The sequence below is a fragment of the Homarus americanus genome, unplaced genomic scaffold (assembly GCF_018991925.1).
Source record: "Homarus americanus isolate GMGI-L3 unplaced genomic scaffold, GMGI_Hamer_2.0 scaffold25483, whole genome shotgun sequence".
Taxonomy (NCBI): Eukaryota; Metazoa; Arthropoda; class Malacostraca; order Decapoda; family Nephropidae; genus Homarus; species Homarus americanus.
This window is the reverse complement of record NW_024726235.1, coordinates 8,535,213-8,606,953: the sequence shown is the minus strand read 5'-3', so window position 1 is coordinate 8,606,953 and position 71,741 is coordinate 8,535,213. Positions and strand designations below refer to the sequence as shown.

General features: G+C 45.5%; 6 protein-coding genes across 6 annotated transcripts in view; all 6 read right to left on the bottom strand.

The window, feature by feature from the left end:
- The window catches only part of LOC121865512 (solute carrier family 43 member 3-like), a 23,555-nt gene extending 20,728 nt beyond the window's left edge, over positions 1–2,827 (bottom strand). Inside the window, exon 1 of the mRNA XM_042365029.1 lies at positions 2,768–2,827. The gene's annotated coding sequence lies outside the window, so the exon portion shown is untranslated. The remainder of the gene's footprint in view (positions 1–2,767) is intronic.
- Positions 2,828–28,212: 25,385 nt separating this feature from the next.
- Positions 28,213–29,336, bottom strand: LOC121865573. Its single transcript, XM_042365090.1, has 2 exons — positions 29,233–29,336; positions 28,213–28,973 (listed from the first exon to the last, which is right to left on the bottom strand). The coding sequence occupies exons 1-2, from the start codon at positions 29,242–29,244 to the stop codon at positions 28,392–28,394; spliced, it is 594 nt and encodes a 197-aa protein (XP_042221024.1). The 5' UTR covers positions 29,245–29,336; the 3' UTR covers positions 28,213–28,391.
- A 1,486-nt stretch (positions 29,337–30,822) lies between these two features.
- LOC121865572 (histidine-rich glycoprotein-like) lies at positions 30,823–32,816 on the bottom strand. The gene is made up of 2 exons (XM_042365089.1): positions 32,759–32,816; positions 30,823–32,010 (listed from the first exon to the last, which is right to left on the bottom strand). Exons 1-2 carry the CDS (start codon positions 32,768–32,770, stop codon positions 31,024–31,026), a joined length of 999 nt encoding a protein of 332 aa, XP_042221023.1. The 5' UTR covers positions 32,771–32,816; the 3' UTR covers positions 30,823–31,023.
- A 6,200-nt stretch (positions 32,817–39,016) lies between these two features.
- Positions 39,017–41,048, bottom strand: LOC121865553 (uncharacterized histidine-rich protein DDB_G0274557-like). The gene is made up of 3 exons (XM_042365070.1): positions 41,007–41,048; positions 39,560–40,192; positions 39,017–39,352 (listed from the first exon to the last, which is right to left on the bottom strand). Exons 1-3 carry the CDS (start codon positions 41,016–41,018, stop codon positions 39,017–39,019), a joined length of 981 nt encoding a protein of 326 aa, XP_042221004.1. The 5' UTR covers positions 41,019–41,048.
- A 7,193-nt stretch (positions 41,049–48,241) lies between these two features.
- Positions 48,242–50,421, bottom strand: LOC121865571 (histidine-rich glycoprotein-like). The gene is made up of 2 exons (XM_042365088.1): positions 50,380–50,421; positions 48,242–49,621 (listed from the first exon to the last, which is right to left on the bottom strand). Exons 1-2 carry the CDS (start codon positions 50,389–50,391, stop codon positions 48,443–48,445), a joined length of 1,191 nt encoding a protein of 396 aa, XP_042221022.1. The 5' UTR covers positions 50,392–50,421; the 3' UTR covers positions 48,242–48,442.
- Positions 50,422–56,457: 6,036 nt separating this feature from the next.
- On the bottom strand, positions 56,458–58,394 carry LOC121865570 (uncharacterized histidine-rich protein DDB_G0274557-like). Its single transcript, XM_042365087.1, has 2 exons — positions 58,299–58,394; positions 56,458–57,474 (listed from the first exon to the last, which is right to left on the bottom strand). The coding sequence occupies exons 1-2, from the start codon at positions 58,308–58,310 to the stop codon at positions 56,659–56,661; spliced, it is 828 nt and encodes a 275-aa protein (XP_042221021.1). The 5' UTR covers positions 58,311–58,394; the 3' UTR covers positions 56,458–56,658.
- Positions 58,395–71,741: the final 13,347 nt, after the last annotated feature.

The following is a 71,741-nucleotide window of genomic DNA, read 5'->3' as shown; positions in this document are numbered from 1 at the left end:
AAGTATTTAAAAAGTAAGAAAATTAACAAATCCTGTTTTTGTGTTGTAAAGATGACTAATGACTAACTGAAAAAAAAACAGGAAGAAAGTCACCGCCCTCTTAACACGCCACAGCTCACGAACACGGACTCTTGTCGGGATTTTAACTGGGACCGATACTGAGTGGTCAGTTCCTGCGAGAAAAAAAAATGTTTTAGCGATGGTTTATTTTGACTGGCCTGATTTGTAAGATGACCAATCACTCAAAAACTATCTGTACTTGGGGGGAGAGGGGGGAGTAATTTCAGCATGAACACGGACTCCTGTTGTATCAGTAGGGTTGCCCAAATCCTTCGTCCGTTGTGTAATATTTGTTCAATACAATTTTGTATAGATATTTTTTTTGAGACAAAGAACTTGTGAGGTGACAAGATGGAGTAAATTGTATCAATGCAATTTGTAATCGTGTTTAAAATAGCATTGTATCCCTGTAACTCCTGAAAACGTTCTGTAGAGGTAAACTGTATCACTCTAAGCACTGTAACTCGAGTTAGCGTACCATTATATTTCGCTGAATCATTTCGCAACAAACTGTAACCACTTTACCAGTTGTTGTGTAATGGTGTTAGATATAAGTAACCTTCAAGGTCGTCACAGCCAGAGACACCACGCTACCAAGAACTCCTTCGTGTATAAACAGTGATAACACTGAAATCCGTGTTCTTCCACCCACGACGTGTGTGTGTGTGTGCCATAACAGTTCAGTTTCAGGAAATTGTACTGTAATCTAATTTTTTTTAAACACAGTTCCAACAGGAGGTACAAATCAACTTATTCCTGGTACAGTTTAGTTCCAGTTACTCGTGGTGTGAGAGTGAGGTCCATATACCTGACGATCACATAGCACACTGATATCTAAGCCTTCGGTATTACGTAAGGCGATAATGTTCCCGACACCACACTCAACCGTCTTCGCTTCCCCTACGTAAAATTCAGGAACTCTTTCACAACTGGATCGGCTTCGGGTGCCCCGGATGTGAAAAAGGTGTTCCTTATGGCCGGAAACGAGTGCTATATCCACTCGGTTGTCACCCAAGATATACCATGGTGACACAGTTGGTGCCATTGGACGTTGCACTATCTTGTTTCAAGTACAGTGGTCCTAGTCTATTAGTGCCACGTGATCTAGACTGTTGCTGACACACACACGAGGATGGCCAGCCATAGGGCCTCCGAGGCGTGAATTTGTTTAATGTGTAGAAGTTGTCGCCAACACAACAACCACACTCTTAAGTTAACGAGTTGTATGACCCAGTGTCAAGGAATAGTACGAGAAGACGGGACAACTCGCCAACTGCACTGGCTAATCATTACCCCGGAACACGATCTTCAAATCGATTAACATCCAGGTCCCCAATAACTGCTGGTAGACAGGCAAATGGCGTAAAAAAAAACTTGCCTATAATTTAGCCCTGCCCGTGGATCAAACCCGGGTTCGCTCGCTTGTAAAGGAAGCACGATTACCATTACACTACACTGACACAGTTACACATACAACATCAGCCGTTACCTCCCATCCACCTGTTGTGTCTCTACGGCTCAGCGGCGCACCCAGGGGGGGGGGTTTCCTGGTTGCCCATCCAAGTATTGCATGGTGCGGTCAACCCATACCTGACCTGGCGACACCTTAAGAACACGAATGTTGGGTCAGCTTACCTGACCTCACCCCACGCCACGGTAACTTCCACCACCTCTGCCATTCCCATGCACCTGAATGCACTTAATATACAGCACTGCCAGAGAGTGTGAAATATTGAGATTTAATGTTTTTTTTTTCAACTTTCTCATCTACATTGTACATTTTCTATAAAGTTTACATATTTATAAATTATTTTTGCATCTACTTTCACATATTTGATCATTTCGCAAGTGTGCTTCAAATATCTGTATCGTACGATAATACTGGGCATGCTGGGTCAAGGAACATGTTCCCACTTCTCTCGTCCTCACTTCACATGTAGTTTTTGGTGTAGTTACATCTACTTTGAATGCCACAGCCTTCAACAACGCTAAGTCTATATACAAAGATTAGGATGCTCGCCAGACTTCTCAGTAATTTGGACCCCCCCCCCCTACTCAATTTCTGGGTGCGCCCCTGCGGCTCTTCTATCTCATACACACACAATCACTATCACATAACTGAAGGCCTAAATACAACAATCAGTGCTGATACCTTCCCATAAGACTAAAAAACATGTAACATGATTTAGTATAGATGACATAAATAATAGCAGATGGTATAAGTGACATAAATTGAAACAAAAATATAAGTAACATAAGAACTTAAGAGTGTCGCAAACAATACTTGGGGTTTCTGATGCAGAATTTATGATGAGAAAGCCAAAAATTAATTATTTGTTGTCTGTCTCGCCTCACACGTGATATATCTGGGCCACTTAGACAATTATTTTAGTAGTGTATACGTAAGAGGACTGCTGAACCATTGGCACGGTTCTTCGCTTGTGTTTGAGTGGTAGTGAGTTATATTCTCATAGTATAATATCACCCAAACACTCACACACATATATTCGTGGCCCCATACACACACAAACCTATAATTAAACTATCAACCTTAACTATAACTCAACACAATATAGCTTTACACTCCCCGCGTCACTGTCACCCTCCGTCCGCTGCAACTTCATGAATAAATGATATATAAACTGGATCGCTCAGTCCAACGCCACGAGCACAAGTCAACACCAACAGTGAACGAGAAGTTGCATACCGTCTGCACAAGGGTTAAGAGTCGACTGCCAGTGGAAGTGTGTTGCGACGGTGTGAATCAGTGTGTGTGTGTGTGGCGGGGCTGGGGGGGTCGATAAGCCCACGAGACTTTTCACGCATGCGCAAAAATAGCAAAACATCCACACATTCCGGAAGGTGTGAATCCACCATTTATTTTTTGTACATGTATATATAAATGCTTTTAATTCTTATATTTATGTTCTATTTTCTTTATGATGGTAAATTCTGTCGGTATTTTTCAAAATACTATTACAACAGAAATACCACAAACGCTCTCCCTTACGATAAGAAAACAACATTTACTTTGTCATACATAGCAGAGTCTTGGTGCAATCAATGAGTCATCTTAGATCTCCCACCACAGTCATGGGTCTAAAGGAGTCAATAAAATGGGGGTTCTACATTGTTAGTTACGGAGGAACCAAAATCGAATTGTACTTTGAGAACCGCCAGGAGAGGGAGCAGGTAGGGGAGGGCTAAAGGTTCTGACGTCATTCATGGTTCATTTTTTCTGCTTTTTATTCAGCAAAAAAAAATCGAGGAATCTCTCTGCTTGTTCCTGAGGAAGCGACAGCAGACCGACACATACTCATACTCTCTGGGATTCAGATTCAGATTTGCCCCGAGGGTTTATTGGGCACCCCTACATCCCAGCAGGTGAAGCAGAAGGCTTACAGCTGCCCAACAGGGAAGTATGAAAGTTCATACTTGCCTTATGACTCGTACATTAAGGGCGTACTGGAAGGGTCGGTAGGTTCTGTTGGTTACACAAAGGAGAGAGAATGATGAGTGTGTGTAAGTTCTGTGGTACATTTTATCTGTTTATGGCAGGTCCCTAATAATGTTAAATGCCAGGCTCAGACTAGGAGAGGATATCTGGTCTTTTCGAAGGGTCAAGTAGGCGTTCTATTTTAAGTTACATAAAGTGAGGAGAATGATGAGCGTGGGGGAAAGTTCCTTGTGCACATTTTTATTCAAGCTATGGCAAAGAGTGGCAGGTCCTCAATAATGTCAAAATGCCAGGCCTGTGACTATTAGGAGAGGATATCTGGTCTGGGAGGAAGAGGTGTTGGTAACGGCTGGGGACCCAGGAGGAGGTCTAGGGCAAGTGGAGGATGTAGTGAGAGGGTGTGAGAGGCCGGGTTGGCTACAAAGCGTATAAACAGTGCAGAGGCCTAGGTTGCCAATGTAATTCTTATAGGTACCTGTACCCCTAGGCGCAGTCTCATGTATATAAGCTGTTGAGACGAGTCGATTGATGCTATTTTGTAGTGGCGGTTGCCGTCACGGTTACAGCGTCATAGTGGCATACAGTGACGCTACCCCCGTTGTTTCAGGTGTGTCCAATTCTTCGTTGAATGCTTCTGTTGTGTGGCGTGTATGCGAGATTTGAGATGATTCAGGAGAGGCGAGAGGCTTCAGTATCTTCTTCTGTGTAGCTGGCAAGCCGATCCACAGTGTCACAGGCAGTTGGTCTTATATGACGGGATTCAAAGAACTTGACACGGATGTCATCAGTTTGTTTTAGCCCGGCAACGGCGGCTAGGGGTGTGTTGGGCGGCAGGGAGGAGGGGAGGGTAATTTGAGCCTAGCTAGCGTGGCGAGAAGTAAAGGTCACTGGGATTATAAGGAGGTTCCGGCGTTCAGTAAGAGCATAGGTCGCCCCTCATGAATGCCCGCTGAGGATGGCTATGCTTTCAGCATCAGTGGAGGAGGCCCAGTCAGGACCCTGATTTTCCTGCAGGCCTGGCGCTCAGAACTAACACAGCTGCCCCATATGCCCATGGGTAACAGACCCATCACAGTAGACGAGAGGAGAGAGTGTGGATGTCTTTAGAGAGGAAGTGACATCATTAATTGCTCAAGGTGTTAAGCTTGGAGCATATACTTGAAGTTGTGGGATTTACGACCAGGGAAGGTGTGGACGACAACAACATGACGGGGAGGTCCACGGCGGTAGAGGCGGATGAGTGTACTGGGAGGAGAGAGGTCGAGGGGGTGTAGGAGGTGATAACGCAGGATGTCAGCAGCAGTGTGGACGGGCCAGAGTTGAGAGGGAGGGGGGAAAGTAATGGGGACAGGCCGGCGCAGGAGGGTGTTAAGATGTGAGTTCAGTGAGCGCGACAGGGTAGTCGGTTGCTCACTGCAAAGAAGTTTAACACCAAGGATGGCATTGAGAGCAGTAATTCGATTGCAGACGGGAAGCAGGATTAGTTCGCGCTGCATGACTTCTATTCTGGTGGTCATAGGGCAGCCGAGGATGAGTCTCATCGCTCTGTTTTGAATTTTCTCTATGCTTTGTTTCTCGTGCTGGGAGGCAACTACAAGGACAGGAGAGGCATAATCTATGACAGCTCTGACGATGGCAATGTACATGAGACGTAGGACCCTGACAGAGGCTCCTTTGAGGCCGTGAGTGAGGGACTGGAGGGGCCTCGTTCGTTGGCGGCACTGGGAGATGACGTGGGCGGCGACAGCGGAGGTCGTGGCTCTGGTAGTGGCTCGCACAGGTAGACCAAGGTACCTGTAGGGGCGTACTTGATCGATGTCTTGTCCTTGCAGAATCAGTGGTGTCTGACGCCGGAAGCGTGAGATGAACTTGGTTTTAGTGTGTGAGATGACTAGCCCGAGTGTTTGACAGGTCCAGGCGAACGTGGAGAGTATAGGTTGTTCATGTTGCACTGTAGTAATTTGGAGGAGGATATCATCAGCGTAGCTTATGATGTGACCGTCTAGGGCTCGCTCAGCAAAGATGACGTTGAGACGGCAGATGGAGTTCATGAGAACATTGAAGAGTGTAGGACTGAGTACACCTCCCTGAGGCGTGCCAAGATCAAGGTCCCTGATCTTAAAGTAGTGGCCCTGAAAACGGACACGGGCCTGTCGATGGGAGAGGTAGTCAGCAATCCACGTGAAGAGTTTGCCTTTCACATCCATGTGAGTGAGGCCCTCAAGGATCACTTCACTGTTGGCTTTATCAAAAGCACCCTTGAAGTCGACGAAGAGGGAGGTTTTGGCGGAGGTGTTTGCCATGTAGTGAGCGATGCAGTGAGCAGTACTCTTTCCGGGGCGAAAACCATAGAGGTCAGGGTGCAGGTGGGCTTCAATTTTCCAGTGGAGGCGGTGGAGTATCATGCGCTCCATCATCTTTGAGAAGCAGGAGATGAGGGATATTGGACGATATTCATCTTGTCTGCCTGGTTTAGGGACTGGGATGGTGGTGGCAGTCTTCCATGAGTGAGGCAGCTGACCAGTATCAAAAGAGAGGTTAAATAGACAGAGGAGGGGGTTACCAGGGGTGGCAATAAGGGCATTTAACACATCATATGTGACGCCGTCATCGCCTGGGGCGGTGGACCGACCACGCTTAACAGCATTTAGTAGTTCACACTGTGTGAAAGGCACGTCAGTGTCTGCAAATAGGTCTTGGTACTCGAAGATGCGCTGTCGGCGTTGTGGTTGCAGTGCGAGGGTGAGGTCTCGTACAGCGGGTGGTAGCGCATCAATGGAGGCGGCCTCCTGCCACATCTGGGAGAGCGCCTCAGCTCGGGCAGCTGGTCTGGGGTGGAGCGCGGGTCTGGCGTTGGTGCCCCGGGCACGGTTAATGGTGCGCCATATATCACCTATAGATGTAGACTGGTCAATAGAAGAAGCAAAATCAAACCACTGCTTCTCTCGTGCGAGAGTGATGGCAGATTGGAGCTCTTTATTTGTGCGCATCAGGAAGCGTAGAGAGTCAGGGGAGCTGGGAGATTTCTTCCACTGGTCGACTGCTATTCGGTGCCATACTCGTATAGACTTAACATGAGGGTCACGGTTAACGTTCCACTGACTCCTGGGCTGGCGGTTAGGGCGGCGGTGTTTTGGGACAGGGCGGAGGAGGTCAGTGCATTGTTTGGACAGATCAAGGTAGAGCTGGTCTGCGGTGGTGACAGTGTAACCCTGAAACCATTCAGCAATGGAAGTGATGAAGGCAGGTATGTTGGCAGGGGGTAGCCTGAGCCTAGGGCCCTTGGGTGGAACGGGTATTCTCACATACTGGAGGGTAGTGTGGATAGGGAAATGGTCACTGTGGGGGGAGTGGAGGATGCGGGTGGAGTGTGGGCGGTGAGGGTCAGAGTAGAGAGCTATGTAGTCAAGTTTCCCTCCCCCGATGTGGGTGGGTGATGGAGGGCAGAGAAGACGTACAGGGTCATCGGTGGTTTGTAGGTAGGAGAGCCAGGAGTTACCCCGGGAGTTTGAGTGGGGCCCCTGGGAGCCGAGACTAGGGTGACGGGCATTGAGGTCCCCCACAAGGAGGGTGGGGGTGGAGGTGATATGGTGTGGTAGGACAGGTACAGTAGGGGTGGAGGGAGGCACATAGACATTGACAATATTGAGGGACATACCTTTTAGTGTGATTGTGATGGCATGTGCGTCGGTGGTGTCGTCATCAAGGGGGACGTCGAGAGGTTGGTAGGGGACATCCTTCTTGACGTAGATCCGTAGTCCACGTGCATGGCTTCGTGGTAGTCCGTCGATGCGGAGAACAGGAGTGGATGGGCTCTCAACACATGTGTAGCCACTGAGCACATAGGTACCAGCAGCACACCGCGTTTCTTGGAGGCACAGCACGTCGACGTCTTCAGTGTAGACGTAGGTTTTGAGGGCACCAAACTTGCTTTGCAAGCCGTTTATGTTCCAGGTGAGTACCTGCAGTCCTGTAGCGTTGCTATCCATTGTGGTGTATTAGACTGATTACCCCTGACGTAGACGGATGGGCCTTAGGTGCCGGCATGTCGGTGGAGTATGGGTAGCCGGGGGTGGGGTCCTCAGGTCCAACAGGTAGCCCTGGTGGAGACAGCACAGACACAGGAGCAGGCGAGGCTTGAGGTGGGTAGACAGGTTGAGGCACCACGTGACGTAAAGATGAGGCAGGGCTTGGCTCGGGGGCCCCAGTACACACAACCTGTGAGCAGGGGGGGCTCACAGGGGGACTACCAGCTTGTGTCAAACCAAAAGAGGGGAGTGACTGGGTGGCAGCAAAGGGCAGGAGTTGGCGGTAGAGAGTGTAACCAAGAGTTTCTCAACATGACTGGTAAATTCTTGGAAGAGGGACATGATCTGTGTCATGTCACTGGAGACGGGTTGTGGGGGGGCACTGGTGGCGGCACAAGGCTTGACAGCGTCAGGGTAGAGACGGGGTTGTGGGGGTGCACTGGTGGCGGCACAAGGCTTGACAGCGTCAGGGTAGAGACGGGGTTGTGGGGGGGCACTGGTGGCGGCACAAGGCTTGACAGCGTCAGGGAAGAGACGGGGTTGTGGGGGGGCACTGGTGGCGGCACAAGGCTTGACTGCGTCAGAGTAGTGACGGGGTTGTGGGGGGGAACTGGTGGGAACACGAGGCTTGATAGCGTCAGAGTAGAGACGGGGAGGAGGGTCAGTAGTGGTTGAGTTAGGGAATGGTAGGTGCTGTTGTGGTGCAGCCTGGTGAAGCCAGGCAGGGGCAGGTGACCCAGTAGACTGAGGGGGGCGTTGTGGTAGACGCAGTCCTTGGGGAGGCCTCTCCCCTGAGACAGAAGGGCGACTGGGGCACTGCCGTGAGTCAGCATTGTGCCGGCCGCCACAGTTACAGCACCTGGGCTCAACTACATAGCCCACACCACCCCTATTAAGGTGGTCTTTGATTTTCTGGGCACAGGCGGCAGAGTTGTGGTTACGTGAGCAGAAGCGACATCTAGGACGATCACGTCGGCAGCAGGCAGTGAAGGTGTGACCTCAATGAGAGCAGATAACACAAAATGCAGGCCCAGGATGATAGGGCTCTGCATAAAGTGGTGGAAGGATTGGATGGGCTTCCACAGTGGTTGGACATACCCTTCCCTTCCACTTGACAATAACAGCAGCTTGTGGAGTGTGTCCCCGGTAATGTCGACGTATACTGAGTATATTAGAATTAAAGTCACGTGCATCTTCGATGTCAGCGTATAGGGGGAATCGTTTCACTAGGATGTGGCAACATTCATCAGCGTCTGCTGGGGGGGCCACTAGGACAACCCCGTCAAAGCCAACAGTACTAAGGGTTTTATAGACTTCAGGAGTCTGACACTTGATAAAGTTCCGGTTCTTACCCTGTCGGAATTGAATGTTGGGACCATGCTGTCTGCAGTACTTCATCATCCAATTAAACCGATCCTCGACAGATTTTAATGAGTCCTTGGGAAAGTGGAGATTCAGCTTACTTGTTTGTTTGGCAGAGGGCAGGGTGATAGGGTCCATGGCATTGCTGTTTCCACTGTGGCTAGTGTTTCCCATAGAAACATTACCGTCACTGTCATAATCACTGGGGTCTGACTCTTGAAGGGTATTGGATTCAGTCAACACGTGCTGTGTTTTATTCCCAGTTGAATTCTTTCTGCTTCCTTCTGTGTGTGTCGTCCTTTTCTTCCTACCACTCATGATCTCATCACTGTCGCTTCCTTCACTTTTCTTCGCCTCCTCTTGCCTCCTCTTCTTTTCTTTCTTACTAATCACTTCTTGAAAATTGTCTATCACTGCTATTGTTATTGGCCTCGGATTGTCTGCTTCTGATTCACTACTTGAAAGCCTCAGGTCGTCTTCTAAGTTGTTCAGTAGGGCAATCTTTTCTACTTTAGCCAAAGCCTTCATAGGTTTCTGCCCACCACTCTCCCCAGGCATTGTGCAATGCTTGTGTTCGGTCACAGGCGAGATGGAGAGGCAACGACGTACTACCACGTCATTCAACGTCACGCTCTTCGCACTGCGCAGATACGAAAATAACCGACCAGATGGTCCAGGCAGGAAGTCCAGATATTTTATCTAAAATATTGTCTAAGTCCAGCAACTATAAATTTCACAAGCGACACTGTGCTTACAACTGGGCTCCACTTTAGTTCTCTAAACAGACTGAAGGTAGTCGTCTCACTAAATTCATCAGAATTGGGAATTGTAGGGAGAGCTCACTCACAGCCTTTGTTGACGTTTCACGGTGCGCATGTCGAATGCATACTCTCTGAGGCGCGGCAGAACGAAAGGAAAAAGACCCTATTAGACCCCTAACCTGACTGAACCTTTATGACTGGGTTCCTTGCACCTGTAATGGGTCCCACTCAGGTCATCTCGCTGAGGTCGTGTCGCTAAGGTCATTTTGCTGAGGTCGTGTTGCAGAGATCGTGTCGTGTTGCCGAGGTCATGTTGCTGAGGTCGTGTTGCCGAGGTTGTGTCGCTGAAGTCGTGTTGATCATCATACATAGGAAAAGCTTAGTATGCCCTTAGCAAAGTTGATTAATATGTCCTTAAAAACAGGTGTAGTACCAGAATCCTGGAGGATAGCGAATGTAATACCGATTTTCGAGGGAGATAGATCACTATCCTCTAACTGCCATCCAATCAGTCTAACATCAACAGTAGGCAAATTACTGGAAGCAATCATTTCAAACTCTTCGAAATCACCTGGAGAAGCACCAATTGATCAATGATTCCCAACATGGCTTCACAAGCGGGCGTTCATGTCTAACTAATCTATTAACATTCTTTTCATCAGTTTTCGAATCGGTGGACGAGGGGCACAATTATGATGTGGTATATCTCGACTTTAGCAAAGCCTTCGACAGAGTCCCCCACGAAAGACTAATTAGAAAGGTAGAAGCACATGGCATCAAAGGTAATATCCTTAAATGGATTAGGGCTTGGTTACAGGACAGGAAACGGCGAGTGAGCATTAATGGCACTAAATCCCATTGGAGCAACGTCACCAGTGGAGTTCCCCAAGGCTCAGTACTTGGACCACTATTATTTATTATATACATAAACGACATAGATATCGGCATAGGCAGCAACATAAGTAAATTTGCTGATGACACTAAAATAGGACGTGTTATTAAATCTGACGAAGACTCCGCAAAACTACAGGAAGATCTAAACACATTTTTCGAATGGTCTGAAAAATGGCAGATGAAATTAAACGTGGACAAATGTAAAGTACTCAGTATAGGAGATGTAAACAGGGAAACCAGTTTCTAGATGAACAACGATGCCATTGAGAAATCCGACTGCGAGAGAGATTTAGGAGTAATGATAAGTAGGAACCTTAAGCCAAGTAAACAATGTGTTTTTGCTCGTAACAAGGCTAATAAAGTACTTGGGTTCATACAAAGGAGTGTTAGTTACAAGACTAGCGAGGGCATCCTAAAACTGTATCTTGCGCTTGTGAGACCACACTTGGATTACTCAGTTCAATTCTGGACACCGTATTACAGAATGGATATAGAATCCTTGGAAAGAATTCAGAGGAGAATGACACACTAATCCCGGGCATTAGGAACCTTGAGTATAGAGACAGGTTAAAGCATCTTAATTTGCACTCCTTGAGAGACGTAGAGCGAGGGGCGACCTGATAGAGGTGTATAAGTGGAAGGCAGGGCTAAACAAAGGGGACATTACAAGGTACTCAAACTATCCAACCAGGAGCAAACTCGTAACAATGGTTTTAAATTAGACAAATTTAGATTTAGGCGTGAAATAGGTAAACACTGGTTTGGAAACAGAGTAGTGGATGAATGGAACAAGTTACCAAATATCATCATTAACTGGAATACGCTGAATAGCTTCAAACATAGGTTGGATGCTTATATGAGCAATAGGGGTTGGGTGTAAACGGGACTGCCCAGTATGGGCCAACAGGTCCGCTGCAGTTTCCTCCATTCTTATGTTCTTATTGTATACATGGACAGTATTTGTTCTTCCATTATTAAGTACGCTGCACTTGCTGGTGATGAATTTCACTTGCCATATTTCTGACCACTCCTGCAGTTTATTTAACTCCTCCTGTAGTGCATTTGCATCCTGCCCTGAATTAATCTGCCGCCTTATTTTGGTGTCATCCGCAAACTTGCTTATGTCACTGATTACAGTTTACAGATTGCCTAGGAGGGGGTTAGTTTATTGGGCACCCCCTTACATCCTGTGCAAGGTGAAGTGCAGAAGCGTTTACAGTGCCCAACTGGGAAGCATGCCGAGTTTATGTTTGCCTTTATGACTCATGCATTAAGGGCGTAAAAGGCCTGAAGAGTCATGGGTTTTGTCAGCAAGTTACGTAAAGTGACAATGATGAGTGTGTGGGGGGGAAAATTCCCGGTACAATTTATCTGTTTATGGCAAAGTGTGGCAGGTCCCTAATAATGTCAAGTGCCAGGCCTGTGACTAGGAGGAGGGATATCTGGTCAGGGAGGGAAGAGGTGCCACCCCTGTAGGGGGAGGTCATAGGGCAAATGAGGATGTGGTGAAAGAGGGTGTGAGAGTCTGTTGACCACAAAGTTTACAAACAGTGCGGCCAGGCTCAGGGATGCCAATGTACTAGGCGTGGCGAAGTACAGTGGGGGTGGAGGTGATATGGTGTGGTGGGGCAGGTACAGTAGGGGTGGGGGGAGGCACATAGGCATTGACAACATTGAGGGACACACCTTTTAGTGTTATTGCGATGGTGTGTTCGTCGACATGTCGGTGGGGTACAGGTAGCCGGGGGTGGTGTCCTCAGGTCCAGGTAGCTCTGGTGGAGACAGCTCAGACACGGGAGCGGGCGCGGCTTGCGGTGAGTGGAGGACAGGTTGAGGCACCAAGTGTTGTGAGGATGGGGCAGGACTTCGCTCAGGGGCAGCAGGACACACCAGGGCAGGCCCGGTAGGCGCTACACCAGTAGTGAAGACCGCCGGCGGTGGAGTAGGCCGTAAGCAGGGGGGGCTCACAGGGGGACCAACAGCTTGTGTCAAACCAGAAGAGAGGAGTGACTGGGTGGCAACAGAGGGCAGGAGTAGGTGGGAGGTGGTGGTACAGAGTGTAGCGAAGAGTTTTTCAATACGGTTGGTAAATTCTTGGAAGAGGGATATGATCTGTGTCATGTCACTGGTGGGGGGTTGTGGGGGGGCACCGGTGGGAGCACAAGGCCTGACAGCCTCAGTGTAGAGACGGGGAGGAGGCCCAGTAGTAGTTGAGTTAGGAGGCGGCCGGGACTGCTGTGTTGTAGCCAGATGAGGCCAGGCAGAGGCAGGTGTTGTTGAAGAAGGCATTGCTTGAGACACAGGGTACACAGGGGGGGTGTGGCCCGGAAGACTGGGGAGGGGGGGGCGTTGTGGTAGACTTGGCCTTCGGGGAGGCTTTTCCCCTGGGACAGACGGGCGATTGGGGCATTGCCGTGAGTCAGCATTGTGCCGGCCGCCACAGTTACAACACCTGGGATTAATTACATAGCCCACCCCACCACTATTAAGGTGGTCTTTGATTTTCTGGGCACAGGCGGCGGAGTTGTGGTTACGTGAACAGAAGCGACATCTCGGCCGATCACGACGACAGCAGGCAGTGAAGTTGTGACCCCAATGAGAACAGACAACACAAAATGCAGGCTCAGGATGATAGGCTTCTGCATACAGTGGGGGTAAGAGTGGGTGGGCATCCACAGTGATTGGGCACTCCCTTCCCTTCCACTTGACAATGACAGCGGGTTGTGGAACTCTCCCCCGGTAATGGCGACGTATACTCAGTATACTAGAGTTAAAGTCACGCGCATCTTCGATGCCAGCGTATAAGGGGAAACGTTTCACTAGGATGTGGCAACATTCATCCGCGTTTACGGGGGCAGCAGGACGACCCCGTCAAAGCCAACAGTACTGTGGGGTTCAGGATATTTGGTTCACACTCAGGATGGATTGGAGTAAGGAAACTCACAATGTGCTCTCTTTATACATATTGTATTGGATGTACAATGCAGCTTGGTGCTGGGAAGGCAGCATGGTTACAAGCGTGATGTAGAGAGAGCTGGTTGGTGAGGACGCTCAGAGAAGGTCAGCTTGTGGGTCGCCATGCTCGCCGGCGGGAGAGAGGACCGCCAGGTAGGCGGAGGAGGAGCGAGGGCCGCAAGGCAGCGGCGGAGGAGGAGGTGTTGCTGGCTGTGGCTGTTGGTAGAAAGAGAGAGGTCACCACGAGGTCAGGTCTTAAATAGCCGGGGTAGGCGTGGCTTAGTAGTTGACCCCCGCTCCGTCATGTAAGGCGGCGCTGGTTGACCTAGACCACGAGGCATACACTGGGGAATTGGTGGGGTCGGCTAGGCAGCGACAAACAGCGTTTGTAGGGGAGGAATCCACTACAGTACTAAGTGTTTCATAGGCCTCAGAAGTCTGACACTTGATAAAGTTCCGGTTCTTACCTTGTCGGAATTCAATGCTGAAACCGTGCTGTCTGCAGTACTTCATCATCCAATTAAAGCGTTCCTCTACAGTTTTCAGAGAGTCCTTGGGGAAGTGGAGATTCAGCTTACTTGTTTGTTTGGCAGAGGGCAGGGTGATAGGGTCCATGGCATTGGTGTTTCCACTGTGGCTAGCGTTTCCCATAGAAACATTACCGTCACTGTCATAATCACTGGGGTCTGACTCTTGAAGGGTGTTGGATTCAGTATGACCAGGCGAGTTGGTAATGGCATCAGTATCAGAGATGTCTGCGTCTGCGTCTATGAGAGAGCCTCTTCTGGGACGTTTATGTCGACCCCCTATGCTGGCAAAACGTGCCAGCTGAGGGGACCTTCGTGGGACGATCGGGAAGTCAAGAACACCTATGGGCACGTCTGTCCCCTTGGGTGGTCACGCCACGACTGCTTATGTCACTGCTTATCCCAGTACAGGTATCTAGATCGTTTGAGGTCACGTAGGCCACGTGGTGCAGTAACTCGGCCGTCGATGTTGACATGAAGGACCTCACGCTGTTATGGAGGGGTGGTGTGGTGTCACAGTACCCCACTCTCTGTTAAGTGGTGTTGTGTTATCTGATGGTCAGGTGTAAGAGCAGAGACGTTACCGAGAACAAATTCTGGCTTGAATGTCATGTACACTAATACTGACACGTTCCTTGATAAGAGAGAGGAGTTTGAAACACTACTAAGAGTACACCAACCAGATATTGTAGGTGTTGTAGAACTGTTGTACAAGAACAGGAGAATCGACCCAGAGGAATGTGAGTTCAGTATTGCTGGATATGACTCATTTACGAACCTTTCTCAAGAAACTTGCAAGAGGGGTGTGGTTATCTATGCTAGGCAAGACCTTAGAGCCAGCCAGGCGAGGCTACAGGGAGAGGATGTTTTTGAAGAGTCCAAGTGGTGTAAAATTAAATTAAAGGGAGGGGACTTACTTATCGTCGGGTGTATCTATAGATCCCCAAACTGTGGCCCACTAAACCAAAGGAACTTAAGAACCTTAATAAACAATGCGGCGATGCTCAACCCTAGCCACCTCCTTATCATGGGGGACTTTAACTATGGCGACATCGACTGGAGAAACGAGTCCACCCCGAATGACATGAATAACCCTGCTACTCTTTTTGTAGAAACTCTGAGAGATAATTTTCTGTTCCAACATGTTAGAGACCCGACACATTACAGAGGGGAGCAAACACCCAAACCACTTGACCTCATCATAACAAACGAGGAGGGTATGGTGGCCAAACCGGAACACCTTGCCCCAGTTGGCACCAGTCACCATATAGTGTTGTCATTCAAATTTAACTGTTACCTAGTTCAGGATAAGGCCAGGCCAAGGTGCAAATATTACAAGGGAAATTACAATGGGATGAGGGAAGAGATGAGGGGTATCAACTGGCCTGACTCATTAAGGTACAAGAACGCAGACACTACGCTGAATATCATAACTAGTAAAGTGACCCATTTGATCGATAAATATATACCCAAGACCAAACCCAGTGCTTCTAGGAATACGAGGGGATCACTACACATGAACCATGCGGCGGTCGACAAAATTAAGAAGAAAACCCAGAAATTCAAGACGTGGGTTGGGTCAAACGATGAGCAAGACAGGAGGATGTATGCAAGAGCCAGACACCAAGCAAAGATAGAGTGTAGGAGGGCTGAAAAGAAGTTCCAGAGGCTGGTTGCAAGCGAGGTCAAGTCAAACCCAAAGGCGTTTTACCGCTATGCAAAGTCGAAATTGAAAATGCGAGTAGGAGTATCAAACCTGAGGCTGGTGGATGGTAGTTACGCAGATTCTGACCAGGATAAAGCTGAGGCATTGAACAGCTTCTTTTCCTCGGTGTTCACAAGAGAGGATGCAACTAACCTTCCTGCGTTTGAGGACAGACGGTTCGACACAGCACTGACCCACATTGTGTTCACAGAAGAGGGTATTAGAAATAAACTGTCCAGGCTAAAGGCCCATAAGAGTCTCGGCCCTGACATGGTGCATCCTAGAGTGCTAAGAAAGTTGTGCAACGAGCTTGCCGAGCCCCTGAAGATCCTGTTTTGTAAATGCCTGGATGAACAAATGGTCCCCAGTGAATGGAAAGTGGCTTATGTGAGTCCTATCTTCAAGAAGGGCGATCGTCACTCCACGAACAACTATAGACCGGTGAGCCTGACCAGCATAATATGTAAAGTACTTGAGAGTATTATCAGAGACGCCGCGATGGAACATCTAATACAAAACAACCTTGTAAAGGATTGCCAACACGGTTTTATGCCGGGGCGCTCCTACTTAACACAATTGCTCAAGGTATTGGATATTTGGACCCATATTCTGGAACGGGGTGGTAATATCGACAATATTTACCTAGATTTTGCTAAGGCTTTCCACAGTGTACCCCACGAAAGGCTGAAAATCAAACTGGAAGGGTACGGAATTCGGGGAAATGTCCTAGCATGGATAGAAGACTTTCTACATGACCGCAAGCAGTGTGTGGTGACTAATGGCACGAAATCGTCATCTGTACCTGTCACAAGTGGGGTACCACAGGGCAGTGTATTGGGCCCGCTGTTGTTTGTTTGTTTCATAAATGACATGCCTGACGTTGTACACTCCTCCATACAAATGTTTGCCGATGACGCCAAGTTATTTCGGGAAATTAAGAACCAAGCGGACTGTGAAGAGGTGCAGAAGGACCTCTGTGGGTTCCAGGAATGGTCGAAGAAATGGCTGCTGAGATTCAATGTCACGAAGTGTAAGAGGATGCACCTGGGGCGTACCAACAGTAAGGAGGCGTATCATATGTCCCAACGGGATGAAGAAACTGCACTAGTTGAGACTGTATGTGAGAAGGACCTTGTGTGTATGTTGACAAAGAGCTGAAGTTCTCGGGCCATTGCGAGAAGAAGGTAAATCAGGCAAATAAATTATTGGGTCTTATAAGAAGGTCGTTCAGATATCTAGACGGTCCGTCCCTTATAACAATCTTCAGGAGTGAAGTGCTTCCCCATCTGGAGTACTGTCACCCCATCTGGTCCCCGAGATATGCTAGGGACTATCAGTTGGTTGAAAAGGAAAAGTAATCAGAGACGTGACCGATCACCCAAGCGGCTAACAAGCCGATCAGTGGCGAAGAGGATAAAACGAAAGCCAACCCATGGTTGTTCCCAGGGTGGACAAATTAACACCGCCTGGTCAGAAGTTGGTGGTCGCTTCCCAGGGGTGCTTATCTCTAGGTGTTGACCTCACTGGTGGGTCACGGCTCTCGCTGGTACTGTCTTCTGCTGAACTCACTGGCTAAACACTGTTCAACACTGATCCCATTTCTTTCCGAAACTTTTGGCGGGATTATGTTGATATCCTGGTGGTGAGGATGGATCGGGGGGAGGGACTTGAGGAATGGGCACACATTGGCCGGGGGACATCTGCGCCTGATAGGTCTTGACCCTCCGGTGGTCAAGGTGTATGTATGTACAGTATGTATGTATGTATGTATGTATGTATGCATGTATGTATGCATGTATGTATGTATGTATGTATGTATGTATGTATGTATGTATGTATGTATGTATACTCCTCAATTACCTTGTAATTCAATTGACAGTAGGAACATTATAGAATCTAGTCTCATTAAACATACCGAATCCGTTAACATGAATTTGAGTAATGGTATGTACAAATTGGACAATTTTGTAATTAAGAAGATTTGTAACCAGGTGAGAAGGTTGGGTCAGTCTCTCCCTCTGACCTGACTACCGACCGCTGCGGTGCTTTTGTGAAGATTAGTAGGGTCACTACCTATACCTCTGTGGACTTGATCTCACCCTCCTCTGTATATATATATATATATATATATATATATATATATATATATATATATATATATATATATATATATATATATATATATATATATATATAACTTGTTCTGAACTTCTACTTAGTTTGTACTCACCCCTGAAGATGTGAATTACACGAAAGCGTTTGGGAACTTCGTGTTTTCTTTTTTCCTTGTGGTTATCAGCATATGTATGTATGTATGTATGTATGTATGTATGTAGTTATGTATGTATGTTTATATGTATGTATGTATGTATGTATGTATGTATGTATGTATGTATGTGTGCGTGTATGTGTGAGTGACTTGCTCATTTCGGGGGGAGAGTGAGAGAGCCCGTTCCTATTACCCAGAATGTCATAACTTACAGTTATCTCCTTAACTTAAGGTCATGCGAATGTCTGTGTAGCACTTTGCCGTTGAGTTTTCTGCCTATGTGATTCTGATGTTGTCTTTGCTGTCGTCTTTGTGTTAGTGGTTAGGTTAGGTTAGGTTATGGTAGGGTTGGTTAGGTTAAATTTCTAATAATATTCTTTCCACGATGATTTGAGAACCTAGCCTAACCTAACCTAATCATCGTTATCCCAAGATAACCAAGCCTATCCTAATTTAAACTAACCCAACCTAACCTAATCCAAACTAAAGTAGCCTTTCAGGTAGTAGGCAGCTACCAAACAGGGAGGTACTACCGCCTGGGAAGATATTGGAAGCAGACTGTGTTGTCTAATGGTAGACCCTGCTGCCATATGGCTTCACGAAAATTGTGACCAAGTCCCAGGTTGCTGATCTGACTTTCTGCCTCATTTACAAACAATTGCAGGGTCTCAATTCGTTTCTCTTACTTTGACAACACAACATACAGCGTTTCTCAATCTTGATTTTTTTTATTTATTTATTTATGGTTCAATGACCCCCCCCCCCCTTAGACCCCGATGTTGGTCGGTGACCTGTGCTCGGGTGGGTTAATCCCCATAAAAAAATCCTACCCTACCCCAACCATTTAATGACATAGTACCGACCCACTGGGATTTAGACCTCTCAAAACGAGTACTTAATATGATTAAGGATTCACTGGGATTATATCCTATAAGGATTGGGGCCCATTAGGACAAGGGTTCATTAGCTATACGAGACTAGCACCGGAACCCATTAGAACGAGAAACCATTAGCAGTGTGGCGTGTGAGAGTGAAGGGGGAGGTCATGTTGCTCGTCCTTTGATGAGCCTTGTCAACAGGTCTTTAACCTGTGGTCATCTCATGTGCTGTAAACACCAGGATCATCTTCGTCTCTCTTCATCCTCTCCTACCCCCCTCCGCCCTCCATCTTCCTGACCTTCCTCCGCCCTCCGTTTTCCGCCTGGAGCAACTAAAACCCTGTTATTAAGTGAGAAAAGGAAGATGGTTGTGGTTGTTGTGTGTGTGTGATGCTAACGAGTGCTGTGTTTATCAGTTAATAAACTCCTTTATATAACGTTGCCTTATATTATGGCCAACCTCTATAAAACATAATTCTATTGCGAGAGTTTCTTCAATATACAGTAATTTACGTCACACCGAAGCAGATGGCTGTTTATTTTCAGGTATCTCTCTATTTCTGTCTATCTATATATTTTACCTAACTATTAATCTACCTTTCTACCTATCTATTTATCTCTCAATCTATTTTATCCGTCTATCTATCTATTTTACGTGTGTATGTATGTATCTCTGTTTGTATGTATGTATGTATGTATGTATGCATGTGTATGTATGTATGGTTAATCTTCATACTGAACCAGACAGTGAGACTTAAGGGGTTAGTACTGATTAATTATCTAAACTGAGTTCACCTCTCTTGTCATGATGTGTTTCCTGGTGACTCTTAAAGGTTCTCTACTGTTGCCTAGGAATTAATAACATAAGGTGGAAGGTTATTATAAAGGTGTAAAGTTTGATAGGGTAACAGGGAGTTAATCACTACGACATGAAACACAGTGAAAAGGAGCGATCTTCTCTCACGTAGTCGCTGTGTGTGTTTGTGTGTTAAAACATGAATCAGCAACTATGTCGAGGAGGTTCTGCTTACTGAATTTACAGTTGAATTATCTTGTTGCCTCTGTCGTCAGTCGCCACCCTCAGCGACGGTATAGACATTAGACAGCATCTTCCCCTCCTGCCTCACCCAACACCTGCTGCTATCAAGTCATATAATTATAATTATGCAAACCTCTACTCGTCTCGGAAACGTAAATCAATGAAAAATCAAGACGATTCAGAATCTGACCGCAAAATGCAAACGAAAACAATAAACTTGAGTTGAACTCCTGGCCTTATGCTCTGCTGTCGAGTGCGTTTGAAAATGTGCTGCCAAGTATTCACTTTTCCTTGTGAAAATATCACAAAACTCCGCGTGAACGACGGCTTTCGCAGACAAAAGTGATTTTCCACATAAGAAAATCTGAAAAAGCACAGCGGGGAGACCTGAAGTTGAGCTTTCTCTATTGGGAAAGACACACTACCTTGGCCTGAACAAACGTGAAAGACATCAGCGGAGTGGTGAGACAAGCGGGACTGCGGCCGCTACACTCACGGTATATCTATCATCAAGGATTCAAGGGTGGCTTATATGCCTGCTTGCCTCACCACCTCGATAAGTGTGTTGCAGTTGGTGATGGTGGACGCTGACTCCCACAACACCACCACCTTAATCACCCAATTATTACTAAATACCCTCTACAAGGAAGATGTTGTTCATTTTAAGTTTCTCCCTCTCGTCTCTTTAATGAATATAAAAGCAGGTGTAGCACGCGTTAGTTAATAGTATTCATATTCCCTCAAGACTTCTGAGTAACAAATATCTCTCACGTAAGTAAGTTTCAGAAACTCGTTAAATGAGCTGGTTACGGTACTACTGGGACTCATCTTCCTTTTAGTTCAAAACAGCAAAGTATGAACAGCCAAAGAGAGAGAGAGAGAGAGAGAGAGGGAAAAGAGCAGCCAGTATAGAGAGGTACTGGAGGAGAGGGTGCAGGGGGCTGGCTGGCTGGGACGAGCAACACCTCGTCGTATGCGGCACTGTTGGGTGGGTGGGGCTGCCAGGGAGACACTGGTGGCCGACCAGCCCGCCAGTCGATAGGGTTGGCCAGGGTGAGAGGGCGGGGGAGAGAAGGAGCGAACCAGGGGGAGAGAGCAGCGGCCGACACACAAACGCACACACTCACCTCCCACCCTCACTCAACCCACCGCACACTCACCCTCAACTAAATTGTAATTTTATAATTATATAAAACGGTAAAGTGAAGAGGATGTTGGTTAATTAATAATTTATACTGTTTCAGGGAGATGAGAAGACGGTAGTGGTGGCGAATAGGTTTCTTCTGACGGTCACCAAGAAGGGAGGGAAGGAGGGTTTACAGGGGGCGATGACTGCCGAGGTGGGGAGAACTTTTATCGGGGTGAAGTTGGCGTTATGGGATGTTCACTTCCCCAGTAGTATAAATGATAATGTAAACCTGATATAGACCGCCAGGAGTGGTGTGACAGCCACCCAGGGAGGATATGAGACGAACGAAAAACTTCTAATTTCATAGACCGCGACGTGGCGTGGGTAAATTTGCGTAGGTCGAGTGTTCACCAGCAAGTTCCACACTCTCCCCCCACTCCTTTCATCTCTCTTTAATTTATCCTCTCTATCCACACACACACACACATATATATATATATATATATATATATATATATATATATATATATATATATATATATATATATATATATATATATATATATATATATCCTCTCTCTATCCACATGTTACAACTGAAGGAGCATCGTGGTAATGGTGAGGGAGCTCCCTTTAGTGGGTTGCTGTCTGGCCTCTGGCTCGGCGTCTCGGCTGGTTCTCAGGGAGGGTGGGAGCGAAGGAGGGAGGGAGAGCGCAACGCCTTGCCTCTTCTACCCAGGACATACATTTTTTGTTAGTTCACTTAGTTGTCGCCGCCCCACTGTAGGGGGAGGAACTTAGCGTGGTGCTGTGTGTCTGATGCTGTCTTAGTTATCTCGCAGTTACATGCATCTGTTAGAACAACAACATAAGAATGGAGGAAACTGCAGCGGGCCTATTGGCCCATACTGGGCAGTCCCATTTACACCCAACCCCTATTGCTCATATAAGCATCCAACCTATGTTTGAAGCTATTCAGCGTATTCGAGTTAATGATGATATTTGGTAACTTGTTCCATTCATCCACTACTCTGTTTCCAAACCAGTGTTTACCTATTTCGCGCCTAAATCTAAATTTGTCTAATTTAAAACCATTGTTACGAGTTTGCTCCTGGTTAGTAAGAAGGTCGTGGCGTGATAACGTTCTGCTCCTCTCCCTAATGAGCCTGTCCACACGCGTTAATTTGGGTCATCTGAAGATTAGCCACCCCAGTTTATTTTACCTGACGATTAAATACCCAAACACTATCTGGGGTTAGGTTGGGTTGGGTTAGGTTAGGTTAGGTCGGTTAGGTTAGGTTAGGTCGGTTAGGTTAGCATTAGGTGAGATGAGGTTAGGTTAACGTTAGGGTGGTTAATATTAAGATGAAATAAGCTGGTGAGATAATCTTCAGCGGATTTATTTACTTTGTCTGCTAACTGGTGTTAAGTGAACCATCAGATATCGTCGCCTCTCTGCTTAATATCTAATAGTAAACTTATGTTGGATTATATCTGTTGTGCTGTGAACCAATAGTATATTTCCTCTTGAATATATTCACTAGTAGTTAAGGCTGACACACCACCAACTATATTAGTGATTATGGCGACACAGTCACTCACTTCAAGACTCACTGCGCTAAGAGTCACTCGGTAGTCTTTCTCACAAGTAGTGTAATATTAATATAGACCCCCTTCTAACAATACGGGCTATGTAAGTAGCACATTACTGTATATATTAATATACAACAACAAGCATGAACACTACTCGTTGGAGATGGTTAATTATAATGAAAGCCCTCACTATTAACTTGTACTTAAATGTTTACCTCCTGGGAAACTCATTCTAGAAATCTAAGGGATAAATTCATCCTGAGTCTTGGTGTTTGTTAGAGGAGGACTGCTGGACTAAGATGAACTCAAACTGGTCTGGGCTGAACTGAGCTCTGAAGTTTTCTTTCTTTAAGGGCATTAGCCCACTCGGGTACGGGTCATTTTTAATGACCCACATCAAGGCCCGGGGGGCGAAAATATAATAAAACAATAATAATAATAATAATTATGCCAATGATGATGATAATGGTAATAATAATAATAATAGTAATAAAATTAATATAAATATATTTAATAAATAACAATTATAAAAGAAAATAATAATAATAATAATAAAATTAATAACAATATTTAAAAAAAATTATAATAAAAGAAAATACACATACAGTAATAATAAAAGTCTATAAAAATTATAAATAATAATAATAATAATAATAATACCCCCTGTAATAATAAAGAGCCATGAATAAATTCAAAAACAAAAAATTAAAATATCAATAGTGAGAAATGATATATGTATGTTGTGTTGTTAATAGTAAGAGTAACAATTGAGACCCTGCAATTGTGTGTAAATGAGGCAGAAAGTCAGATCAGCAACCCTAGACTTGGTCAAAATTTTTGTGATGCCATATGGCAGCAGGGTCTACCATTAGACAACACATTATGCTTCCAATATCTTCCCAGATGGTAGTACCTCCCTGTTTGGTAGCTGCCTACTACCTACTACCGAATTGAAACACAATTTGTGAGGCTCTGTGACCTTTTATGCAACATTAAGTTGAGCTCTGCTACATAACAATAGCACACACCATTCACGGCCTAACTCAAGTGGTTGAGGCCCACGGTGATGTACGGTCATGCACGGGCGCCCTGGAGCCACACGTGGGTTCCTTTACAAGTTTACGTGAGGTATACGTCAGATTTCAGATTTGCCCTGCAAGGGGGCTAGATTATTGGGCACCCCTTTACATCCTATACAAGCCGAAGCGCGAAAGCGTTTACAGCGCCCAACAAGGAACCATGCGGAGTTCATGCTTACCTTCGTGATTCATGCAGTAACACAAGTGCCTGAAAAGGACCATGAGTTTTGTCATCAAGTTACATATGGAGGTCGGGATTTGAAGAAACCAATCATAGGGATAATAAGTATGACGTCATGGAAAACATAATTATGTTCATTAGAGGAGAAACTATGGGGAGGAGGGGTTAGTTACTTACTGTATGTAGGAGGAGCTTAGCTATGACCCTTTAGATGCTCAAGTTGAAGAGGGATAGACGGATTTGGTCTTGAAATTTAGGAATATTTTTATTTTTGGAAGATTCCATACAAAGACTGACTATGTCACCAAAACATGTTTCACTGACAGCTACTGTATATATTAGTTTATTTATTTTATATCGGGCTGCCTTTTTCTATTCTATTTTTATTGTTACCGACTCCTCCCCACATCTCATTCTCAAATCTCCCAACGACAAGAGTGCATGCAATCCCGACAGGCACACGTGTCAAGGTTATACCATGGTGCTTACGTGGACAAACAAGCTAAACTTAAACAATGTAAAAAGACAAACATAAACACATATTGTAAAAGTGACTTTTCAGGGACTTCGGTTGACTGGTGATGTGGTTCACTGAGTCAATATTAACAGACCAACCAGTACAGTAAACGGCGGGTCGTGTTGCGTCTCTGTAACAAAGCGTGTTCGGCATCCGGGCCTTCGATGTAGAGCGGCAGAAATTGGACAGTGATTACATAAGTTCGTCAAGATCGTCTTAGTGAGGTGAAAGTGTAAATCGATGTCGGACTTTTCATGCTAGACACGATTGTATTTTTGAAAACTCAATTTCCACCGAGTTGGAGGTGCAGCCAGGGTCACAGGCCTATAACCACACAATCACTGCCACATGACAAAGCTTTTATTTTATTTTATTTTTTAGGGTGTTGTGGTCACGGCTGTGATAAAGGCCAACCAGGGAGTGTAGTACTGTGCCTTCAGTTAAATCAGTTCATAGTTGTCATCAGTGAATGCAGAAGAGACTATAATAACTTAAAGTGAATACATATTGGCAATCGAGCTGGTAAGGACAACTGCCAGCCTATTCGTGTCATAGGTGCCACAGAGACTTTAAATTTTATTTTGTTTGTGTGCTTTCTCAAGGACTGAATCTGTGTTTATAATACACCACTCACAGGGAGATACAGTGTACACAGTGATAGTTCATAGTGTCATCAGTGACCGCTGAAGTTGTAAATAACTTAAAGTGAGCGCTAACTAGCAAGCAAGCTGGAAAGGCACCGTGCCAGCTGAAACCAAGTCGTGTCATAGGTGCCACAGAGACTTTAAATTTTATGTTGATTGTGTGCTTTCTCAAGGACTGAAACTGTGCCTACAATACACCATTCACAGGGAGATACAGTGTACGCAGTCGCAGACGACAACTCCATAGGCAACAGAGAGTAGCTAAGTACTTTTTCTCTCTTTATTTTCTTTGAAATAGGTGTAGATTTATACACAGTCTGCACCCCCCCCCCCCACCACAACAACAACAACCATGAGTTTGATATGTGATTACTGCAGGGAGACGTCGGATATGGAGGATACAGGCCTAACTAATGCAACGTTTAGGAAGTTACTAACTGCCGTAAAGCTTGATGGCTGTTGCTGGTATTGCCCTGGCTGCATAGTCAAGGTGAATGAAGCGATTGCAATCCATAAGGGAACGAGTTCTCTAGGGACGAAAATAGATGAAGCAGGAGCCCTGCTGGTTGACAAACTGGAGCAAGTTGAGAAAGAGATCCTTGCTAAGACTGAGGAAGTAGCTAATAGAATGGAGGTGGTTGCTAAGAGGAGTTATGCTGACGTATTAGGAGGGCCACGGGGGAGGGCGGAGAGTAATGCAGAATCAGTACAGGTTCTACAGCAGATTGGGACTCTGAAAAAGTGTGTCGAAGAAATGAAAATTAACGCACCTACTGTTAGGGGAGAGGAGGAACACCAGGAACGGCTCCAGCGCAGGAACAATGTTATAGTTTTTGGAGTCCCAGAGAGCCAGGCAGAGGGAACTGTGAGTAAGGAAACACACGACAAGGTGCTGTTTCAAAATATTTGCACAGAGGTTCTGAAGATTCCAGCAACCCCTCAGGATGTGAGGAGACTGGGACAAAAGCAGGGGGCTAAGCCTCGCCCCCTCAGGATCACACTAGGGAGTGAGGAGGAAAATGGCAAGTTATCCGGCAGGCAAAAAACTTAGCAAGGAGCGAGGCATTTCGGGATGTATTTATTCACCCAGACCGCACGGTAATGCAGAGGGAACAGCACAAGAAGCTACACGTACTTAACACCAGATTTGAACCAAGGGAAAGAATATTACCAAAGAACCTCTACGTTTAAGCAATACTATCAACGTTAGCTATAAAAATCCCAGACCTTAGTTACCCCTAAAACCACCAGAGAGAACGTACAGAATCTTCTCCCTGTATGTGTGAGAAAATGTAGACGTTAGGTTCAGGCGCAGGTGTTTATGGGTCTCTGTTGGTGAGGTGCGGTGCAGAGGAGCGGCGTGGAGGCCAAGCGTCACGTAAGCTAAGGGGCGGGGATATGACCATAAAGGCTAGCTACCATTACCCCACACCAAGGTTATCATGAGACAGACACCTGACGCGGCCTAGTATGAGATGCTATTGGTGAGGTGCGCATGGAGGAGCGGCGTGGGGGCTGTGCTGCTTGACGTCACGTGTGGGCGGATACACAACATCCACCTGAGCCAATGACATCGCTTGGAAGACTGTGTGTGTGTGTGTGTGTGTGTGATATGTATGGAGTGGGGGAGATATTTTACGAGGGGAGGGCTAGACCTAAGTTAACAGTAGATTTATCAAACAGAAACACTTAAAATTGCTTTACTGATTGCAATGGCATTACCTGGAGATTTTGTCACGTCTATAAAGAGAAAAAAATATATTAACTGTGACAAAAATTTAGGCTTATTTTAATAGAGGGATTTATGAAGCGTAACAAGTAAATAAAATGAAGAAGAAGAAGAAGAACTTAAAATTGAGTTAATTTATTCCCATCTTATCAACAACACCATCCATCCCTGATGCATCTCTTTGTGTACGAACCTCTGTCCTGCATGGCAGTGAACAGTGACATTACCCATATGAATCTGACCTCTATACATTTATAGCTGTTAATGAATATGATGTATTTCTTTGTGTATGAACCTCTGTTCTGCGTGACAGTGAGAAGTGATACCACCCTCAGTGTCAAGACCTGACTGAATTACTCAGAATAGGCAAACTGTACTACAAGCTCTGCCAATGAATTTGTTAAACTAAAACTAAAAATATCCCTTTGATACATAATCTAAGTCAAGACAGTGTTACAGGGAGAACAGTAAACAGTGTAAGGCAGATCAGTGTACAGTTATAAGGAACCATAATACGCAAAAGCCTACCTGATAATGTTAACAGAGAGAGTTTGACGAACGTGATGAATACAATATTGTGAAACGTAAAGTAAAACACAACAAAAAGGCAAAAAACAGGAACAAACTTAAAAGAAAAGAGAAAATTACAGGAAATCAGAAGCAACAAAAAAAAAGTTAAAGAAGGGGAAAGACAAAGGGATAATTATGGGGAATTATTAAAGCAGTGTGATAAATCTGGGTGGAGACTCAGAACTGGGAGGGGGGAAGAAGACAGGAAATAAAGATGTTTGAGAAATAATATGAATTGTAGGATTTTAATTACAGTAACAATGACCTTCAGGATAAACGATTATTAAAATGTTAAATGACATGAATGAGGGGAATGATTGATGATTTATGAGAGAAGCTTTATAATAATAATAATAATAATACATTAATTCCAGGTTACCTCCCACAGAGAGCAAAAACACGGGTGAGAAAAATTACAGGTAAGCAAGTGACGTGTAGGTCCCACAGAGGGCGTGGACCAGGTAACCTAACACACAAAATATGAGGGAGTTTATCTGTACGGTGTTCCCACGTCGTGTGTGTTGACGAGTGTTGGGCTTTACCATGTCTACACTTATAAAATCTTACCCAATAACAACCTGATAAACGCCAATATATAAACCGAGAAATATATTTTATTTACGAATTTGGGTCATGTTTGAGATGTCACTGGGACGAGCTAATGTCTGCCTTCCCCCTTTGGCAGATATACTGTATATCAATAAATTTTATAGATTGGTTTAGAATTACTCAAATTCAGTTCCATCAGAAGTCTTGTTTAAATTGATCTCTGAGTTACGCTAGACTATGGTAAATACTAATAGCATAACAGGGATAGTGAATAACAAAGACGACATGGAGAAAGGTAAGTTTATTTTGATTATACATTCTATACTGGATGGGATACATGTGTCGAGTCTGAAAAACCAATGTGAGCAGTGTTGGCCTATCAGACTCTGTCGCGGTGAGTGACGGTGTGTGTGGCTGACGGGGAAGGTAACAGCGTCCCCGTCACTCCTAGGACAGGCTGGTGTCTCACCATCTGTAGCTGAAGCCATGGTAGCGGCTATCCTGGGGGTTCTCGCTGGGGTAGCCGTAGCTGTACTGAGGCCGGGCAGACCGCTTGTTGAGCTGGTGGTGGTAGACGTAGTTGTGGTAGTTATGGTAGGGGAGGTTGTAGTGGCCGTAGCGATGGTGGGGGGAGAAATTTCCTGAGTGGTAGCCGTAGGAGAAGTCGGGGTCTGCCGCTGCCTCTGCTACAGGCTTAGCCGATCGCTTGCCCACGCCATGGACCTGGGGGAAGACGAAGGATGTGGCGCCCCCGGGGTGTAGCGCCACACCCTTGCCGTCCTGGACTTCGCTCTTGGTACGGAGATTCTTGTAGTTATAGGGGTAGTAGGGATATTGACGGTAGGGGTAGTAGTGACGAGGGGGCATCTCCCGAAGCAGCCAGGGTTTGGGCATCTCTGCGTCGACCACTGGACGTGGCAGGTCTCCCAGCACCCAAGGTCGAGGTAGTTCCCTCAGATATACAGGAGGGAGTGGTTCCCCCTCCACCACTGGCTGGCGGTCCTGGCCCATCACCGCTACCGCCGCCACGCTCACAACAACAACCAACTGTGAAGCAAACAATGGCGATATAACTCCCTGATTACAACATCAAGACGCATAAAATAATCTTATACATTCATAAGAGATATCGTCAATTGTGGTGTTGGCTAATTGTTATCATCAACGCGCCCAACCCATAGATCTGCCCCACTCCCACCACACTCATACCCATAACCACCCATATAATGCACAGTATAAACTTACATACAGTCGTACAATGTTTCACTTAACTATAGACACGTAATATTAAGTTGTGTTGACTTACCGCTAGTCTCATGGTTCACTGGGTCTTCACCGACTTGTGTATGGGTGCTCACCGACGACTCCTGTAGAAGTCACTGAAGACAACCTGGTTCCTCGAGGGTTATATACACCCCTCCTGACCTTCATGTGATAGCTGACTCCCACAAACCAGCCCAGGTTTTGTACGAGTATAATTATCGTTTTATGTTCTGGGTTGAGCTGTGGCAAAAACACTATACAAAGAGACTATACTGGAGCCACGGGTCGCTGAATTCCTCCCCCGTCACTAGTGCTTTTACTTCCTCTGTTGCTGCCTCTACCTCCCCTCCTGTGCTGCTCCTGCCTCTATCTCACCTGCGATTGTTTCTATCCTCCATGCTGCCTCTATACCTCCCCTGCTGCTCCTGCCTCTACCTGACCAATTACTGCCTCTATTCCCCCCTGCTGCCTCTACCTCCTCTCTCTTGCTGCTCCTGCATGCCTCTACCTCACCTATTACTGCTTCTTACCCTCCAGATAAAATGTCTCCAATTACAGTTAAAAATAGCTGTTGCGTTCACTGTGGCCATCGTGGGAGAGGGTTTTCATATATTCCAATTTACCTGTCAATAAATCATACTAACATAACGTAAAAAAAATAATAATAATTCTACGATTTTTTTTAAATATCATAGAACAGTGAAGTCTCAGGGAAATTTCGACGCCATTTTGTATATCATATCACCCGTTGTTGTAAGCTGAGGCAGTTAAACACATCCTCACGTCAGTAGCTAAGGGGAAACATTTAACTTACGAGTCTTTGTAAATATCGTGGTGAGGAGGGTGAGGTATAAAAGCTACACCTTCCCTACTGACCTACTTCTCACTCGGGTAATTAAAGTGTTTTTCTCTTTTCTTCTCTACTTTATCTACCATTTCTTCTTCTTTTTCATTCATACTTCTTCGACTGTTCCTCTATTATGGTTCGTCCTTCTCTGTTGCCTTTTCTTCTTTTGTTTTGTTTATTGCTTCGGGTCCACGAGTCTGAATCCCCGGGGTCGTGTAGCAGCAGGAGAGGCGATATGACTTTTGTCCACGAGTACATAACTACCGTCTTATTCTACCTTCTTCCTTTAACTGTAGATTATTTTACATATTGTGACCTTAAGAAAAAAATGAAATGTAATGTTGAACTAAGGGTATCGAGTTTCCTTCAGGTCCTGTAAGGTATAGGGAGAGGGTCGAGGATATAGTTAAGAAAGTTATGATTGTCCTTTGGTTGTTTAAATGAGTCTGAAACAGGACTTACCTACATAAAATGGTCAGGATTTTTTTTTCCGCCCCAGAGATCATGAACATCTGATCCTGATGGGAAAAAAACACTTGCAGATATTCAAACTTATTAATATTTTTCTCTGCTAAGGTGTTGCTGAACGTGTTTCTTTATTCAGAAATACAAAATAATGATATAATTCTCTTGAAGTGTAGAATTTGTTTAAAGAGTGTTGTTAACATAATCATTATACATCACTAACCACCAAATATGTTTATAAAAATGAAGAAGTATCCATTATCTCACTATAATTACTATACTTGTTTACAGACACACAAGGTACATGAAAAACACCAATTATCAAGTCAATGAAGATTTATTTGAGTTTGTGCTTAACTGAAGATCAAAGAAAACGATTCACACAGTCTTATGGGGTGCCAGCATCATCATCAACCTTGATGGTTCATCAGTGTCCGAAAAACCAGGTGAGCGAACCCGGACTATCGGGCATGAGAACCGGACATAGTCTGGAACGGCGGGATCATGGGAGAACCCGCTGTCCTACCATGAGTGTCTGTAGTAGTGGTAGGGATAGCCGTGATAGCCATGGTAGCGGTATGGGTATCTGTAATGGGGTTCAGGATCGGCTGTGGCTTCGGGTTCGGGTTCAGGAGATGGTGAGGGGTCTGCAGAGCGCTTGTGGTGCTTATGGGCCGTCTTGTGGGAGTGAGAGTGAGGGTAACCGTAACCGTAGCGGCGGTGAGGATAGTGGTGACCGTAATACGGATAACGATAGCCATAGTACGGGTTATGGGGTTCGGCACTGGCTAAGGGTTCGGGTTCGGGTTCAGGAGATGGTGAGGGGTCTGCAGAGCGCTTGTGGTGCTTGTGGGCCGTCTTGTGGGAGTGAGAGTGAGGGTAACCGTAACCGTAGCGGCGGTGAGGATAGTGGTGACCGTAATACGGATAACGATAGCCATAGTACGGGTTATGGGGTTCGGCACTGGCTAAGGCTTCGGGTTCAGGAGATGGTGAGGGGTCTGCAGAACGCTTGTGGTGCTTGTGGGCCGTCTTGTGGTAGTGAGAGTGAGGGTAACCGTAACCGTAACGGCGGTGAAGATAGTGGTGACCATAATACGGATAACGATAGCCATAGTACGGGTTATGGGGTTCGGCACTGGCTAAGGCTTCGGGTTCGGGTTCAGGAGATGGTGAGGGGTCTGCAGAACGCTTGTGGTGCTTGTGGACCGTCTTGTGGTAGTGAGAGTGAGGGTAACCGTAACCGTAACGGCGAAGATAGTGGTGACCGTAATACGGATAACGATAGCCATAATACGGGTTATGGGGTTCGGCACTGGCTAAGGGTTCGGGTTCAGGTTCAGGTCCAGGATCAGCAGAGCGCTTACCCACACCACGGACGTAGGATGTACCACCTCCGGGATGTACGGCCACGCCCTCGCCTGCATGGTGATGGTAGTGAGGCCCTGGATCACACTCTACCCCCCTCACTACCAGAACTACCACCATCAAACACAACGTCACTGGCACCTGTGAGAGAGAGAGATTTTGTTAGTTACTTAAATTCCCGTATCTATAGTCACAAAGATTCCACATACATTATTCCCTAAAATGTATTATATGAACGTAACTAGTTGAGATAAAATTTTACATTAAGTATAATGTCATCTTAGACATCAATCTAGTATTTAACTTAAGATGCCAATTCCTATCGTCCCAGCTGAGGAAATTTAATCTTATGAACCTCTTAGATTCCAGGTCTTGGCCTCGTATCGTCTCAAAGTACAGTAACAATATTCATTTTTAGTTCTAAGAGAAAAGAGGCTTATTGTCCCTAATATTACTAAGGCACAAAGCTTATCATATGAGCCGTAGTCTTGAAAATGTCGATGTTGTTCAAAGCCTCAATATAGGTACAGTAGTCTTGAACTCATAGACTAGTATACAGCGTCATGATACTATTTCCTTAGCGTCATATTACACATACTGTATGAGTTTATTTATGTAAGTATATTATTATAGGTGATTAATGGGAGAAATTATGATCAGTAGTAAAGGTGTATAAGACAGTTTTTGAAAATTATAGAGTTGTGTGTGCGTGTGTGTGTGTGTGTGTCAAAGTTATTTTACTAATGTATCTGGGAAATTGAAAGTGCTACGTAATCGGGGCAGACAGCTAGACAGAGTGGAATACATACCGTACATACATATACTGTAAAAAGAAACCCCCCAAAACACAATAACTAGAGTACTAGATCATCAGGTTTCGTCAACTTACAGGGAGCGCCATGGTAAACGGTGGAGCTGGACCCACTGATGGCGGAAGACTCGCTACCAACCTGACGAAGCCTCTGCCTTATATTCCTCTCTCCTACCCGGGTTTCCTTGGGTGTGGTTCCACGGCCTACTGGAGATGACACCCCGTGGGCCCTCCCGTACCTCCCTATACAGCCCCAGGGGGACGGGGAGAGGTACAGATTTGTGTTCATGGTCATGATGCGTGACGTGTGTTGGCAGGGTCTTTGAGTGATGCTGACGAGAATCTTGATCCTATACACTTTGCAGAAATAATACACTATTCCGTCTATACCCATGATGTTTGTCTACACTTCTCCATATATACACCCAAGAAACAAATATACACTTTGTTTACACCCAAGGTGTATGTCTAAAGCTTTTGTGTCACACCCAGGAGGCGTGACGGGACGGAGGTACACAGACTTACACAAGAGTTAACTTTAGTGGGATGTCGATAATTGTGTGGCCACCTGTCACACGGGTCAGGAGAGCCCAGCGGAGGATTCGCTGGTTGGAGGTCTTGTTGGTTTGGATGAACGTGAGTGGGTTATGGTCGGTGAAGACTAGGGTTGTTTGTGGGCAAGACTGGAGGTAACATTCAAACTTCTTTATTGCCAACACCAGAGCCAGGGCCTCCTTCTCTATGGTCGAGTAGTTGGTCTGATGTTTTTTCAACTTGGCGGAGTAGTATGCCACAGGGTGAAGGACATCAGTGGTTGGGTCGGGTTGTAGGAGCACAGCCCCCACTCCGACACCGCTAGCGTCGATTTGCAGATGGAAGGGCAAGGTGTAGTCAGGGGGGTGGACTACAGGCTTAGAGGCAAGGAAGGCTTTGAGGCGGTGGAAAGACTGGTCGCACTTCTGGTTCCAGATGTAAGGGACCGCAGAACTGGTAAGGTCTGTGAGGGGTCCGGCCACGCTGGAGAAGTTACTGCAGAACCGACGGTAGTAGCCGCACATCCCCAGGAAGCGCATGAGTTCCTTCCTCGTCCTTGGAGTGGGGAAGGACAAGATGGCTCTAACGTTTGCGTCCTTGGGTCTCACCATACCATGCCCAACGATATGTCCCAAGTAAGTCACTGAGGCCCGGCCAAAAGCAGATTTAGCCAGGTTTATGGTGAATCCAGTCTCTTGCAGTCGTGCAAACAGTAGCTCCAAACGCACCAGATGTTCGTCCCAGCTGTCCGACACCACCACCAGGTCATCCAGGTAGGCGAACGTCCCACCTAGGTCTTGAATTAGGTAATTGATGGCCCTCTGGAATGTGGCCGGAGCATTAGAAAAGCCAAACGCCATAACTAAATATTGAAAAAGACCAAATGGAGTTATAAATGCCGAGATTATTTTTGCCCTATCCGTGAGTCCCACTTGATAATATCCTTTCAACAGGTCCACGGTACTGATAAATTTTGCACAGCCTATGCTGTCTATTATATCTTCAATCAAAGGTAAAGGGTAGGAGTCAGAGACAGTGACCTGGTTCACTTTACGATAATCGGTACAGAAACGAAAAGTGCCATCGGGTTTTGGAATGAGAAGGCAAGGTGAAGCCCAGGGGGAGGTACTAGGCTCAGCTAAGTTATGTTTTAACAAAAAATCTACCTCCTTTTTCATAATCTCTCTTTTTTGTGGATTTAGTCGATATGCTGATTGCCTAATGGGTTGTACATCATCTGAGATTAGCTTAATATCATGTTTAAGTATATTGCAAAACCCTGGGAGGTCTGAGGTGACTTTAGGAAATGTTGATAATAACTGAGTGAGATCTTTTGCTTGAGATGGATTCAGAACAGAAAAATACTCCTCCAAGTTGTTGAGTATGTGACTGTTAGCAGGGTTTTCTATCGGTAGAGGGAAGTCTAAATTCTACAATAGGTCCATGTCATCTGTCTCCGGCTCCGGCCCTGACAAAACCGTATGCAATACAGGTAGGCTTATAGCCTCTGGGATGTCTTCCTCTGACTGCCTGGAATGGTAAAGTTTCATGAGATTAATGTGAACAAGTTGTGAATCTTTCCTGCGATCAGGAGTATGGACTATATAGTTGAGGGGAGATAGTTTATTAGCATTGATTTGAAAGTTTTGATGGAACTGATCCAAGCAACCTTGGGAGTGTGGGTGGTAAGCCGAAGATGTACAATGGTCCACACTGAGGTCTTTCATCACCTGTTTGAACAAAGTTGGATCAGATTGTTGGGCTTTAATGAGCTCATCCTTACTAATGGTGTTATTGTACAGATCTTCTGTGGGTAGGAAGATATTGGAGGTGGTTTTAGATGAAGAGGGCCCATTTCGCACACTCTGTGACCGGGTGACAGCACAAGATGGGAAAAGGTGAGGAATAGTTTCTTTAAGGTCAGTGGTGGAGTTGACAGGTAAGGGAGAGTCGACTGTCTTTATGTGAGGAACCACTAGATCTCCTACCAAGTCATTACCCAATAATAAATGAATGCCGCACACAGGCATTGGGTCTTTCCTAATGGCTATTTGCACTTCCCCAGTAATCAAGGGACATTGGAGGTGCACTTTAGCTAAAGGATAGGAAGAATGGGATGAGAGATCTGAAATTAGAACACTCTCATTAGTAAATGCGGTAGATATATCAGGAATGACGTTAAACAGGAGGATAGATTGTGCTGCGCCCGTATCACGTAGTATACGAATAGGGAAAGAACGAGACCCCTCTATGATTGAAATTTTTCCCTCATAGGTGAATGAAGAGAAGAGATCCTGATGGGGCCTTTCCACATTGGTATTTGCTATTGGTTTGGATTTGGGATCCAGGGAACTACTTTTAGCAATTCGACACTTTGGGTGTTTACAAGTCTGGATTGTATGGCCTGGGTTTTTAAAGTAAGAACAAGTAAGCTTGGTTGCATCGGGGGGAGTAGGTGTGGGACCTTTCGACCTACCACTCACGCCCCCAAGGTTATCATCAGAGGAGGACCTAACATGTCGGGAAGTACCACGTTCCCTACGGCACAGTGACTCCACCAGCAAGGCGTACTCATCAGCCAGCTCAGCAGCACGCCCTAAATTAACCTCTTCACGCTCCTCCACATGCTTCAAGATGTGAAATGGTATCTTGCTTTTCCACTCCTCCAGGACTACCAAGTTTTACCTCGGGAAATTACACTTCTGAATATTGTTCTTCTGAGAATATCCTTAGATAAGGATAAGAGACTTGAAAGGGGAAGAGCGTATTACGGCATTAATATAAAGATCCCGATTAACAACCCTGAGATACTTGAAAGAGGAAGGGCATATTAAGGCATTAATATAAAGATCCGGATTAACAACCCTGAGATACTTGAAAGAGGAAGGGCGTATTACGGCATTTATATAAAGATCCGGATTAACAACCCTGAGATACTTGAAAGAGGAAGGGCGTATTACGGCATTTATATAAAGATCCGGATTAACAACCCTGAGATACTTGAAAGAGGAAGGGCGTATTACGGCATTAATATAAGATCCGGATTAACAGCCCTGAGTAAACAGGAAGGGTGTATTACGGGATTAATATAAAGATCCGGATTCTTCCCTACACTCGATAAGACTTACTACACGACTGCCACGTGTAATAACAGGTAAGCCTTATGACACTTGGAACCTAATATCCTACGTCTGTCACTCTTACTGTACGATAATACCAATATATGCACACACATATGAAGGAAACTTTAAACCACCGTAAAGCAATTGTGAACAGAAGTGACTGGGAGGAATAATTAACAAGGAGTTACAAGGGAGGAAGGAATATGGTACTTAATGTCGGGTCCTGTCACGGTCGCCATTTGTTACGAGTTGGGGATTTAGAATATAGTTAAAAGTCTACCCAGATCCCAACAGGCAACAATAAAAAAAAACCAGACAATCGGACTATAAAAGGGTAGACAAAGGATGCGAGTTTTCGTTGTGTATAATAAAGTACCATGAATTCCTTAACAAAATAATCAGCTTCCTATAAATTACCCTTAACCATACTTAACCTAAACATTAACAGTATTGTGGGGTATGAGATGTTTGGTTCACACTCAGGATGGGATGGAGAAAGGAAACTCACAATGTGCTCTCTATATACATGTTGTATTGGATGTACAATGCAGCTTGGTGCTGGGAAGGCAGCATGGTTACAAGCGTGATGTAGAGAGAGCTGGTTGGTGAGGACGCTCAGAGAAGGACAGCTTGTGGGTCGCCATGCTCGCCAGCGGGAGAGAGGACCGCCAGGCAGGCGGAGGAGCGAGGGAAGGCCGCCAGGCAGCGGCGGAGGTGGTGTTGCTGGCTGCGGCTGTAGGTAGAAAGAGAGGCAGATCACCACGAGGTCAGGTCTTAAATAGCGGGGGTAGGCGTGGCTTAGCAGTTGACCCCCGCTCCGTGGTGTATGGCGGCGCTGGTTGACCTAGACCACGAGGCATACACTGGGGAATTGGTGGGGTCGGCTAGGCAGCGACAAACAGCGTTTGTAGGGGAGAATTCCACTACAGTATATACATATTAATACAACATAAAACAATCGTGAAGCAAGGTGGAGGTCGGAGAGGCAATACAAGATTACAAATACTTAAGTGAGGAGCTGAGATGGCTGACGAGCAAGGCTGAGTATTGTAGAAGACGGTAGGTAGTCACTGAGCCGTAGGTTTAGAGGATAGATGATCCTGTGGTCACTTCCCAGAGTGTAGTCCTCTCTCCTTGAACTCGAGCTGACAAAAAAGACTTGGAGGAAGTGACGCAACAACCAGGATATGGAGAAGGGAAACCCCGGAGTGGTAACTAAGACGAGTCATACTCGTGTCTCGTCCCTAGATGGCGTTGCTCGTGGTGCTGGGTAGGTTGATCAGGACAATAGATGGCGTGGTTCGTAGTGCTGGGTAGGTAGATCATGACAATTGGTGGAGGGGTTCGTAACACTCACCTATTACTGCTTCTTACCCTCCAGATAAAATGTCTCCAATTACAGTTAAAAATAGCTGTTGCGTTCACTGTGGCCATCGTGGGAGAGGGTTTTCATATATTCCAATTTACCTGTCAATAAATCATACTAACATAACGTAAAAAAAATAATAATAATTCTACGATTTTTTTTAAATATCATAGAACAGTGAAGTCTCAGGGAAATTTCGACGCCATTTTGTATATCATATCACCCGTTGTTGTAAGCTGAGGCAGTTAAACACATCCTCACGTCAGTAGCTAAGGGGAAACATTTAACTTACGAGTCTTTGTAAATATCGTGGTGAGGAGGGTGAGGTATAAAAGCTACACCTTCCCTACTGACCTACTTCTCACTCGGGTAATTAAAGTGTTTTTCTCTTTTCTTCTCTACTTTATCTACCATTTCTTCTTCTTTTTCATTCATACTTCTTCGACTGTTCCTCTATTATGGTTCGTCCTTCTCTGTTGCCTTTTCTTCTTTTGTTTTGTTTATTGCTTCGGGTCCACGAGTCTGAATCCCCGGGGTCGTGTAGCAGCAGGAGAGGCGATATGACTTTTGTCCACGAGTACATAACTACCGTCTTATTCTACCATCTTCCTTTAACTGTAGATTATTTTACATATTGTGACCTTAAGAAAAAAATGAAATGTAATGTTGAACTAAGGGTATCGAGTTTCCTTCAGGTCCTGTAAGGTATAGGGAGAGGGTCGAGGATATAGTTAAGAAAGTTATGATTGTCCTTTGGTTGTTTAAATGAGTCTGAAACAGGACTTACCTACATAAAATGGTCAGGATTTTTTTCTTCCGCCCCAGAGATCATGAACATCTGATCCTGATGGGAAAAAAAACACTTGCAGATATTCAAACTTATTAATATTTTTCTCTGCTAAGGTGTTGCTGAACGTGTTTCTTTATTCAGAAATACAAAATAATGATATAATTCTCTTGAAGTGTAGGATTTGTTTAAAGATTGTTGTTAACATAATCATTATACATCACTAACCACCAAATATGTTTATAAAAATGAAGAAGTATCCATTATCTCACTATAATTACTATACTTGTTTACAGACACACAAGGTACATGAAAAACACCAATTATCAAGTCAATGAAGATTTATTTGAGTTTGTGCTTAACTGAAGATCAAAGAAAACGATTCACACAGTCTTATGGGGTGCCAGCATCATCATCAACCTTGATGGTTCATCAGTGTCCGAAAAACCAGGTGAGCGAACCCGGACTATCGGGCATGAGAACCGGACATAGTCTGGAACGGCGGGATCATGGGAGAACCCGCTGTCCTACCATGAGTGTCTGTAGTAGTGGTAGGGATAGCCGTGATAGCCATGGTAGCGGTATGGGTATCTGTAATGGGGTTCAGGATCGGCTGTGGCTTCGGGTTCGGGTTCAGGAGATGGTGAGGGGTCTGCAGAGCGCTTGTGGTGCTTATGGGCCGTCTTGTGGGAGTGAGAGTGAGGGTAACCGTAACCGTAGCGGCGGTGAGGATAGTGGTGACCGTAATACGGATAACGATAGCCATAGTACGGGTTATGGGGTTCGGCACTGGCTAAGGGTTCGGGTTCGGGTTCAGGAGATGGTGAGGGGTCTGCAGAGCGCTTGTGGTGCTTGTGGGCCGTCTTGTGGGAGTGAGAGTGAGGGTAACCGTAACCGTAGCGGCGGTGAGGATAGTGGTGACCGTAATACGGATAACGATAGCCATAGTACGGGTTATGGGGTTCGGCACTGGCTAAGGGTTCGGTTCGGGTTCAGCAGATGGTGAGGGTCTGAGAGCGCTTGTGGTGCTTATGGGCCGTCTTGTGGGAGTGAGTGGGGGTAACCGTAACCGTAGCGGCAGTGTGAGGATAGTGGTGACCGTAATACGGATACCGATAGCCATAGTACGGGTTATGGGGTTCGGCACTGGCTAAGGCTTCGGGTTCGGGTTCGGGTTCAGGAGATGGTGAGGGGTCTGCAGAACGCTTGTGGTGCTTGTGGGCCGTCTTGTGGTAGTGAGAGTGAGGGTAACCGTAACCGTAACGGCGGTGAAGATAGTGGTGACCATAATACGGATAACGATAGCCATAGTACGGGTTATGGGGTTCGGCACTGGCTAAGGCTTCGGGTTCGGGTTCAGGAGATGGTGAGGGGTCTGCAGAACGCTTGTGGTGCTTGTGGACCGTCTTGTGGTAGTGAGAGTGAGGGTAACCGTAACCGTAACGGCGAAGATAGTGGTGACCGTAATACGGATAACGATAGCCATAATACGGGTTATGGGGTTCGGCACTGGCTAAGGGTTCGGGTTCAGGTTCAGGTCCAGGATCAGCAGAGCGCTTACCCACACCACGGACGTAGGATGTACCACCTCCGGGATGTACGGCCACGCCCTCGCCTGCATGGTGATGGTAGTGAGGCCCTGGATCACACTCTACCCCCCTCACTACCAGAACTACCACCATCAAACACAACGTCACTGGCACCTGTGAGAGAGAGAGAGAGAGAGAGAGAGAGAGAGAGAGAGAGAGAGAGAGAGAGAGAGAGAGAGAGATTTTGTTAGTTACTTAAATTCCCGTATCTATAGTCACAAAGATTCCACATACATTATTCCCTAAAATGTATTATATGAACGTAACTAGTTGAGATAAAATTTTACATTAAGTATAATGTCATCTTAGACATCAATCTAGTATTTAACTTAAGATGCCAATTCCTATCGTCCCAGCTGAGGAAATTTAATCTTATGAACCTCTTAGATTCCAGGTCTTGGCCTCGTCTCGTCTCAAAGTACAGTAACAATATTCATTTTTAGTTCTAAGAGAAAAGAGGCTTATTGTCCCTAATATTACTAAGGCACAAAGCTTATCATATGAGCCGTAGTCTTGAAAATGTCGATGTTGTTCAAAGCCTCAATATAGGTACAGTAGTCTTGAACTCATAGACTAGTATACAGCGTCATGATACTATTTCCTTAGCGTCATATTACACATACTGTATGAGTTTATTTATGTAAGTATATTATTATAGGTGATTAATGGGAGAAATTATGATCAGTAGTAAAGGTGCATAAGACAGTTTTTGGAAATTATAGAGTTGTGTGTGCGTGTGTGTGTGTGTGTGTGTGTGTGTGTGTGTCAAAGTTATTTTACTAATGTATCTGGGAAATTGAAAGTGCTACGTAATCGGGGCAGACAGCTAGACAGAGTGGAATACATACCGTACATACATATACTGTATAAAGAAACCCCCCAAAACACAATAACTAGAGTACTGGATCATCAGGTTTCGTCAACTTACAGGGAGCGCCATGGTAAACGGTGGAGCTGGACCCACTGATGGCGGAAGACTCGCTACCAACCTGACGAAGCCTCTGCCTTATATTCCTCTCTCCGACCCGGGTTTCCTTGGGTGTGGTTCCACGGCCTACTGGAGATGACACCCCGTGGGCCCTCCCGTACCTCCCTATACAGCCCCAAGGGGACGGGGAGAGGTACAGATTTGTGTTCATGGTCATGATGCGTGACGTGTGTTGGCAGGGTCTTTGAGTGATGCTGACGAGAATCTTGATCCTATACACTTTGCAGAAATAATACACTATTCCGTCTATACCCATGATGTTTGTCTACACTTCCCCATATATACACCCAAGAAACAAATATACACTTTGTTTACACCCAAGGTGTATGTCTAAAGCTTTTGTGTCACACCCAGGAGGCGTGACGGGACGGAGGTACACAGACTTACACAAGAGTTAACTTTAGTGGGATGTCGATAATTGTGTGGCCACCTGTCACACGGGTCAGGAGAGCCCAGCGGAGGATTCGCTGGTTGGAGGTCTTGTTGGTTTGGATGAACGTGAGTGGGTTATGGTCGGTGAAGACTAGGGTTGTTTGTGGGCAAGACTGGAGGTAACATTCAAACTTCTTTATTGCCAACACCAGAGCCAGGGCCTCCTTCTCTATGGTCGAGTAGTTGGTCTGATGTTTTTTCAACTTGGCGGAGTAGTATGCCACAGGGTGAAGGACATCAGTGGTTGGGTCGGGTTGTAGGAGCACAGCCCCCACTCCGACACCGCTAGCGTCGATTTGCAGATGGAAGGGCAAGGTGTAGTCAGGGGGGTGGACTACAGGCTTAGAGGCAAGGAAGGCTTTGAGGCGGTGGAAAGACTGGTCGCACTTCTGGTTCCAGATGTAAGGGACCGCAGAACTGGTAAGGTCTGTGAGGGGTCCGGCCACGCTGGAGAAGTTACTGCAGAACCGACGGTAGTAGCCGCACATCCCCAGGAAGCGCATGAGTTCCTTCCTCGTCCTTGGAGTGGGGAAGGACAAGATGGCTCTAACGTTTGCGTCCTTGGGTCTCACCATACCATGCCCAACGATATGTCCCAAGTAAGTCACTGAGGCCCGGCCAAAAGCAGATTTAGCCAGGTTTATGGTGAATCCAGTCTCTTGCAGTCGTGCAAACAGTAGCTCCAAACGCACCAGATGTTCGTCCCAGCTGTCCGACACCACCACCAGGTCATCCAGGTAGGCGAACGTCCCACCTAGGTCTTGAATTAGGTAATTGATGGCCCTCTGGAATGTGGCCGGAGCATTAGAAAAGCCAAACGCCATAACTAAATATTGAAAAAGACCAAATGGAGTTATAAATGCCGAGATTATTTTTGCCCTATCCGTGAGTCCCACTTGATAATATCCTTTCAACAGGTCCACGGTACTGATAAATTTTGCACAGCCTATGCTGTCTATTATATCTTCAATCAAAGGTAAAGGGTAGGAGTCAGAGACAGTGACCTGGTTCACTTTACGATAATCGGTACAGAAACGAAAAGTGCCATCGGGTTTTGGAATGAGAAGGCAAGGTGAAGCCCAGGGGGAGGTACTAGGCTCAGCTAAGTTATGTTTTAACAAAAAATCTACCTCCTTTTTCATAATCTCTTTTTTTTGTGGATTTAGTCGATATGCTGATTGCCTAATGGGTTGTACATCATCTGAGATTAGCTTAATATCATGTTTAAGTATATTGCAAAACCCTGGGAGGTCTGAGGTGACTTTAGGAAATGTTGATAATAACTGAGTGAGATCTTTTGCTTGAGATGGATTCAGAACAGAAAAATACTCCTCCAAGTTGTTGAGTATGTGACTGTTAGCAGGGTTTTCTATCGGTAGAGGGAAGTCTAAATTCTACAATAGGTCCATGTCATCTGTCTCCGGCTCCGGCCCTGACAAAACCGTATGCAATACAGGTAGGCTTATAGCCTCTGGGATGTCTTCCTCTGACTGCCTGGAATGGTAAAGTTTCATGAGATTAATGTGAACAAGTTGTGAATCTTTCCTGCGATCAGGAGTATGGACTATATAGTTGAGGGGAGATAGTTTATTAGCATTGATTTGAAAGTTTTGATGGAACTGATCCAAGCAACCTTGGGAGTGTGGGTGGTAAGCCGAAGATGTACAATGGTCCACACTGAGGTCTTTCATCACCTGTTTGAACAAAGTTGGATCAGATTGTTGGGCTTTAATGAGCTCATCCTTACTAATGGTGTTATTGTACAGATCTTCTGTGGGTAGGAAGATATTGGAGGTGGTTTTAGATGAAGAGGGCCCATTTCGCACACTCTGTGACCGGGTGACAGCACAAGATGGGAAAAGGTGAGGAATAGTTTCTTTAAGGTCAGTGGTGGAGTTGACAGGTAAGGGAGAGTCGACTGTCTTTATGTTGAGGAACCACTAGATCTCCTACCAAGTCATTACCCAATAATAAATGAATGCCGCACACAGGCATTGGGTCTTTCCTAATGGCTATTTGCACTTCCCCAGTAATCAAGGGACATTGGAGGTGCACTTTAGCTAAAGGATAGGAAGAATGGGATGAGAGATCTGAAATTAGAACACTCTCATTAGTAAATGCGGTAGATATATCAGGAATGACGTTAAACAGGAGGATAGATTGTGCTGCGCCCGTATCACGTAGTATACGAATAGGGAAAGAACGAGACCCCTCTATGATTGAAATTTTTCCCTCATAGGTGAATGAAGAGAAGAGATCCTGATGGGGCCTTTCCACATTGGTATTTGCTATTGGTTTGGATTTGGGATCCAGGGAACTACTTTTAGCAATTCGACACTTTGGGTGTTTACAAGTCTGGATTGTATGGCCTGGGTTTTTACAGTAAGAACAAGTAAGCTTGGTTGCATCGGGGGGAGTAGGTGTGGGACCTTTCGACCTACCACTCACGCCCCCAAGGTTATCATCAGAGGAGGACCTAACATGTCGGGAAGTACCACGTTCCCTACGGCACAGTGACTCCACCAGCAAGGCGTACTCATCAGCCAGCTCAGCAGCACGCCCTAAATTAACCTCTTCACGCTCCTCCACATGCTTCAAGATGTGAAATGGTATCTTGCTTTTCCACTCCTCCAGGACTACCAAGTTTTACCTCGGGAAATTACACTTCTGAATATTGTTCTTCTGAGAATATCCTTAGATAAGGATAAGAGACTTGAAAGGGGAAGAGCGTATTACGGCATTAATATAAAGATCCCGATTAACAACCCTGAGATACTTGAAAGAGGAAGGGCATATTAAGGCATTAATATAAAGATCCGGATTAACAACCCTGAGATACTTGAAAGAGGAAGGGCGTATTACGGCATTTATATAAAGATCCGGATTAACAACCCTGAGATACTTGAAAGAGGAAGGGCGTATTACGGCATTTATATAAAGATCCGGATTAACAACCCTGAGATACTTGAAAGAGGAAGGGCGTATTACGGCATTAATATAAGATCCGGATTAACAGCCCTGAGTAAACAGGAAGGGTGTATTACGGGATTAATATAAAGATCCGGATTCTTCCCTACACTCGATAAGACTTACTACACGACTGCCACGTGTAATAACAGGTAAGCCTTATGACACTTGGAACCTAATATCCTACGTCTGTCACTCTTACTGTACGATAATACCAATATATGCACACACATATGAAGGAAACTTTAAACCACCGTAAAGCAATTGTGAACAGAAGTGACTGGGAGGAATAATTAACAAGGAGTTACAAGGGAGGAAGGAATATGGTACTTAATGTCGGGTCCTGTCACGGTCGCCATTTGTTACGAGTTGGGGATTTAGAATATAGTTAAAAGTCTACCCAGATCCCAACAGGCAACAATAAAAAAAAACCAGACAATCGGACTATAAAAGGGTAGACAAAGGATGCGAGTTTTCGTTGTGTATAATAAAGTACCATGAATTCCTTAACAAAATAATCAGCTTCCTATAAATTACCCTTAACCATACTTAACCTAAACATTAACAGTATTGTGGGGTATGAGATGTTTGGTTCACACTCAGGATGGGATGGAGAAAGGAAACTCACAATGTGCTCTCTATATACATGTTGTATTGGATGTACAATGCAGCTTGGTGCTGGGAAGGCAGCATGGTTACAAGCGTGATGTAGAGAGAGCTGGTTGGTGAGGACGCTCAGAGAAGGACAGCTTGTGGGTCGCCATGCTCGCCAGCGGGAGAGAGGACCGCCAGGCAGGCGGAGGAGCGAGGGAAGGCCGCCAGGCAGCGGCGGAGGAGGTGTTGCTGGCTGCGGCTGTAGGTAGAAAGAGAGGCAGATCACCACGAGGTCAGGTCTTAAATAGCGGGGGTAGGCGTGGCTTAGCAGTTGACCCCCGCTCCGTGGTGTATGGCGGCGCTGGTTGACCTAGACCACGAGGCATACACTGGGGAATTGGTGGGGTCGGCTAGGCAGCGACAAACAGCGTTTGTAGGGGAGAATTCCACTACAATACTCCCCCTTCCCTCCAGGCTGTGTAGGAGACTTGTTGTCTGCAGAGTTGCATAGCACATGTGAGGCAGAACGGGCGGTGCGTGCCTCATGTGAGACAACGGCGATGGCGTGGATGAGCCGGTCGCTGGGGACAACTGTCTAGATACACAATATCTGTGGGAGTAGAGAGGGAGAATAAGGGTGTGTGGAGGCGATGAATGTTGTGCTTCCCTCACGGCAGGTACAGAGTCGTCAGATGCGCCTGCTGGGGTGTGTGGGCCTGGGTCAGGAGCAGGGGCTGCGTCAGCAGAAGTGGATGAGGGCTCGTGACAGCAGCTGGGTCCACGACAGCAGCAGGGTGCAGGACATTAGCAGGGAGTACCTGGGGGAGAAAAGAGGGGTGTGTGTGTCCGCACTCAGGAACAGAGGCCGCATCAAGGGCGGCAGGGGTTACTGCTGGGCCGGGGTCGGCGTCTGAGGCAGGACGGGTGTGCTGGGGTCGGTAGGACGTGGTGCTTGGGGCAGGAAGAGGAGCTGGTGTCTGCTTAGAGTAGCAGAGCTGCTCTAGGGTGTCTAACCTGCGGTGTAGAGACAGTAGCTGTAGAGCCGATGAGAGCTGCTTCTGGGTGGATAAGCCAGTCTTCCATGTTGCTTGAAGACTGGGAGCGTGATCAGTTTCTCCTCCATCCTGTGTGAGTGCGAATCTCCGGGGTCACCATTTGTGGGGTATGAGATTGTTTGGTTCACACTCAGGATGGGATGGAGAAAGGAAACTCACAATGTGCTCTCTATATACATGTTGTATTGGATGTACAATGCAGCTTGGTGCTGGGAAGGCAGCATGGTTACAAGCGTGATGTAGAGAGAGCTGGTTGGTGAGGACGCTCAGAGAAGGACAGCTTGTGGGTCGCCATGCTCGCCAGCGGGAGAGAGGACCGCCAGGCAGGCGGAGGAGCGAGGGAAGGCCGCCAGGCAGCGGCGGAGGAGGTGTTGCTGGCTGCGGCTGTAGGTAGAAAGAGAGGCAGATCACCACGAGGTCAGGTCTTAAATAGCGGGGGTAGGCGTGGCTTAGCAGTTGACCCCCGCTCCGTGGTGTATGGCGGCGCTGGTTGACCTAGACCACGAGGCATACACTGGTGAATTGGTGGGGTCGGCTAGGCAGGGACAAACAGCGTTTGTAGGGGAGAATTCCACTACAGTATATACATATTAATACAACATAAAACAATCGTGAAGCAAGGTGGAGGTGGGAGAGGCAATACAAGATTACAAATACTTAAGTGAGGAGCTGAGATGGCTGACGAGCAAGGCTGAGTATTGTAGAAGACGGTAGGTAGTCACTGAGCCGTAGTTTAGAGGATAGATGATCCTGTGGTCACTTCCCAGAGTGTAGTCCTCTCTCCTTGAACTCGAGCTGACAAAAAAGACTTGGAGGAAGTGACGCAACAACCAGGATATGGAGAAGGGAAACCCCGGAGTGGTAACTAAGACGAGTCATACTCGTGTCTCGTCCCTAGATGGCGTTGCTCGTGGTGCTGGGTAGGTTGATCAGGACAATAGATGGCGTGGTTCGTAGTGCTGGGTAGGTAGATCATGACAATTGGTGGAGGGGTTCGTAACACTCACCTATTACTGCTTCTTACCCTCCAGATAAAATGTCTCCAATTACAGTTAAAAATAGCTGTTGCGTTCACTGTGGCCATCGTGGGAGAGGGTTTTCATATATTCCAATTTACCTGTCAATAAATCATACTAACATAACGTAAAAAAAATAATAATAATTCTACGATTTTTTTTAAATATCATAGAACAGTGAAGTCTCAGGGAAATTTCGACGCCATTTTGTATATCATATCACCCGTTGTTGTAAGCTGAGGCAGTTAAACACATCCTCACGTCAGTAGCTAAGGGGAAACATTTAACTTACGAGTCTTTGTAAATATCGTGGTGAGGAGGGTGAGGTATAAAAGCTACACCTTCCCTACTGACCTACTTCTCACTCGGGTAATTAAAGTGTTTTTCTCTTTTCTTCTCTACTTTATCTACCATTTCTTCTTCTTTTTCATTCATACTTCTTCGACTGTTCCTCTATTATGGTTCGTCCTTCTCTGTTGCCTTTTCTTCTTTTGTTTTGTTTATTGCTTCGGGTCCACGAGTCTGAATCCCCGGGGTCGTGTAGCAGCAGGAGAGGCGATATGACTTTTGTCCACGAGTACATAACTACCGTCTTATTCTACCATCTTCCTTTAACTGTAGATTATTTTACATATTGTGACCTTAAGAAAAAAATGAAATGTAATGTTGAACTAAGGGTATCGAGTTTCCTTCAGGTCCTGTAAGGTATAGGGAGAGGGTCGAGGATATAGTTAAGAAAGTTATGATTGTCCTTTGGTTGTTTAAATGAGTCTGAAACAGGACTTACCTACATAAAATGGTCAGGATTTTTTTTTCCGCCCCAGAGATCATGAACATCTGATCCTGATGGGAAAAAAACACTTGCAGATATTCAAACTTATTAATATTTTTCTCTGCTAAGGTGTTGCTGAACGTGTTTCTTTATTCAGAAATACAAAATAATGATATAATTCTCTTGAAGTGTAGAATTTGTTTAAAGAGTGTTGTTAACATAATCATTATACATCACTAACCACCAAATATGTTTATAAAAATGAAGAAGTATCCATTATCTCACTATAATTACTATACTTGTTTACAGACACACAAGGTACATGAAAAACACCAATTATCAAGTCAATGAAGATTTATTTGAGTTTGTGCTTAACTGAAGATCAAAGAAAACGATTCACACAGTCTTATGGGGTGCCAGCATCATCATCAACCTTGATGGTTCATCAGTGTCCGAAAAACCAGGTGAGCGAACCCGGACTATCGGGCATGAGAACCGGACATAGTCTGGAACGGCGGGATCATGGGAGAACCCGCTGTCCTACCATGAGTGTCTGTAGTAGTGGTAGGGATAGCCGTGATAGCCATGGTAGCGGTATGGGTATCTGTAATGGGGTTCAGGATCGGCTGTGGCTTCGGGTTCGGGTTCAGGAGATGGTGAGGGGTCTGCAGAGCGCTTGTGGTGCTTATGGGCCGTCTTGTGGGAGTGAGAGTGAGGGTAACCGTAACCGTAGCGGCGGTGAGGATAGTGGTGACCGTAATACGGATAACGATAGCCATAGTACGGGTTATGGGGTTCGGCACTGGCTAAGGGTTCGGGTTCGGGTTCAGGAGATGGTGAGGGGTCTGCAGAGCGCTTGTGGTGCTTGTGGGCCGTCTTGTGGGAGTGAGAGTGAGGGTAACCGTAACCGTAGCGGCGGTGAGGATAGTGGTGACCGTAATACGGATAACGATAGCCATAGTACGGGTTATGGGGTTCGGCACTGGCTAAGGGTTCGGGTTCGGGTTCAGGAGATGGTGAGGGGTCTGCAGAGCGCTTGTGGTGCTTATGGGCCGTCTTGTGGGAGTGAGAGTGAGGGTAACCGTAACCGTAGCGGCAGTGAGGATAGTGGTGACCGTAATACGGATACCGATAGCCATAGTACAGGTTATGGGGTTCGGCACTGGCTAAGGCTTCGGGTTCGGGTTCGGGTTCAGGAGATGGTGAGGGGTCTGCAGAACGCTTGTGGTGCTTGTGGGCCGTCTTGTGGTAGTGAGAGTGAGGGTAACCGTAACCGTAACGGCGGTGAAGATAGTGGTGACCATAATACGGATAACGATAGCCATAGTACGGGTTATGGGGTTCGGCACTGGCTAAGGCTTCGGGTTCGGGTTCAGGAGATGGTGAGGGGTCTGCAGAACGCTTGTGGTGCTTGTGGACCGTCTTGTGGTAGTGAGAGTGAGGGTAACCGTAACCGTAACGGCGAAGATAGTGGTGACCGTAATACGGATAACGATAGCCATAATACGGGTTATGGGGTTCGGCACTGGCTAAGGGTTCGGGTTCAGGTTCAGGTCCAGGATCAGCAGAGCGCTTACCCACACCACGGACGTAGGATGTACCACCTCCGGGATGTACGGCCACGCCCTCGCCTGCATGGTGATGGTAGTGAGGCCCTGGATCACACTCTACCCCCCTCACTACCAGAACTACCACCATCAAACACAACGTCACTGGCACCTGTGAGAGAGATTTTGTTAGTTACTTAAATTCCCGTATCTATAGTCACAAAGATTCCACATACATTATTCCCTAAAATGTATTATATGAACGTAACTAGTTGAGATAAAATTTTACATTAAGTATAATGTCATCTTAGACATCAATCTAGTATTTAACTTAAGATGCCAATTCCTATCGTCCCAGCTGAGGAAATTTAATCTTATGAACCTCTTAGATTCCAGGTCTTGGCCTCGTCTCGTCTCAAAGTACAGTAACAATATTCATTTTTAGTTCTAAGAGAAAAGAGGCTTATTGTCCCTAATATTACTAAGGCACAAAGCTTATCATATGAGCCGTAGTCTTGAAAATGTCGATGTTGTTCAAAGCCTCAATATAGGTACAGTAGTCTTGAACTCATAGACTAGTATACAGCGTCATGATACTATTTCCTTAGCGTCATATTACACATACTGTATGAGTTTATTTATGTAAGTATATTATTATAGGTGATTAATGGGAGAAATTATGATCAGTAGTAAAGGTGCATAAGACAGTTTTTGGAAATTATAGAGTTGTGTGTGCGTGTGTGTGTGTGTGTGTGTGTGTGTGTGTGTCAAAGTTATTTTACTAATGTATCTGGGAAATTGAAAGTGCTACGTAATCGGGGCAGACAGCTAGACAGAGTGGAATACATACCGTACATACATATACTGTATAAAGAAACCCCCCAAAACACAATAACTAGAGTACTGGATCATCAGGTTTCGTCAACTTACAGGGAGCGCCATGGTAAACGGTGGAGCTGGACCCACTGATGGCGGAAGACTCGCTACCAACCTGACGAAGCCTCTGCCTTATATTCCTCTCTCCGACCCGGGTTTCCTTGGGTGTGGTTCCACGGCCTACTGGAGATGACACCCCGTGGGCCCTCCCGTACCTCCCTATACAGCCCCAAGGGGACGGGGAGAGGTACAGATTTGTGTTCATGGTCATGATGCGTGACGTGTGTTGGCAGGGTCTTTGAGTGATGCTGACGAGAATCTTGATCCTATACACTTTGCAGAAATAATACACTATTCCGTCTATACCCATGATGTTTGTCTACACTTCCCCATATATACACCCAAGAAACAAATATACACTTTGTTTACACCCAAGGTGTATGTCTAAAGCTTTTGTGTCACACCCAGGAGGCGTGACGGGACGGAGGTACACAGACTTACACAAGAGTTAACTTTAGTGGGATGTCGATAATTGTGTGGCCACCTGTCACACGGGTCAGGAGAGCCCAGCGGAGGATTCGCTGGTTGGAGGTCTTGTTGGTTTGGATGAACGTGAGTGGGTTATGGTCGGTGAAGACTAGGGTTGTTTGTGGGCAAGACTGGAGGTAACATTCAAACTTCTTTATTGCCAACACCAGAGCCAGGGCCTCCTTCTCTATGGTCGAGTAGTTGGTCTGATGTTTTTTCAACTTGGCGGAGTAGTATGCCACAGGGTGAAGGACATCAGTGGTTGGGTCGGGTTGTAGGAGCACAGCCCCCACTCTGACACCGCTAGCGTCGATTTGCAGATGAAAGGGCGAGGTGTAGTCAGGGGGGTGGACTACAGGCCTAGAGGCAAGGAAGGCTTTGAGGCGGTGGAAAGACTGGTCGCACTTCTGGTTCCAGATGTAATGGACCGCAGAACTGGTAAGGTCTGTGAGGGGTCCGACCACGCTGGAGAAGTTACTGCAGAACCGACGGTAGTAGCCGCACATCCCCAGGAAGCGCATGAGTTCCTTCCTCGTCCTTGGAGTGGGGAAGGACAAGATGGCTCTAACGTTTGCGTCCTTGGGTCTCACCATACCATGCCCAACGATATGTCCCAAGTAAGTCACTGAGGCCCGGCCAAAAGCAGATTTAGCCAGGTTTATGGTGAATCCAGTCTCTTGAAGTCGTGCAAACAGTAGCTCCAAACGCACCAGATGTTCGTCCCAGCTGTCCGACACCACCACCAGGTCATCCAGGTAGGCGAACGTCCCACCTAGGTCTTGAATTAGGTAATTGATGGCCCTCTGGAATGTGGCCGGAGCATTAGAAAAGCCAAACGCCATAACTAAATATTGAAAAAGACCAAATGGAGTTATAAATGCCGAGATTATTTTTGCCCTATCCGTGAGTCCCATTTGATAATATCCTTTCAACAGGTCCACGGTACTGATAAATTTTGCACAGCCTATGCTGTCTATTATATCTTCAATCAAAGGTAAAGGGTAGGAGTCAGAGACAGTGACCTGGTTCACTTTACGATAATCGGTACAGAAACGAAAAGTGCCATCGCGTTTTGGAATGAGAAGGCAAGGTGAAGCCCAGGGGGAGGTACTAGGCTCAGCTAAGTTATGTTTTAACAAAAAATCTACCTCCTTTTTCATAATCTCTTTTTTTTGTGGATTTAGTCGATATGCTGATTGCCTAATGGGTTGTACATCATCTGAGATTAGCTTAATATCATGTTTAAGTATATTGCAAAACCCTGGGAGGTCTGAGGTGACTTTAGGAAATGTTGATAATAACTGAGTGAGATCTTTTGCTTGAGATGGATTCAGAACAGAAAAATACTCCTCCAAGTTGTTGAGTATGTGACTGTTAGCAGGGTTTTCTATCGGTAGAGGGAAGTCTAAATTCTACAATAGGTCCATGTCATCTGTCTCCGGCTCCGGCCCTGACAAAACCGTATGCAATACAGGTAGGCTTATAGCCTCTGGGATGTCTTCCTCTGACTGCCTGGAATGGTAAAGTTTCATGAGATTAATGTGAACAAGTTGTGAATCTTTCCTGCGATCAGGAGTATGGACTATATAGTTGAGGGGAGATAGTTTATTAGCATTGATTTGAAAGTTTTGATGGAACTGATCCAAGCAACCTTGGGAGTGTGGGTGGTAAGCCGAAGATGTACAATGGTCCACACTGAGGTCTTTCATCACCTGTTTGAACAAAGTTGGATCAGATTGTTGGGCTTTAATGAGCTCATCCTTACTAATGGTCTTATTGTACAGATCTTCTGTGGGTAGGAAGATATTGGAGGTGGTTTTAGATGAAGAGGGCCCATTTCGCACACTCTGTGACCGGGTGACAGCACAAGATGGGAAAAGGTGAGGAATAGTTTCTTTAAGGTCAGTGGTGGAGTTGACAGGTAAGGGAGAGTCGACTGTCTTTATGTGAGGAACCACTAGATCTCCTACCAAGTCATTACCCAATAATAAATGAATGCCGCACACAGGCATTGGGTCTTTCCTAATGGCTATTTGCACTTCCCCAGTAATCAAGGGACATTGGAGGTGCACTTTAGCTAAAGGATAGGAAGAATGGGATGAGAGATCTGAAATTAGAACACTCATTAGTAAATGCGGTAGGTATATCAGGAATGACGTTAAACAGGAGGATAGATTGTGCTGCGCCCGTATCACGTAGTATACGAATAGGGAAAGAACGAGACCCCTCTATGATTGAAATTTTTCCCTCATAGGTGAATGAAGAGAAGAGATCCTGATGGGACCTTTCCACATTGGTGGTTGCTATTGGTTTGGATTTGGGATCCAGGGAACTACTTTTAGCAATTCTACACTTTGAGTGTTTACAAGTCTGGATCGTATGGCCTGGGTTTTTACAGTAAGAACAAGTAAACTTGGTTGCATCAGGGGGGGTAGGTGTGGGATCTTTCGACCTACCACTCACGCCCCCAAGGTTATCATCAGAGGAGGACCTAACATGTCGGGAAGTACCACGTTCCCTACGGCACAGTGACTGCACCAGCAAGGCATACTCATCAGCCAGCTCAGCGGCACGTCCCAAATTAACCTCTCCACGATCCTCCACATGCTTCAAGATGTGAAATGGTATCTTGCTCTTCCACTCCTCCAGGACTACCCAAGTTATACCTAGGGAAATTACACTTATGAATATTGTTCTACTGATAAGATCCTTAGATAAGGATAAGAGACTTAAAAGGGGAAGGGCGTATTACGGCATTAATATAAAGATCCGGATTAACAACCCTGAGATACTTGAAAGAGGAAGGGCGTATTACGGCATTAATATAAAGATCCGGATTAACAACCCTGAGATAATTGAAAGAGGAAGGGCGTATTACGGCATTAATATTAAGATCCGGATTAACAACCCTGAGATACTTGAAAGAGGAAGGGCGTATTACGGCATTTATATAAAGATCCGGATTAACAACCTGAGATACTTGAAGAGGAAGGGCGTATTGCAGCATTAATATAAAGATCGGTTAAACAGCCCTGGTAGAAGCAGGAAGAGGTGTATGCAGGATTAATATAAAGATCCGGATTCTTCCCTACACTCGATAAGACTTACTACACGACTGCCACGTGTAATAACAGGTAAGCCTTATGACACTTGGAACCTAATATCCTACGTCTGTCACTCTTACTGTACGATAATAGCAATATATGCACACACATATGAAGGAATCTTTAAACCACCGTAAAGCAATTGTGAACAGAAGTGACTGGGAGGAATAATTAACAAGGAATTACAAGGGAGGAAGGAATATGGTACTTAAGGTCGAGTCCTGTCAGGGTCGCCATTTGTTACGAGTTGGGGATTTATAATATAGTTAAACGTCTACCCAGATCCCAACAGGTAACAAAAAAACAAAAAACAAAGACAATCGGACTATAAAAGGGTAGACAAAGGATGCGAGTTTTCGTTGTGTATAATAAAGTACCATAAATTCCTTAACAAAATATTCAGCTTCCTATAAATTACCCTTAACCATACTTAACCTAAACATTAACAGTATTGTGGGTAGGATGTTTGGTTCACACTCAGGATGGGATGGAGAAAACTCACAATGTGCTCTCTATATACATGTTGTATTGGATGTACAATGCAGCTTGGTGCTGGGAAGGCAGCATGGTTACAAGCGTGATGTAGAGAGCTGGTTGGTGAGGACGCTCAGAGAAGGACAGCTTGTGGGTCGCCATGCTCGCCAGCGGGAGAGAGGACCGCCTGGCAGGCGGAGGAGGAGCGAGGGCCGCCAGGCAGGTGGAGGAGGAGCGAGGGCCGCCAGGCAGCGGCAGAGGAGGAGGTGTTGCTGGCTGCGGCTGTAGGTAGAGAAAGAGGCAGATCACCACGAGGTCAGGTCTTAAATAGCGGGGGTAGGCGTGGCTTAGCAGTTGACCCCCGCTCCGTGGTGTATGGCGGCGCTGGTTGACCTAGACCACGAGGCATACACTGGGGAATTGGTGGGGTCGGCTAGGCAGCGACAAACAGCGTTTGTAGGGGAGAATTCCACTACAGTATATACATATTAATACAACATAAAACAATCGTGAAGCAAGGTGGAGGTCGGAGAGGCAATACAAGATTACAAATACTTAAGTGAGGAGCTGAGATGGCTGACGAGCAAGGCTGAGTATTGTAGAAGACGGTAGGTAGTCACTGAGCCGTAGGTTTAGAGGATAGATGATCCTGTGGTCACTTCCCAGAGTGTAGTCCTCTCTCCTTGAACTCGAGCTGACAAAAAAGACTTGGAGGAAGTGACGCAACAACCAGGATATGGAGAAGGGAAACCCCGGAGTGGTAACTAAGACGAGTCATACTCGTGTCTCGTCCCTAGATGGCGTTGCTCGTGGTGCTGGGTAGGTTGATCAGGACAATAGATGGCGTGGTTCGTAGTGCTGGGTAGGTAGATCATGACAATTGGTGGAGGGGTTCGTAACACTCACCTATTACTGCTTCTTACCCTCCAGATAAAATGTCTCCAATTACAGTTAAAAATAGCTGTTGCGTTCACTGTGGCCATCGTGGGAGAGGGTTTTCATATATTCCAATTTACCTGTCAATAAATCATACTAACATAACGTAAAAAAAATAATAATAATTCTACGATTTTTTTTAAATATCATAGAACAGTGAAGTCTCAGGGAAATTTCGACGCCATTTTGTATATCATATCACCCGTTGTTGTAAGCTGAGGCAGTTAAACACATCCTCACGTCAGTAGCTAAGGGGAAACATTTAACTTACGAGTCTTTGTAAATATCGTGGTGAGGAGGGTGAGGTATAAAAGCTACACCTTCCCTACTGACCTACTTCTCACTCGGGTAATTAAAGTGTTTTTCTCTTTTCTTCTCTACTTTATCTACCATTTCTTCTTCTTTTTCATTCATACTTCTTCGACTGTTCCTCTATTATGGTTCGTCCTTCTCTGTTGCCTTTTCTTCTTTTGTTTTGTTTATTGCTTCGGGTCCACGAGTCTGAATCCCCGGGGTCGTGTAGCAGCAGGAGAGGCGATATGACTTTTGTCCACGAGTACATAACTACCGTCTTATTCTACCATCTTCCTTTAACTGTAGATTATTTTACATATTGTGACCTTAAGAAAAAAATGAAATGTAATGTTGAACTAAGGGTATCGAGTTTCCTTCAGGTCCTGTAAGGTATAGGGAGAGGGTCGAGGATATAGTTAAGAAAGTTATGATTGTCCTTTGGTTGTTTAAATGAGTCTGAAACAGGACTTACCTACATAAAATGGTCAGGATTTTTTTTTCCGCCCCAGAGATCATGAACATCTGATCCTGATGGGAAAAAAACACTTGCAGATATTCAAACTTATTAATATTTTTCTCTGCTAAGGTGTTGCTGAACGTGTTTCTTTATTCAGAAATACAAAATAATGATATAATTCTCTTGAAGTGTAGAATTTGTTTAAAGAGTGTTGTTAACATAATCATTATACATCACTAACCACCAAATATGTTTATAAAAATGAAGAAGTATCCATTATCTCACTATAATTACTATACTTGTTTACAGACACACAAGGTACATGAAAAACACCAATTATCAAGTCAATGAAGATTTATTTGAGTTTGTGCTTAACTGAAGATCAAAGAAAACGATTCACACAGTCTTATGGGGTGCCAGCATCATCATCAACCTTGATGGTTCATCAGTGTCCGAAAAACCAGGTGAGCGAACCCGGACTATCGGGCATGAGAACCGGACATAGTCTGGAACGGCGGGATCATGGGAGAACCCGCTGTCCTACCATGAGTGTCTGTAGTAGTGGTAGGGATAGCCGTGATAGCCATGGTAGCGGTATGGGTATCTGTAATGGGGTTCAGGATCGGCTGTGGCTTCGGGTTCGGGTTCAGGAGATGGTGAGGGGTCTGCAGAGCGCTTGTGGTGCTTATGGGCCGTCTTGTGGGAGTGAGAGTGAGGGTAACCGTAACCGTAGCGGCGGTGAGGATAGTGGTGACCGTAATACGGATAACGATAGCCATAGTACGGGTTATGGGGTTCGGCACTGGCTAAGGCGGGTTCGGGTTCGGGTTCAGGAGATGGTGAGGGGTCTGCAGAACGCTTGTGGTGCTTGTGGGCCGTCTTGTGGTAGTGAGAGTGAGGGTAACCGTAACCGTAACGGCGGTGAAGATAGTGGTGACCATAATACGGATAACGATAGCCATAGTACGGGTTATGGGGTTCGGCACTGGCTAAGGCTTCGGGTTCGGGTTCAGGAGATGGTGAGGGGTCTGCAGAACGCTTGTGGTGCTTGTGGACCGTCTTGTGGTAGTGAGAGTGAGGGTAACCGTAACCGTAACGGCGAAGATAGTGGTGACCGTAATACGGATAACGATAGCCATAATACGGGTTATGGGGTTCGGCACTGGCTAAGGGTTCGGGTTCAGGTTCAGGTCCAGGATCAGCAGAGCGCTTACCCACACCACGGACGTAGGATGTACCACCTCCGGGATGTACGGCCACGCCCTCGCCTGCATGGTGATGGTAGTGAGGCCCTGGATCACACTCTACCCCCCTCACTACCAGAACTACCACCATCAAACACAACATCACTGGCACCTGTGAGAGAGAGAGAGAGAGAGAGAGAGAGAGAGAGAGAGAGAGAGAGAGAGAGAGAGAGAGAGAGAGAGAGAGAGATATTTTGTGAGTTACTTAAATTCCCGTATCTATAGTTACAAAGATTCCACATACATTATTCCTTAAAATGTATTATATGAACGTAACTAGTTGAGATAAAATTTTACAATAAGTATAATGTCATCTTAGACATCAATCTAGTATTTAACTTAAGATGCCAATTCCTATCGTCCCAGCTGAGGAAATTTAATCTTATGAACCTCTGAGATTCCAGGTCTTGGCTTCGTATCGTCTCAAAGTACAGTAACAATATTCATTTTTAGTTCTAAGAGAAAAGAGGCTTATTGTCCCTAATATTACTAAGGCACAAAGCTTATCATATGAGCCGTAGTCTTGAAAATGTCGATGTTGTTCAAAGCCTCAATATAGGTACAGTAGTCTTGAACTCATAGACTAGTATACAGCGTCATGATACTATTTCCTTAGCGTCATATTACACATACTGTATGAGTTTATTTATGTAAGTATATTATTATAGGTGATTAATGGGAGAAATTATGATCAGTAGTAAAGGTGTATAAGACAGTTTTTGGAAATTATAGAGTTGTGTGTGCGTGTGTGTGTGTGTGTGTGTGTGTGTGTGTGAAAGTTATTTTACTAATGTATCTGGGAAATTGAAAGTGCTACGTAATCGGGGCAGACAGCTAGACAGAGTGGAATACATACCGTACATACATATACTGTAAAAAGAAACCCCCCAAAACACAATAACTAGAGTACTAGATCATCAGGTTTCGTCAACTTACAGGGAGCGCCATGGTAAACGGTGGAGCTGGACCCACTGATGGCGGAAGACTCGCTACCAACCTGACGAAGCCTCTGCCTTATATTCCTCTCTCCTACCCGGGTTTCCTTGGGTGTGGTTCCACGGCCTACTGGAGATGACACCCCGTGGGCCCTCCCGTACCTCCCTATACAGCCCCAGGGGGACGGGGAGAGGTACAGATTTGTGTTCATGGTCATGATGCGTGACGTGTGTTGGCAGGGTCTTTGAGTGATGCTGACGAGAATCTTGATCCTATACACTTTGCAGAAATAATACACTATTCCGTCTATACCCATGATGTTTGTCTACACTTCTCCATATATACACCCAAGAAACAAATATACACTTTGTTTACACCCAAGGTGTATGTCTAAAGCTTTTGTGTCACACCCAGGAGGCGTGACGGGACGGAGGTACACAGACTTACACAAGAGTTAACTTTAGTGGGATGTCGATAATTGTGTGGCCACCTGTCACACGGCACGCACAGGTACACAGATCTCATCTTCCTCTCACCTGGCTGGAGTTTACATTATATTATTTTAACGAGTTTATTTATTTAGATAATGGTAGATCAATTATGGTGTTGTATATATATATATATATATATATATATATATATATATATATATATATATATATATATATATATATGTATAGGTTATTACTACTACGATTGTTATATTTTCTTTTGCATTACAATAATCGAAAATATTAATTGTGATCACCATTATAATAAGCATACTTACACTAACACACAAAGGCACACACACACACACACACACACACACACACACACACACACTTTTCGTCTCTTCATTACACTTTTACATAAACAATACCCAAAATCAGTGACATTGTTAGTTTCAGCCAAAAGGCGACGCGAGGAAACCACAAATAATTTTACACCGGGGCGCTTTTGTCCTTGGCAGGTAAACCGCGTTAATTAATGTTTAACGGGCGTGTACCCTTACCTGAACAAGTCAAGGCCGGATCTTCATTATTTCGTAAGTCAGATTAAAGGTATGTACCTAATTTCAGTTTAAATTTAAAGTAAATTCTTTTAAGATCTTACAAACAAGTAGATAGTAAACTTTTCTTTGTTATATCTTGAGAAGACATCTTGGTCGAATTCTTAATTGCTGTCGGGGCTTAAGTTTCAAGTGTAATATCAGGGGCGGATCCAGGAATATCAAAAGGGGGGTCCAAAAAGTTGTGGGTGGAGGAACATGGCAATTTTATTCTTCAAAATCTGACCAATAACATGGCCACTTGGAGGACATTTTGAAGCCCAGTGCACTTGGTAGTAGGAAATATTTTGAGGTCAACAGTAATTGTTTTTTACTATACAGAAACGCCTGAGTACAATACTGCATTAAATAAAAAGTATTGGAATTTCCTGATGAAAAGGGGGTAGGGATCCGGTCTCCCACGACCCCTCCCCATGGATCCCCCTGTAACATTGTGGCTACAAAGGAGAAAAATCGACAACCGATGATATTTTTACTACTGTACCAGGCAAGTGCAGAGGAGATTTGAGAACTTAATAACAGGAAACATTGCATTATTACACAGACTAATTTCGGTCACTGTACATTATCTCATTCTCAACCTCAAAGAAAACAACAACAGATAGTGAGGGAAACTTATATATTGCTGTTGGTGTCGGTGGTGAGTATGTCTGTCCTTGTGCAGTGCACGAAGTACATGTACCGGTTATATAACAACCAAAGATTAAGTCGCTGCTCACTTCAGTATACTGTACAACGTGATGAGGCGGTAGAGGGAACTATGGAAGACAATAAAGTGCTGTTATGATGTGTGTGTGTGTTTCACTTATCAACTCCTGCCTTACATTGTTGCCATCAGGATTATCATCACTGATTGTTTATGTATAATCTTAAACTTTTATCAATACAACCCTACAGAAGAGATCACTATTACATAAGAAATCTATTAGTATCCTTGTAAATACCCTCTTATTCCCCAAAGCCATTATTTATAAGTAACCTCTTAAGGGATCCGATCGTCTTTTTCTCGTCGTGGGTAAGAGTGAAGGAGGTCGTGAGAGAACGGCACACGTTGGTACCTAAACAGTGCCAAGCTAAAAGAGAAGTTCACAGGGGCACAAGAAGTGTTCAGAAGGACACTGAGTCTAAGGTAAGGTGAGGGAGAGTATCCACCCTTTCTCAGCATCTCACAAGACTATGATGCCCGACTTCTAGCCGTTTAGAGGGCAGTGTAGCCCCTGGGGGATCTTATTCTGAGAGAAGCCCCTACCCCTAGACTAGAGTGTTAAATGTTATTATCTAGTGAAGAAACAAAGACCTCAGGGAATGGTGGTCTACGGTTATAACTTTTGATGTACTGTGCTGTACTGTACACTCGGTGTACACCCTCCCACAATAAAGTAATAACGACTTCAAGTGAGACATGACAGCACCCCTGCACCAGTCGTCAGTCAGGGCTCATTTCCGTGATTCAGCTTCACCACGGGTAGGGAACTTTTGACCGCGACTGTACCTGCTGGAAATTCATTACACCAGGTTGTGGCTTATTACACACCCGAGGAACTTTCAAGTGCCGCCTCCAACTCACCGCAGTTGGGACTTTCATGACATACGGACACCAACCACCCATACAGCATATGCACCACTTATGGCAGTGGTGTGTAATTCTCTTGAAAACTGACGGACGAGATTAATTCACAAAGTTCTGATTACAGACAGACAGACTACACATACACACACCGATGGTAATATTTCACACTTATGCCATGGGATAACAGAAGAGATATCACTTAACTGTTACTATCATTTTTATTTTCAACCTGGTGATAACTTAAGCTTCGAATACAAACTTGTGGTCACCTCCATAAACACCAGAGTGACCACAATATTGACACAAAATACTGAGATAATCAAACTCACATAAGATCTTGTAATATATCTATAGTAGTTTGATTAAGAACCATTGCTCTCTGTTTGAATTATCACGTTCATAAATTTCGGACATACAGACAGATGACATACTGTTCTGTGTTGAGGATGGACTCTCAAGCAACAACAACAAGATCCACAACAAGCAATAAGACAACGGTTGATGGTAATACATCTCTCCACCAGCTCATAAAGTTATCATTAAGGTGTGGTAAGTTACGGCCCTCGTGTTCTGGTGCTTACCTCCACTCGTCGAGGTAATAACACCACCTTGAGACGAGTGTCGACCACAACGGCGCCGCCCACGATCGTCACAGCAGCTCAGGGCGTGACGGAGGACGCTATCACCGCCTGGCCACTACCGTCACTCACCCCTCACCCCTTCAAGGTCTCCCCAGGAAGTTTTGTGAAGGACGCGCTGGAAAACTGACAATATCTCCAAAACTAGCATAGGACGTCTCCATGGGAATCCTATGAGATCTTTGGCCATCCTAGAATATCCAGAGGAAACAGTAGGAGGTTCCAAATGGCATCACGAATAGTTTCTTAGGGCGTCTTGGAGGAGATACAAAGGTAATCTTTATCTTATATATCATTACTTTATTGTAGTTAATCTATTTACTTATTGTTCCTTTGTGCATCATAACTGAATCCATTTCTGTTTCATTTGGTTTATTATTGTTCTAATTTATTAAATATTGTTTCTTTAACTTATATATTTTTTTAATATTTTTTTTATTTTTTTCGCTTATATAATTCGTCACAAAATTTGGATACATAATGTGGTGTGGTAGGGTGGTAGTGGTGGGGGTGGTAGGGTGGTAGTGGCGAAGGTGTGGTGGTGGTGGAGGTGTGGTGGTGATGGTATAGTAGTGGTGGTGGTGTGGTGGTAGTGAAGGTGTGGTGGAGGTGAGGTAGTGTGGTAGTAGTGGAGGTGTGATGGTGGTGGAGGTGTGGTAGTGGCGGTGTAGTGGTGGTGTGGCGGTGGAGAGGTGGTGGTGGTGGTGGTAGAGTTGTGGTGATGGTGGAGGTGTGGTACTGGTGGATGTATGGTGCTGGTGGAGGTGTGTTACTGGTGGTGTGGTGGAGGTGAGATGGTGTGGTAGTAGTGGAGGTGTGGTGATGGTGGTGGTGTGGTGGGGGTGAGGTGGTGTGGTGTGGTTTGGTGTGGTGGTGGTGGTGGTGGTGGTGGTGGTGTGTTGGTGGTGTGGTGGTGGTGGAGGTGTGGTGGGGTGGTGGGGTGTGGTGGTGTGGTGGTGAGGTAGTGGTAGTGGTGGAGGGTGGGGTGGTGGTGGTGTGGTGGTGGGTGGTGGTGGTGGAGGTGGTGGTGGTGAGTGAGTGGTGGTGGTGGAGGTGGAGGTGGAGGTGGTGGTGAAGTGGGTGGTGTGTGGTGGTGGAGGTGGGTGGGTGGTGGTGGTGGGGTGAGTGTGGTGTGTAGGTGGAGGTGGGGTGGGAGGGTGAGTGTGGTGGTGGTGGTGGAGTGGTGTGGGTGTGGTGGTGGTGGTGAGGTGGGTGGTGGTGGGGAGGTGGTGGTGTGGTGGAGGAGGTGAGGTGGTGGTGGTGGAGGGTGAAGGTGGTGAGGTGTGGGTGGGTGTGGTGGTGGTGGTGTGTGTGGTGTGGTGGTGGTGGTGGTGGTGGTTGGGAGGTGTGTGGTGTAGTGGAGGTGAGGTGGTGAAGGTGTGAGGTGTGGTAGTGGAGGTGTGGAGTGTGTGGTGGAGTGGAGGTGTGGTAGTGGTGGTGGTGGTGGAGGTGGGTGTGGGGAGTGGAGGTGTGGTGGTGGTGGAGGTGGTGGTGGGTGGAGGTGGGGAGTGTGGTGGAGGTGTGGTGGTGGTGGAGTGTGGTGGTCTTAGAGGGGAGGTGAGGTGGTGGGTGTGGTGGTGGAGGTGTGGTGGTGGAGGTGGAGGTGTAGTGGGATGGAGGGTGGTGGTGTGGTGGTGGGTGGTGTGTGTGGTGGTGGTGGTGGTGTGGGTGAGGTGGTGAGGTGGTGGGTGTGGAGGTGGAGGTGGTCTTGAGTGGAGGGAGGTGAGGTGTGGTAGTGGTGGTGGTGTGGAGGTGGTGGGTGGTGGTGGTAGTGGGAGGGAGGTGGTGAAGGTGTGGTAGTGGAGGTGGTGGACGTGTGTGGTGGAGGTGTGGTGGTGAAGGGTGGTGGGAGGTGGTGGACGTGGAGGTGTGGAGGTGTGGTGGTAGTGGAGGGTGGAGGTGGGTAGTGGAGTGTGAGGTGGTGAAGGTGTGGTAGTGGAGTGGTGGTGGTGGAGGTGGTGGTGGTGGAGGTGTGGTGTAGTGGTGGGAGGTGAGGTGTGGTGGTGGTGGTGGAGGTGGTGTGGGGTGGTGGTGGAGGTGGTGGTGGTGGTGGGTGGAGGTGTGGTGGTGGTGGAGGTGTGGTGGTCTTGTAGTGGTGGAGGTGAGGTGGTGAAGGTGTGTGTGAGTGGTGGTGGTGGTGTGAGGTGTGGGTAGTGGAGGTGTGGTGGTGAGGGAGGTGTGGTGGTGGAGTGTGGAAGTGTGTGGTGGTGGAAGGTGTGGTAGTGGAGGTGTGTGGTGGTGTGTGGAGGTGTGGTGGTCTTGTAGTGGAGGTGGTGGGGGTGAGTGTGTGGTGGAGTGTGTGGTGGGTGTGGAGGTGGTGGGTGTGGTGGTGGTGGTGGTGGTTGTGAAGGTGTGGTAGTGGAGGTGTGGTGGTGGAGGTGTGGTGGTGGAGGTGTGGTGGTGGTAGAGTGTGTGGTGGATGAGGGAGCAGACGTCGTAGAGCACTTCACTTGTCAACATCTTCACTCTTCACTTTTATTGTATAATTCTGTTTTTTCATCCACCCCCGACTGCGTGTGTGGTGGTGAAGGTGGTGTGAAGGTGTGGTAGTGGAGGTGTGTGGTGGGTGAAGGTGTGGTGGTGGAGGTGGTGAAGGTGTGGTTGTGAAGGTGTGGTAGTGGAGGTGTGGTGTTGGTGGTAGTGGTTTGTTGGTGGTGGTGTGGTGGTGGAGCTGTGGTGGTGGTGGTGTGATGGTAGTTGTGGAGGTGTGGTGAAGGTGTGGTGGTGGTGGAGGTGTGTTGGTGGCGATAGTGGTTTGTTGGTGGTAAAGGTGTGGTGGTGGTGTGATGGCGGTGGTTGTGTGTTGGTGGTGAAGTTGCGGTGGTGGTGGAGGTGTGTTGGTGGAGGTGTGGTGGTGAGAGTGTGGTGGAGGCGGCATTTGTGATGGTAGTGTGGTGGTGGTGATGGTGGGAGTGTGGAGGTGATGGTGTCTCTTAGTTAACGAGGCTTTGTTGATTGTTCGTCTGTTTCTTGAGAGTTTTTAAGGTGACTTAATAAGCGCAGGTTAATTACCCCTCCTGCCGGAACATACATCTCAAGGTGTAGTAGCACCTGGGGGGTGGGGGTGGGGGCAGGTCTTTGTTTGAATTAATTCTCTTTCAGTATAACGTTGTAAGTCATCCTCAATAAGGCTTCCCTTACAACAATATTTAATGTGATTTCTAAACCTTTTTGCTATAACCTATTTAAAACATGGACGATGAAATTAACAATCGTTTATAAGAAAAACTGTTATGTGTCTACTTTCACTGTTTTTTGTTTTACTTTTATCCTATTCATCACTGATTGAACTGGACGGTCACGCCTCTGTTATGCACTGTTGGCAAGTGGTGGGCATGTACTGACTCCAGAATGTATCTGTACCTGCCCCAGTGTGTGTTGGTCAAGTCTGGTCTTGAATGATCTCACACTCGGTGCCATCACAACAGTGGCATATTGTTCCAAGAATTCCCAACTCTCCGAAAAAGTTTGCCCTGACAATTTTCTGAACTTGCGGCTTCTTCAACTTTAAACTGTGACCTGTAGTGAGACGTTCACCCGTCAGATCCAGGTATGTACACTCAACTGAATAATGCCCTCTGAAATGTTTATACTTTTATATTAGGCAACCCTTGCTCGCTTATAGTATAAGCTGGGCAATGCAAAGCGTTCTAATCTCTCAGGGTACCCGAGGCACCAGTCTGGTGACCCTCCGTTGAACGTTTACAATCAACTGACATTGGCAATCTCTTGCATATCCCGGAGACCAGACGGGGTGGCAGTACCCCAGGCGAGGAAGCACCTACTAGTTCTGTTGCTTGATTCCCCTTCTTCTCACAATGGCCCGAGAACTTCAGGTCGTTGTCGACACACACACACACACACACACCCATGTCTTTTTCACATTTTTAGTCATTCTCCATAACTTAACTTGGGTTTGATTCTGTTAAGTGGGTCGCTAAGTGAAGGATTCTTAAGCCAGGGTAAAATTACGAAAGCAGGAAAACACTGTACCTGACAACACCTGTGGAAACAACGAAACGTAAACAGTATTTTTTATATTGCTTCGTAAACTATCTTCTTTTGAAAATAATCTTCGAGTAACACACACACACACACACACACACACACACACACACACACACACAGAGGTGAGTCAGTCTCCCACCTTCGATAAATGAGAACACTTTGCTCACACCTCGGCCGAGGCCTGACTTCCTCCTGCTGCTGGTAAGAATTAAACAGGTGATGACAGAGCCAGCGACGAGCCAAGCACCACCTGGCTCTATGTTAGTGGATGTGGGGAAGGAGATGGAGAGAGTGAGATGATGGAGGAAGGAGAAGGAAGTTAGGGAAGAAATGAGAAAAGGAGGTAGAGTAGGATGAATGGAGAAGGAGAAGGGAGGGAGGGAAGAAAGGAAGTAAGGTAGCAGGTAGGGAGGGGGAAGGAAGGGAAGATGGTGGAGAGGATGTGGGAAAGGAGAGGAAGGAGAGGGAGGAGAACGTGACTGAATGGACACATACATACTCATACGTATACACAACACAGACACAGGTGTATGTATCTATATAAAACCCAGGTACGTACACATGCTTGTTTACAATTACACACACACACACACACACGTGCACATAAAACACAACAAAAACACAAACAGGGATCATATCGACATCAAAGCCGCAGCAACAGTGGAAGCTAACGAGAGAGAGAGAGAGAGAGAGAGAGAATTAACCTACCCTTTCATCAGTCACTCATCTCCTACACCATAACAAACATCAACAACAAGCCGATCAGAAAGAAAGCAAAGATCCAGGTCGTGATTCAGGAGGCGAGTGGCGAGTTGAATGGCGAGGCAAGACGAGGCGGGCGGCGAGATGAGTGGCGAGGTGACACAGGTAAATAGCAGAGTTGGCAGGTGGTGGGTAGCGGACAGCTATTGACGGCTTATCAGTCTCCTGCTGGCCACCAACACCTCTTATTCCGGTAGGGTGAGCCAGAGAGAGAGAGAGAGAGAGAGAGAGAGAGAGAGAGATATTTATGGAAGTTAGAGGGAAAAAACAGCCACATAATTATAGAGAACAAACTATCATCAGAACCTCACAATAAGAACACTATAACAGGTAAAATATATAATTATAGAAGGTCAATGCAGATGATTATACTGTAAATCCACGGTCATCACTATCCACTATTCAATGATGGTGTTTATATTAATGACCCCTGACCTCTGCTTGGTAATGGGGGTCACGGGGATATTAGTCTGATCTAGATACTGAATAAATACACATTACAAACCGAACCAAAATCAGAACAGAAAAATAAGAACACCTGCGTATTATTAAGTGACCAGGTGTAGGGACAGTATATTTAGCCACCTGATTACGTATCGTCCGTCCAATTATAAACAACATCGTAAACATGATAACTCGATCAAACAACAATGGATTTTAACGAAACTTGGTGTAAGCATTTATCATAACAAAGATTCAAAGTAGTGTAATAATCAGTCAATTTATGTTGTTATTGAGAGTAATGGTCAGTTTATTTTTGCTTCTGGTGTAGAGAGGAGGAAGCATGGAAACATTTATCATCTTTAAGTGACGTCTTCTTTACCTGTGGTCCCCTGAAGTGTGGTGAGTTATGGGGTGGTGAGTAATGGCGTGGTGAGTAATCGACCAGTGAGTAATGGCGTGGTGAGTAATCGACCAGTGAGTTATGGAGTGGTGAATAATGGGTGGGTGGTTAGTGATAGGCAGTGAATCATAGGGTAGTGGACTTGAAAACCAAACCAAACCGGATAAAACTCTACAAAATACTAGCCTTCACAAAACCCCAACAGACGAAATTCTTCCACCTGACAAAATTTCGAGACAAAAAATTCCTCCCCGAATAAAATACCAAAAAAAAAAATAAATAAATAAAATCTCACTATAATGTTTCCCACCGAACAAAAAAAAAAGAAGCAAAAAGATAGAAAGCCAAAGTAAAGAATAACCAAGTCACCCATTAAAAATAAGCACCAAATATATTACATAGAAAACGTGGTCCATCCCTCATTCCTTCATGACCTCTGTGTGTGTGTATCAGAGGAGAGGCTCAAGAGGGTAGCCAGCCATACAGGGAAGGTATAAAGCCTCTCTCTCTCGTCATATATCCAGCAAGCTATATATAGTCTGTGGTGAATCATTTATGGATAATGAAGGGCCCCTCCTCCCTCCCTACCCCCTTTCCTCCCACTCTCCCAACTTCCTCCCCCCCTCCCTCCCTCCCTCAGTCAGTCAGTCTCTCACGTAGACATCATGTAAGCAGGCGAGGTGGTATTTCTGCACGTTGTTTTTCTCCTGGTTTGTTACGAAGCACATACGGTGACTCGCTGCTTCACCTTATGTCTTTAAAGACTTACTGACTCACTGACTTAATACCTGACTGACTTAATACTTGACTGAGTGGCTGATTAACTGAAGGACTGCGGGATCGTTTTTACGTAAATAATCATAAATTTCGGAAAATAATATTACAGGTAGAAATACAAAGAAGAAAATCTCGACTTAGACACCTGCCACCTCACGAATCCACAGACAGACAGACAGAGGCAATAAGAGAGAGTAAACAGACAGACACATACAACACACCCCTGCATCATCACTACGAGGGGTAATGATGATGAATGGAAAGCTGTGTTCACTGCCAAATCTTGTCCAACATAATTATTAGTGAGGTTACCTGACACGTGCGCTCAGGTGACAGAGTAATTAGAGGCAGCGGAAATACTCGGTCTGATGGACTGACAAAATCACACATAAACTGAAGGACACATATATAAACAAATACCAACATACATACATTCATACATACATATACATACATACATACATATATACACATACAAACATTCATATATACACGCAGATACACTCACATCTATATGTTAAAATTAATGCACATATGTATACGAATGTAGATACAAACGCAAATGCAAGTATATAACAGATACGTAGTTTTACACACACACACACACACACACACACACACACACACACACACACACAAGCTCTCAAGTGATGATAGACCAATTCTGATAAGACTTGGCGACGGGAGGAAGGTTGGTTATTGACCCGGGAAGAACTGGTCGATTATTGGTGGGGAAAATAGAAGCAGGTCAGAAGTCAAGGGTAAGGTTATGATAGGGAACTTCGGATCACCTGGCTACCTAACCTAAGCCAACCTAACTTTAACTGACCAAATCTAACCTAACTTTACCTTACCTTACCTAACTTAACCTAACCTAATAAATCTAACCTAACTTTACCTTACCTTACTTAACCTAACCTGATAAATCTAACCTAACTTTACCTTACCTTACCTAACTTAACCTAACCAAACCTAAGCCTAGCCTAACCTAACCAACAAAACTAACCCTATCCTCATCTAATTTAACTTAACCTAACCTAACCCTCACAGATAAACACACTTACGACTGCTTTAAGTCAATGATATACAACAAATATAATAACGTTTTTCATTTGTTTATATATATAAGAGTAATAATGCTTTATATTTAGGTCATTTAGTTTATCTTTGTATACAGTAACTTATATCTTAATCGATCCTTTTGATTTATCTATAATATAAAAACAAAAGACGATCGTATCCACTTGATGCTGTTGGTAAATATCCCTCTATGTGTGTGTGTGTGTGTGTGTGTGTGTGTGTGTGTGTGTGTGTGTGTGTGTGTGTCATCCATTGAGAAGAAAAAACCCACAATGTTCTATAGGTCAGTCAAAGTATAAAGGAGCTGCTTGTGCTCTTCAACTTCTTCTCTGACAAGCAACAAAGAAAAGTAAAGAAAAGGTAGATTTATCCGCTTGAATCTATTAGTAAACATCTGTGTGTGTATTTTTCCTGATGTGCCTAAAACAAACGAGCATCAAAAAGTGAGGTTCTCTCGCATTTAGTGTTGTTTGGGTTGGCTGGGCAGGTGGTAGCCCATATCCTGTGTGGTGCCAGGCGCGGGGCAATACAAAGCTATACCCCAGCCAACACCCCCTAGAAATAGCTGGACGATGAGATGACGGTCAAGGAACATGGGCAGGCACCGGCAAGTAAGCAGGCAAGCAACCAAACAAGCAAGCAATAGAAGGGGGGAGTTAGAGAGCGAGTGACCGATTGTAAGCATTCATGCACATCTTTATGCACGTATTTCATAACCAAGCTCCAGTCAGAACTCATCACTATCATCCGGCAAGCACCTACAGCTACCTTTCTGCAAGCACTAATGACTACCTTCCAGCAAGCAAATATTTTGTCTAATCTTATACAAACACCCAAAGACAGCCTCCCCCTCCCCACCCCTCTAAAGCACATACAAGCACTAATGACCATCTCTCTCTCTCTCTCTCTCTCTCTCTCTCTCTCTCTCTCTCTCTCCGTCTCGTAATGCAAAATTGGAGTTAGGTTAAATTAGGTTAGGTAAGGATAGATTAGGTTAGGTAAGTTAAATTTAAGTAATGTAAGTAAGATATGGTTAGGTTAGGTTAAATCTAAATTAGGTCTTGACTCGAAGTTTTTCATATTATCTTTTTCTTACGTGAGTGTGAGGGTAAGAGGCTGGGAAGGTGCAACCAGGTGGCCCCTCAACATAACTGGGAAAATCCGCTGTTATTTTTAGTATGTTTTCCTGGGGCTAGTGTTTGTTTCCTGTTTAGACGGGGAGAGATAACACAAACAGTTCCTCCCATACAAAGGAAGGTCTTGTCCACAAACACTCTCTCCTTGGTGTGTTGAAGCCATTGTAACCCACTTATGGCTCTCAGGGATAGAACCCAACTCTCTTTAACTAAATGCTTTGTATCTACTGGTTTAAATCACCTCAATGTCAACACAGGAATATAATTAATCACATAAATTAATGATATGTATATGATATGAGATTCCAATATGGTATTAAAATGATAAATTTAGTATGTCATGTTGTGATGTTAAGTTAATAATAGTAAATTATAATATATCACGGCTGATTAACTTCTATTAACTGTAATGGTGGTTTAGGATGTTGTTATAATGGATGGATAATGGTCGATAAATTAAGGGGTTATATCACAGGTTAAAGGTGTGTGTGTGTGTGTGTGTGTGTGTGTGTGTGTGTGTTTAGAGGAAATATTTCATGTATTTGTGTGTACATAGGTGAGGTCATTAAGTATCTATGACAGTCCCCATCAAACATACTGTCAGATGTACATTTGTGACGTAACCGATAAACAATGTACAACACTTCACTATGTTTACGTTCACATATTCACAGTTTACATGACACGAATGATTTTTTTTTTTATCACAGAGATTCATTCATAATGTTTCCTGGACACACACACACACAAGTTCGCCCCAAATTAATTTCTTGTCGTCTTTGAACTGGTGATGAGACCGCAGCCGCCACACGTTCCTCCTGTAAACAACCTGTCTACCTGGTCCAAGAGGAGGTAATTAGTGCACAAGGCTCTTCATCTCTTTCTTGGAGTATAGTAGTAAACAAAAAAATTCTCAGAAGTGGCGGCGACTTTCTAAACCATAAGGCGCTTTAAAAGATGAACCATTGACGTGATTCTGTGTTACATGTATATCCCCAACCCCTTGTGTACAGGTGAGGTGAATAAAATAATCTCAGGTTAGCAAAATAAAATATGAAATAAATCTACAAAAAGCGAATAAATTGCAAATCCATCCGTCTAACATAAGAAGAAATTACAATACGCACCAATATATATTTCTGTGACTTAACAAGACAATATATTCTGAGTGTCTGTCTACCTGCAGCCTTGACACTATGAGATACCAAACCAGGTGTCAACAAATCAATGTATGTTCGTATGTGTGTTATACAACTTAAACTTACCAGCTGGTGATGACGTCAGATGGTAGAGGGGGTAGGGTAGAGAGAGAGGGGGGGGTATTTGTTTACGTTTTAGCGGCCGAGGATAACCCACTGTTTACATAGTTTTAGGCGAGGGGGGGGGGTAGGGCACTACTGTCTGTCAACCCTTCCACTCTGTCTATTTCACTATGATCTAAAGCTTGATAAATTATTATTGACAAGTTCGCTCCCGCACGAGGAAATAACACGACGTAGCCTGATAAGAATAACTACTACGTTCCTTCCCGGACGAGGAAATACCCCAAGATTAACACCGCGCTGAAAAATACGATT

Coding starts and splice junctions, on each gene's coding strand:
- LOC121865553 (XM_042365070.1), bottom strand. Junction 39,353..39,559: donor ATCCTCACACTGCCGCTACG/GTTACGGTTACC, acceptor CACTCCCACAAG/ACGGCCCACAAGCACCACAA.